Source organism: Melopsittacus undulatus, chromosome 3, assembly GCF_012275295.1.
Source record: "Melopsittacus undulatus isolate bMelUnd1 chromosome 3, bMelUnd1.mat.Z, whole genome shotgun sequence".
Taxonomy (NCBI): domain Eukaryota; kingdom Metazoa; phylum Chordata; class Aves; order Psittaciformes; family Psittaculidae; genus Melopsittacus; species Melopsittacus undulatus.
Genome location: NC_047529.1, coordinates 109,339,574 through 109,400,521, shown reverse-complemented (window position 1 = coordinate 109,400,521; position 60,948 = coordinate 109,339,574). Strand labels below are relative to the sequence as shown.

The 60,948-nt window shown below is 45.4% G+C and overlaps 1 protein-coding gene across 2 annotated transcripts; it reads right to left on the bottom strand.

The window, feature by feature from the left end:
- Nucleotides 1–1,082: 1,082 nt before the first annotated feature.
- FOXN2 (forkhead box N2) lies at nt 1,083–32,331 on the bottom strand. 2 transcript variants are annotated; one of them, XM_013129766.3, is made up of 6 exons: nt 32,244–32,331; nt 20,962–21,512; nt 15,206–15,330; nt 10,965–11,029; nt 6,489–6,557; nt 1,083–5,737 (listed from the first exon to the last, which is right to left on the bottom strand). In XM_013129766.3, exons 2-6 carry the CDS (start codon nt 21,496–21,498, stop codon nt 5,220–5,222), a joined length of 1,314 nt encoding a protein of 437 aa, XP_012985220.1. In that variant the 5' UTR covers nt 21,499–21,512; nt 32,244–32,331; the 3' UTR covers nt 1,083–5,219. The 2 variants fall into 2 exon arrangements, with proteins under 2 accessions (XP_012985220.1, XP_030907453.1); XM_031051593.2 differs by having other exon boundaries at nt 5,080–5,737; nt 10,965–11,026.
- Between the last annotated feature and the right edge of the window lie 28,617 nt (nt 32,332–60,948).

Below are 60,948 nucleotides of genomic sequence, written 5' to 3'. Positions count from 1 at the left end.
TTATCTATTAAGTATTTCCTCCACAAATGCCCTTAAAATACAGCTGGTATAAGTGGGTAATTACCTCAGTTAATGCTTTATTCTGAGAGTTGTGGCTCCATACAGAGGGTAATTTCCAGCAAAGTTGTAACAGAGGAAAACACTCTTGGGAAATTTAGCAATGAACTCCAGGCTCTCTTAGCATAATATAGTGAATAACAATTAGACATCATTAACATATGATACATAGCTGTGATTTTGTCCAAACTAATTAGAGCAGTTGTTCTTTTATCAGTATATTAAGACGAACACTAAATCAAAGATATTAATAGTGCATATATATTCTGTAATTTGTGATTTAAATTGGTTTTTATATGGTGATGAAGGGCAGTCTTTGTTAAAAATCTACCGGATCACTTCAAATATTGCTGAAGGAACAGATGCATTTCCATCAGATCCTATAGAGGAAACTTAACTCAGTGATACTACTAGGTTAAAAAATAAAAATAGGTGTACCTATGTCTGCTTTTAAAAGAGAGATGCATCATGTCCCATTTTGTGTCCCCCTCTGGTACTTCTGCCTCTCGGGCAGTGGAAGGTCTCCTATAAAAATGGATAGTTTATGTTTGTTTCCTTAATGAAAGTAAAAGGATTTAAGGGAAGATACCATGCATCTCTCCATAAGTTGCCCCACCGTGCAAGCGTTCAAGGCCAGGCTGGACAGGGCTTTAAGCTCTGCTGCCATTCTGTTAGCTCATCAAGTTCCAGGTTAAAGGGTAAAATCTTGGCCTTAATAAGACACTCTTCAAATATGACCCAGATGAGCCTGACTATAAGCAAATCCTGCCGTGGACTGAGAAGGTATTTAACAGGTGACTTCCACATGCATGCAACTGTCTTAACTAACCTACAATGAACTGCACAGTTAGCTTTTTACACTAGCCCAGTCTCATGGATGAGGTTTAAATGGGAAGATGGGGCCCTCGGAACAAGGGTCTGTAGATAAAGAGAGCACACAGCGCTTTCTGTTTGCAATGCTGTTTATTTTAGAAAAGCCCCTTTGACCATCAGAATGAAAAATGTGGGCAGAAAAAGTCACAAATGTTATAAAACAAAGTTTATTCTGCAATATTTTGTCATAATGAATTGCATCTCTTTGGTAAAAATAAAATTTATAAACATTTTAATTAACAGAGATTAGCATACAAAAAACTAAACATCTGTAAATCGTCTTTAAAACGGGTAAAGGACTAAACCGGAGGAAAAAGGGTTAGAATTGGTCACATACTGGCAAATTTATTCTAAACAAACCCAAGGACATTGCTTATGCTACATTAGAAACAAGCTAACAGGAACAGTTTAAAAACAACTCTGGTTCTTTTGATCAGAAAGCATTCTTACAATTCACTCTTAAATAAATAATAGTTACAATGACTTGGCAATTATAAAATGTTTTGTATCACTATATGGCAGTAACATAATACTTATAATTATGCACTTTTTAGTTTGAGGAAATGTACATTTATAAAACAAGACTTGATAATGGCACTGGCAGTTAGGTGTGAAGAATGTGCTTTAAGATATAATGGCAGGTGCAACATTTAAAATACTCTACCTTTTCTTTGCAATAAATATTTTGACTACACCATTATTAACGTGGATGAGTGTACTTTGCTTTCACCAGAGCTTGTACTTACTTTTCAGGCTGATGAAAAGTTGCAAACCGTACAACTTCCATTTTATAGTTGCATTTCAAAACGTTTGATGTGACTTTTGCAAAAGCAGTAATTTAGTATGGGAATCTGAAAGGCAGATACAGGTTTATATTGTATTCACATCAAATTCATCCTCAACAGAGCAGCCTCCCCTGTATATGAGTCTCATACACTTCTTCACTGCATTTAAAGAATTGAATGTGGTTCGTTAATACTTTGCTTGCCAAAATATATCAGAGTCAACCATTGGCATGAACACCTTACATATGTCACTAAAAAGAAAAACCCAAACCCAACAATCAAAATAACTTTAAATTATACTCCATTTATATTATATACACCAGGGTCTGTAACTGAGGTGGCAAACAAACCCAAACCCAATGCTAGGTATGGAAGCAAAAGGAAGGGTAGCTGTTCTCCCACTACCAAGAGGGATGCTCCACAACCAAGCAGATGGCCTTTGCCTGCCAAAACGTGCAGGCAGAGGTGTGGAACAAGGTCAGGGACACTTACCAGCTCCCTTCACCTTCAGGAGGAGAAAGGGAAGATGGCAAAGCACGAAGAGCGCAGCCCTGCCGCACCACTGTGCCCCAGGGAAAGGCTGCGATTGCTTCCCCCCTTCCACAATTCCAGTTCTCCCAGGCTGAAAGCTGTCAGGACAGAGGCAGCTTTCATTGCTAACTTCAGATTAGTACGGTTTTATTGCTCGTTGCATATGGTAATTAAATGCATTGTTAGCACCCAACCCCATCCCTTCAGAAACACTGAAGTTAGTATCACCAGCATCAGGGTTAACACCAGCACAGCCACGCTCCTAGTATTAGCCTTCTCAAGTTTCATCTGAGGCAAAAAAGAAGTTCAGAACCAAACCACAGAGCCGACCCTGACCACTTCCAGAGTACCTGGGACCTTGATCCAGCTTTCACTGGAAGCTACAGGAAAGCTGTGACCACCTTCAGTGGGAGCCAGGCAGCACGCCCCTTCCACAGCATACTACTGAAATCATGGCACCGAGCAAAATCCCAGTCTGCTAACAGTATTTCTGTGTAGCTGGATCCTTATTTTCACATAGACACAAACTCTGCCCTTTGCAGTTTTCCATCCAGGCAATCCATGAGCAAAAAGCAATTCCACCAAGCATTCATACCTTCACATCTCAAAATCCTAAGAACAACTGCACTGGGACTTAGTTTACCTTTAAATAGCGAGTTTTCCTCCTACTATCCATCAGTAACACATCCAGTATCAGATCTAATTGGCTAATGCACCACTTGTGATACCCAGAAGACATACACATCTGCACACATGTTGCCCTGTCACAGCTGTAGGCTAACGGGTGTTCACACAAAGAGGAATGCAGCAGAGTATTTTTCTTCCCTTTCAAGAGATCATTCTTAAGACTGAAGTATTGGGGGAAAAAAAAAACCCAAAACAACACCTTTTTTTCCCCTAGTGTTTGTGCTTTCAAAAGAAAAAATAACATTGGCTTTAAATTCCAAAACACAAAGAACCTCAAATATTTCAGGCTTGATCCAACAGCCACTGAGTCAGTAGGAGCACCACTGTTGTCTTCAAGAGGCCCTGGAAGGCCCTCAGAGCAACAGATCTTCAGCAGCATGGCTGTGTTCATGTTTGAAGTACGCGGTTTATGGCAGTATTCATGAAGAGACTAACAAATAAGGCGAAAAAACCCAAAACCCAAGACACAAAAGAACCACACTGGTCTAAGAAAGGCCTCCAAATAGCCAGAAAAATACCCTGTTAGGGAAAGGGTAGCTGTTGGCTGAATCCAGCACCGTTTTCAACAACCAGAACAGTGGAACACTGGTTTCCTAGGTGGCTCTGCTCCTGATTTTCAATCAGTTTACCCAACACCTACTCAAGTGATAGCTTCACTTGTTAACAAGAACACTGATGGCACATCGTGCCATCTTTCAGGAACAGGAAAGATGACCTTGATAGCTGTATACAATTCTGCAACGTACTTAAGGCATCCTTATACGCACAGTACTGTTAAAACCCACTCCAACAGAACTGCTTACCCATTTTGAACAGAAAATTGAAAGACGAAAGTCCTCATCTACAGGAAGCTGTACACAATCACCACTGATCTTCAAAGAAAACTCAACATTGGAAAAAGAGGATAAAAGTCCACCAGACAACTAAGACATTTTTGGCTGAAGGATGCCTGGGAACTCTTAGAGAGATTCTTTTATTGCAAAAATGAATTGTGAAGGAATTTCTTCCCAAAACAGAGAGGTCCTCCTGAGTGACAATGCACATCCAAAGGATGAAACCTTGCCTATTAGATGCCCGTATGTGGCAGGAGGCTGATGGGGTTCACACAGCACAAGGCACAGTGATCAGGAAACAAAAGGTATGGACAGCCCATGTGACAGAAACAACAACAATAGAGGAGGGAGGAAAGGGCAAAACCCCCAAAAGTTATTTATGGGTTACCAATCCAAAAGGAAGCTGTTCTATTTTGTCTTGGATAAGGGGTAAAATGTTCCCTTTTAAGCAGCTGTTCACTGCTTAGCCACCTAAAGCCTGCACCTTGTCCATGTTGTCACCATCAGCTGTGGAGTCCTTCTTCTGTCCACCCCATGAATCCATATAAGGGAGCAGAAGGGTAGGTGTTGCTGGACTATACCGCTACTACATAGTTACCAACAGTGGTGGTAACACAAGGACAACATCAAACTTGGCTTTCACTGTTGGCTACATCCAAGGTGCACATATGCGTGCATGCATCTGCATGAAAAGGACACATGCAACCCCCTCAAAAAGGCGATTTGTCTTAAGATGGAAAAAACAAACAAACCCCAAACTGTTTTCTTTAGGGAATCTGACCTGCACACAGCAGATCTGGGGGAAGGAGGACAAAGAAAACTGTGAGTGGTACCCTCCTCACTACCCCTTACTCACTCTTCCAGGGGGTACTTTGCCTCCAGCTCCTGGAATGTTCCAGGTTTTCAGCCAGTGTCAGATGGGCTGAAAATTGCAGCCATTTGGATTTGCTTCACCAGCCTTCCAAGCAGGACCTGTCTCAGAAGGGTGATGAGAGGATGGGTGGGAGGAGGCAACCAAAGCCAGGACCCCTTTTTTTTAAACCCCTTTCTTTTTTCTCCTCCTTTTTAATCCTTTATGTGGAAGTCAGAGCCCTTAGACAGGGTAAAACTCCCCTCTGTGGATGAGGCCAACAGAGCTGTAAATATGATCCACAATGTGCATCTGAACAAACATATCTCTGGGGAAAAGAAAGTAAAACCAACTAAAAGCGATCATTAAGAAGTATGCTTGCAGGTTTTCACAAGTCATGCACCTCTTCTACTTGGAGAAGATTAAATAACTTTCCTTTTTAGGCAGTGATTTAAAAATAAATGGCTAAATTATAGTTAGCGCCAAAAATAAAAAAGCAATGAGTCCTCTTATGGCTTTGATCTCCCTTGTGAAGGGTAAAAGTAGAAGAGTATTGCCACAATTAAAAAAAATATATGTATATATTCAACACTGACAAACATACTATTTCTTCCTTTGCTTGTGACAGTGGGTCTTTGCAGTACTTATTAAGGAACTCAAGCACGTTTGGATGCCAGCAAGGTGGAGCAGAGACCCTGCTGCTTCTTTCAACTCTTCATCAATTTCTTGACATAACTCCTTGAGTGCTTTGTTGCTAGGCTGACTTTCCTCAGAGGTATCTACACAAGGTTGGGATGCATAGCCACTGTCTCCAAGAGGATCATCTTCATAGTCAACGTCTGTATCCACTTCACTGTGAAATCCTTCGCTGCCATCACTTCCATCATGGCTGGTCTCGGAGATAAATTCATACACCTCGTCAAGGGAGGACAAGGAAGACACGCTGGACCTAGATGCGCAGCGCTGGGAGCCCATGCTGCTGGCACTGTAGTTGTGATCCTCTTTTGGATCAATATTGGTGGCTGCAGAATCATTTCCCTGCAAATTTATGGAACTGGGAGGATTGAAGGCGCTGCCGTAACTCCTCTTCTTAGGTGTCTTCAGAGGCTGAGGTTTCTCACCTGTCAAAACCAAGATTTGTCAGTAAGCAAATACTCCACTGAGATCACCTGCAAAATCATAGAATAGTTTGGGTTCCAAGGGACCTTAGAGCTCATCCAGTTCCAACCCCCTGCCATGGGCAGAGACACCTTCCACTAGACCAGGTTGCTCCAGGCCCCATCCAACCTGGCTTTGAACACTGCCAGGGATGGGGCAGCCACAGCTTCTCTGGGCACCCTGTGCCAGGGCCTCAGCACCCTCACAGGGAGGAATTTCTGCCTTATATCTAACCTAAATCTCCCCTGTTTAAGTTTGATCCCATTCCCCTTGTCCTGTCACTACAGTCCCTGATGAAGAGCCCCTCTCCAGCACCCTTGAAGGCCCCCTTCAGATATTGGTAGGCTGCTATGAGCACACTCTGGCTGGCTGCAAAGTAAACTGAATGTGAGCATTTAAGAGTCATAATATCTTGTGCTCAGTTACTGTTATCCATGAAGGACAATGGTCTTCAGCTAATTACAACTAAGAGCTGGAGAAACAGAGAAGTTAAGTAAGAAACTGTGCTTCCCATCCAGCACAAAGAGGGCAGGGGAAGAACTTTGCTGAAAAACAAACCCCAAGATTAAATGTGGGGGTAAGAGAAGGTGGTTCTGTAAAGCTCTAATAAGAATAATCAACCCAGAATTGCTTCTCAAATAGACCATACTTGTTTCCTGCAACATTTAGCTTCTGGGTATAAAATAAAAGCAAAGTAAAATAGCTTATGCTTACAGTCCAACATCCCTTGTTGGATGGAAGTATTTAACAGCATCATTGCAGTAGCAGCGTCAATATCAGATTCTGTAAAAGAGAAGCAACAAAACATTAGATCTTTGGTAAGCCTGACAAAATGAGGGCCCTAGAACATATAAGGAATATATAGCTATATATACTGGCCTATAATAAAGGTCAGGGCTGGGAGAATGTATGAATTCACACAGAGCATGACACTCATACAGTGCAATACCATTATAGAACAGCCTCACATCTTATCTATGATACTCAAATGCTGAATTCTCACACTGCACTTCCCAAAGCTGAAGCCAAGAATCATTAATTAGGCATTCCTATGATGATGCTGTTGCTATACTTACCAACAAGTGGCTTTTTGTTGGTACCAATTGAGAGAGAAAGATTACGCATATGGCACAGAAAAGCATCTCAGCAGCTTCTTACCCTGGTTATGTGAATACGCAAGGCTGAGAACGAATGTGCCCGTTAATGCAGCACTAATTCAGCACACCTCTCTCCCCCGGCAGTAATTTGCACACTAACAAGTCAGATGGAAGAAATCAAGAAGACAAGGAGGAAAGGGGGCACTGAACTACATCTAGAAAGCACGGGGATCTAAATAATACATAGGCACTTCAAAAGGTTTAGGTGAACTGCAGCACTTTTAGCTATGGTAACAAGCGTTGCTGAGGAACGCCATCCTTTGCCACCCAGATTGCTTACATCTCAAAAAGGGTGCCTTAAGGATATTATGACAGAGTGACATTTCTAACTAGAATCAGATGAAGAGGAAAAGAAACAAGCACACCTTTCTCTCTCATTTCAGGACACAATCATACACTTTAAAAAAAGAGGAAATCCAAGGTATTCCTTCCCTGATATCCAGCTATGGATCACAGAATCCCAGACTGGTTCAGGTTGGAAAGGACCTTAAAGCTCATCCAGTTCCAATCCCTGCCATGGGCAGGGACACCTTCCATACAACCAGGCTGCTCCAAACCCTGTCCAACCTGTCCTTGAACACTGCCAGGGATGGGGCAGCCACAGCTTCTCTGGGCACCCTGTGCCAGGGCCTCAGCACCCCCACAGGGAAGAATTTCTTCCTAATGTCTCATCTCAATCTCCCCTCTGTCAGGTTAAAGTCATTCCCCCTTGTCCTGTCCCTACAGGCCCTTGTCAAAAGCCCCTCTCCAGGTTTCTTTTCGGTCCCTTTAGGCACTGGAAGCAGAGCAGATGTGCTCCAGCCCTAGAACATCTCTGTGGGCTCCTCTGGACTTGCTTGAGCAGGTCTGTGTCCCTCCAGGAGAAATACATATGGTACACTAACCAGGAAAAAGGGGAGCAATGAGACAGTGAGCTCTCACAAGAGCCTTGGTGTCTCAGAGCAAAACATCATGTGCAAGGTGTACATAAGTACGTATTTCTCCCTTGTTTCACTATCTCTCATTTTAAAACCAGCATACTTTAAGGTCTGTCCCATTGCACTCACAAGGCTGGGTTTTTTCCTGTTGTGTCAATACTGTTTCTGGCAATAGAGCCCCTGAATTTCCAAGTCATATGTATCCAGCTGACAAAAAGAGATTAAAAAACAAGCATGAAGAGTTACTTTCCTCCACCACTACCATAACCAGGAAGTGAAATATTCCTATTCCTTACTTGCTATCACAGACATTTGGTTTTCACATCTGATGTTGGTATATAAGTACCACCTTGTTAAAATGACAAGCAATCAGAGGCATTAATGTAACACAGAATTACTACCTGCAGAGAACATTGCTGCATCTTAGTATCCCCTTAGAACAAGGAAAGACACTTCTACAGTGACTCCTCAGCAGTACTCTGCATCACTATTAATGTGCTTTAGCTGCATTTCTGAGTGTTCTCCTCAACAGAGCAGTATTTCCCAAACTTATGTCTCCCCAGCAGAAGGGCTGAGGAACCACTTTATTCCAAGGAATTCTTTCATTTGCACAGCAGCAGCCCTGTGTGACCCCAGGAACATTAATGGCTTGCCTCTGAAGCCAGGGAGATGCTGAACAGGTTCACCCAGCTGAAGAAGCTAAATGAGAGCAGATATATGTCATTATTTTGGCACCTGCAGGGTAGCAAATTGGAATAGTTAGCATCAGACTGGCGATCTCCAAACCTGTCAGAGGACACACCAGCAAAATTGTTAAGAGGAGGGGAATTTCTTCTATTCCCTAACAAGTCATTATCCCATTCTGCTCAGTGCTTGTAAGGCCACACCTGGAATGCTGGTGAGCTTTGGTCCCTGCTATACCACATAAAAAGATGTAGACAGACTAGAAAGTGTCCAGAGAAAGGCCACAAGGATGACGAGAGGACTGGAAAGCCATGCGAGGACAGGCTGAGAGGCCAGCCTGTACAAGAGAAGGCTCAGGGCAGCTCTCACCACCATGTGCCAGTATTTAAAGGGTGGCTACAAAGAAGATGGAGATTCCCTTTTTACAAGGAGTCACGTAGAAAAGACCAGGGGGAATGGGCACAAGTTACTCCTGGGGAGATTCCAATTGAATGCAAGAGGAAAGTTTTTCACAGCCATTGCAATGGTCTCCCCAGGGAAGTGGTGAATTTCCCAACCTTGGACACTTCTCAGATTTGGCTGGACAGGGTGCTGGAACATCTGGTCTATGTCATGCTTTGCCTAGAAAGGTTGGACCAGATGTTCCTTGAAGTCCCTTCCAACCTGGAATTGTATGATTCTGTGATTCTAATCAACGGGAATCCCAGACCTAGCAGCTCTACAGAAGCCAGCCAGCCAGGGTTGCTTCCTTGCCACCTGGGTACCACCATAAAACTTCTGTCTGGATGCATGGGAATTATCATCTGTGGACCAGGCAGCTGCTTGGGCTCTAAAAATACTTGGTTTTGTTGCCTAACCAATGGTTTTGGACTGAGGCCAAAAACTAAAAACAACCTTGCTAGCTTACTGTGCTAGCAAAAGCAGAGCGCTGGATGTCTGCTGCGCTGCTCAAGTCCTTCTTCATCAGGGGCCTTTCATTAACCCTTTGAAAGGGCTTTAACAATACTCCTCTATGATAAATTAACTTATGCTCACTTGTTCTTGGAATCAGCCCTTTAAAAACTGAGCACAATTCACAGCACTTTAAAAAAACCTTAGTATTATTTTTGACAAGGACAAGCTTTCAATGTATTAAGCTTTAGTAGTGAGGTACAAGACCTGGGCTGAACAGGCTTCTTCAAAAGAAATGCTGTGATTCCCAGCATGCTGACTAGCATAGTACCTCCTGGTACCAAAGCCCACTAAAATGTCTTAAAATAAATCTTTCTTAAAGGTACATATGGGAAAACGAAGTAACCATCTCCGTTCAAGAGCTGTTGCTGCTTCCATTTACATTTGACTGCCAATGAAAACCAGATTTCTCTTAAATTCACTTATTGGTTTTTAAATCTGAATCTGGCTGGCTGTTTTTCCCCATGAAAAGCAAAAGTAGAAACCCCTAGGCCAGAACTATGGCCAAGTTCTTCTTGATGCTAATGCTCATTAAAACCTGCCAGAGTTCCTGCCATGGCTAGAAGAGATTACTCATCCATAGTAAATACTGAGCATGACTCGGTCAGATCCAATCTTTCTCCACCAACTTTTGGTGACGACGGTTAAACTAACATTTATATTATATACAAGCTTTTGGATGTGAACATGACTTGGTTTCTTCTGCACCTACTTCATTACTAATACAGGAAACACAAAGGGTTACAAACTTGGTTGAGGGGCATTACTGCATGCAGCCTACAGTATCAAGACATGTATTTGGAGTATATACATGTTAAACCCATCCTGTTCTTCTCTCCCAAGAGTTAAAATGAACATTTTACAAATTTTAAGGTGACATCTTCAACTAAACAGACAACATGAGGCTATTCTATTGTCTGGGTTAATACCCAGAACTCAGGTCTTCCTGCCTAATTACACTGGCAACGACACCAGCTTGTGCCCATCTCTTCGCAAGGGAATGAAAAGGACCACACAGCTGTGAAATACCCATCTGAAGTATACTCATTATTCCCATGCTCTCCCACTCACTTGTATCAAACAAACAATTTTAAGGGACTATTCTGTGGCCACATCCCACCAGTTTCATACATTAAAAGTTGCTGCTTTTTGTTCCTGGAAACCAATAGAACTAGTGCAGAGATGTGTAGCTTTCGGATTTGTTTTCTACTGAAATATTCATTCTTTAAGCAGGTTGTATTTGGGAGCGATGGGCCTGCTAAATACCTTGCTGGCAGAATAAGGCAGCTCCTACTACATGTTGAAATTCATCTGAGGGATTTAAACCTAACATACAAGTGGCTAATACAAGAAGTATGCATTCTACTGCATCATAAACTGCAGACCCTTCAGAGCAGGTCTATACACAATATGAGCTGGGCTTCAGCACACACTTGTGACTAAAGGCAGGGGAGCAAAGCAAATGAAAATGAAATGTTTACCTTTGAGAGATCGGCCGTGATTCTGCTGAAGGACTGAAGTTAGGTAGTGAGGGGACACTGACCTACTGAAGAGAAACGCAACAGGTCAAAGCCGAGTCCTGATTAGCCAAATGATTTCTACAAAGTACAGTAGTCACAATAATATGATCATAGAGAGGTAAACACAAAACCAACCCAATCACCACAGTTTGGTGGGCAAGCAATTTCTGTTCCCCTTAGTGGATGGACTGACACATTGGTTGATGGTTTATGGAGCACTGTAAGCCATAGGCAGCATTTGGAAAACACCTCCAACCACACACGCTAAACAAAAGTCTGGTGGGCAAGAGATACTAACTTCGACAGAGTTAAATACCTGCCTCAAGACTGGATTTTAAGCAGTGATTTTTACTCAGTAAAACCTCCATGTGAACAAGACATTAGCTTATGCAGTGATGCTTAGAGCCCAGGAGCAACAGAATAGTTAAGGACCAGTTGTGTCCATCTCTCTTTGAAATGGTAGTGGGAGATTAACAAAAAACAAAAGGTAGTGTCATGCCAAAAGCTGAGGAAAGCAAAAAAAAACCCCTTCAAAACAAGATATCTGCTCATCTTTAAGTTATCTGAAGCTGGGCTGCTTTGGTGATGCTGTCTGTTTTGTTGTGTTATGAGATCAGCTTTGCAGCTGGCAAAGTACCACTTAATACATTACAGCATAAAGGTCAAGTTAAAACTTTCACATGGTTTTCTGCTGCACACCCAGTCCTAATTATTCAGTTCATTATAAATACAGTAACAAACATTTAGAAACAAATACAACAGAAATAGTACACAACTCGTAACACCTCTTGAAACACAGCAGTGTGCATCTTTTACAGCATTGCTGGGAGAATTCAAAGGGTAATGGGCAGAATTTTCAAGCCCAACCTGTAACAGCAACCTCATGGGAATTAATGGGGTGATGTCTACCATTAAGGTGTGTTCACCTTTCATATTTATCATTTTTAGGCAGCTCTATTTTCCAAAATAAGGCACAGCCACAAATCTCACCCAAAAAATCACAAAGCTGCAAAATGCTTCACACTTCTTTAACTTCTCTAGATCGTTAATTAAAACCCAAGTGGTGATTTAATTTTTCTAAAATACATTTATTTAACTAAAATCTTCATTCTTTAAGCTGAATTTTGAATAAAATATTTTTCACTGGTTGCTGGCTGCTGCTGTGGCTGCACACATCTCAACAGCCCTGAGATCAGCTACTCCACACAGCTGTTAAGGAGGGATGCCCAACCTGACATCATGTTATCCAAACTCAGTAACAGCTCCAAAGGCTGGCATAGTGCAGCAGGAAAAGAAATGAAGCAAAGTGGCTTGGAATACATCATCTGAACTATGGAAGGAGCTCTGGCAGCACAGCAGCCTGCCTGGCACTGGTAATCAAAGCTACTGAACAGGAGAGTCGCATTTAAGCATCTCCCAGTGTGGCAACCAAAGGGTAAAAGAACCAGGGCAGCTGAACGTGAGTATGCAAAACTTGCATTTTCTTGAAGGAGTGCAAAGGGAACAGATCCCCAAATGGGGGAAATAATAATAATAATAATAATAATAATAATAATAATAATAATAATAATAATAGAAGCCACAAGGAAAGCAATGGGCACACCCCACCGTGGCTGGCTTTGCAGCCTGCAGGTAGATTGTACAAAGAGATGCTAAACATCTTCATCCCTTTTTCTGATCTCAGATCCTCCAAGAATCATATTCACACAGCACTTTCTTAGAGCAAATTAATGCTTAGTATTAAGGCAAGCTATGCACATGCATAAGGTATTAGGAAGATGAGGACCCTGCCTGTCCCCAGAGCCAAAGGATATAATACATGTAGTACTAGAAACAGAACATGGGGGCCTTGCATTGACTTGTTGAACAAGGTGTGTGGAAATAAAACGCATCAGTGAAGCCAGTCACCTGTGATCGTACACATTTCAGTGTAACCAGACAGATTCCAGTTTTGGAAGGCTTCTGCTCAAAGTAACACCCTTCATTTTACTCTATAATCCTGCTGAATGATAGGCATAGCCTCCAAACACACTGTAAAGCAATTATGAACACTACATGTAGCCCTCCCACAACAAGACACAGTCAAATTCTAGCATCAGCCTGTAGATGAATTTGGACAGTCCTTCCAGCCTCTCTCCAGCTGCAACTCTGGCCTTCCTTTCTCTTTTCACACACAAGGCAGCCCCTTGAGGCCCCCCCCAATATTAGTCCAGAATTTAAATCTAATCCAAGGATTTTTGAATGTGGAAGGGAAAAAGATAAACCTGCTTTCCTGAAAGTCATATAAATGGTTTGATTATTATTATTAAAGGCAAGTAAACCAGCTTTCATTAGGGAGAAGTTTAGTATCTTAAAATGCTGGGTTTACTTTGTTGTCCTTGTAAATAAAAGCACTGCAGTGGGAATTTTGCCATCTGGCTTCATTAGGACCAGGATTTCCTTGCAATTGTAATAGTTGGCAAGTGGGACTAGTCCTTCAGTGAAGGGGAAAAAAAGGTACCGGAAACTACAGCTTCATATTGAAGTCCTGATATTGTAAGTACTTCAGCATTTGGGTAACATCCCTCCTTCCCTACCCCTAATCTCAGCATGCTGCATTTCTACAAGCAAGGTAAATCATAACTTCAGTGCTTGTATCATTGGACTAATCTTGGAGAGGCTGAGGCTCTGAATGACCTACCCTGTCATAGGCTGTCTGTCCTGATCCTCTGCTCCTCTGTCTGAACAGACAGCATTCCAGAGGTCCCTTCCCACCTGTATTATTCTTTAAATCTCAAAGTTTTTACCATGTTAACATGGACACAGTGTTAACAAAGCTTTCAAGGACCAAAACCTTCACTCAGGTTGTACCAAAAACCAGAAGTTCATACCCTACCAGAGAAACATTAAAGCCTGTAAAAGCATTATCATCTGGAGTCCAATCACAGTAGTTTCAATAATCTTTGTTCCCATAGAAAGCCTTACACAACCACCAGCCATCTCTTACCTTCCAATTTCACTATTTCTTAATGCTTAAGCATTTCAGGGTTATTTTAGTAATGTTCTCATTCCCACTGAAAACAGGATACTTCTGCTTGGCTCTTTCAAGCCCAACATGAGCCTTTTACAGCTCAAGATGGCTGGAAGGTCAGAGACCACTGTTTCATCTTGGAGGTTACAAGCCCAACTGGAAAAGCCCATGCCACACAAATCCTCAGCTACTGCCAGACAGATAAGGGTTACACTGGGGTGCCAGCTCCCGGGGTCAGTGACCTGTTGGACCCTTATAAATCTCTGCTCAATGTTATCAGTTTTACATCCTGCTTCAGTAATCCTGGGTCCTCCTGTTTGTTAAGGAAACTCCTTGCAGTAAGGTTAAGGCATAGGGCAATGTTCAGAGACTGTAATTATCTCTTATCTCACCCAAATTCTTTGCTAAACTAGATAAACTGGCCACATGCCTACCTAAGAACTGAGCTCACCATCAGCAGTGCATTCCTCTCTGCTTTCTGTCCTTCTCCTCTTCCTTCCCATCCCACCCCATAGGCTGACCCAGCTGCAGTTCCTCTTCCTCTACTGAGAATGTTCACTTCAAATTCTCCAGAACCTATTGCCTAATCATAAAATGTGTCGGGTGAGGAAGTCTTGCAGGCTCCACTTCCAAGCATGTTTATGGTAAATGTTGTTCTTCCCATCCCTGCTCCAGAATGCTTTTAACAGCCTCCAAGAAAAACACACCTTTCTCAGATCAACCTCTCTAAGCACTTCAGATTGTGGAAAAGTTGTTTTTTACAACAGCATATAATATATACATTTTATATCCAGATGAGTGACTTAAAGGAGAAAGACCCACACTGCCTTCTAAGCTAGCAGCACCAGGCACCCTAGATCAGTCCTGGTGAACTATGTTTGAAGGAGGATTTTGCTCCCGTTCCTGCAACAGCCTACCCTCCAGAGATACGGGATCACCAGCAGAGCACCCACCACAGCCCTGACCTCCTTCTCTTAAACTCTCCCACAGTTACGAAGGTGACTTGGACACAAATCCCAGATCTGGGAAGCCTGAGCTCATTACATCTCCTCAGCTCTTCTAGCCAGTCTCACCTAAGCCCCACTCAAATTCTTCTCTTGGGTGGCAGCTGGTAACACCACACCACCATCTCCATGGGCATTTCCTGTGTATCATAACCACACACCTTACTCAGAGGAGAAAATTCACCTACCTCGGTGGTGATGCCGGTGGCGTGTAAAATGCAAGCGCTGAGGGAAAAGGCTGCTTTTTCAGTGCTTGGACGAGATTAGGTTTATATTCTGGGTCAACACACCATAATGACCCTTTTCCGTTCACCTGCAAGAAAGAAAGACTGCAAATTAGAAGATCCAGGGGCCAGGGTGTTACAGTCATTTCTAATGTAACATTGCCAAGAGGCAATGATGTCGGCATCCAGCACTGTACAGGTGATGTGCATCATCCTCAGGCAGCTCTATTGCTTGCATGGGAAGGGGACGCTCCCACTTGCTAAATACAGCTGTGAGTTTAAGGATCTGTCCAGGCATCAGTGCATTGATCACCAGTCTTTCAATTAAGAGGCTTCTAAGGAACCAAAGCACCCTTCCCTTTACTTACATAAGTACACATACTCATTTAACCTTTACACAATCCTGTAAAAGCATCTTGCCAAATGCCTGGCTAAAACCCCAGTTAATGTATTTTGATGCACCTAACAATGCAAGCACCACTGTGCTAGTTATTCTTCCTATTAAATTTGATATGCCATTAGTTAAGCACCATTTTATGGATGGTCAATGAAATAAGGCTAAAACAGACACACAAAGCACATAAATCCATAGTCCTATTAAGTCACAGGGCTTTTCCTGAAAAGAGGAAATATTTTGCTATAGATAGTAAATAATCAAACCAGGGAGAGCTCCAGCTGAGAGACAATTTCAGTTGAAGCTACTGCCTTTCATAAAGATCTCTGAGCTGCAGCATCTCTCATTTATTTATTTTTTAACCTGAATCTTTCTTAATACCCATCTTTTTTCATGCTAAAACTGAACACAGCCTGCAAGACACCTATCAAGAAGCTTACCTTTAATTAAACAGCCATGATGGCTGGCAGGATGATTTAGCCAGCTAGGTACTAACAGGGGGAACCCTAATCTCAATGCCAGACTAACATCCTTTATCCCTTTCACCAGCAACCCAACCCCTAATGTTGGGGGTTGCTTTTTTTCTCCCTTTGGTAGCTTTGAGGCTACCACAGGTTTTATCTGCCAGTCCAGGCAAGCACTTCCACTTGACACCTAATGCTGTTCAGCTGGGCCTGCAGCCAGAATGGAGTTAGTTTCCTTCTTTCATCTTCCCAGCCAGGTACTCCCACCAGTTTGCTGCCCTGACAACACAACACAAGGATTTTGGGTGGGTATTGCAACAGCAAGCTGAAGCCAGACAGACATTCAGTCCAGTGCAAGAGGCAATAAACAGGGTGACGTCTTCTTTGAGTAGTCAGACTGGGTTAAGTGTACTTCTTTGGGTAGTTAGATTGGGTTAAGCATAATGTGAAATCACACTTTCACCCACCATTATTTCCACTAAAAGCAGACATTAAACGAAAGAGGTGGTGATGCCCATGGGGCTGCTTGTATGCATCGTCTCACTCACATTTGCTGCCTTAGCAAAGATGCACAGTGGCAATCCATGACAGGTCTTGCTAGTGTCACACTTCAGGGGAAAGCCATGCACAGCTGGAGCTGGAAATCCCATAGGACACAGATACACCCAGCTTGAAAAGAAACCAGAGGTCTAACCACAGCAACAAAACAGACTGCCATTTCTCCTACCAAAGACCAAGTCTACTATGACCTAAAATGCTAAACTGCCTGTGGAGGTTACCATTTCACATCAAGAGTGGGGCAACTGTTGATGTGCCAGCTGAAATGCAGGTATAACTTATTTAACATCTAGGGAACTGCCCCTGCTGAGTCAGCACAGAACAGCCACCAGAGCATTTTGACTCTCCATCACAAAATGAGTAGGGCAGTTATATTGTTCTGAGATGATATTTTGTCTATCATCTTTTCTGCATCCTTCTGGTTCTGATTTGACTTACACGATTTTATCTAAGCAAACGAAGGAAAGCAATGCCTATATTTTTTAGCAATTAGGCTATTTTGTAGAGGCAATCTCCAGCCTCCAGCATTTTGGGGCTTGATTATAGCAACATGGGCTGGAAATAATACGCACCCCCATGGTGCAGCCTTGTTCTTTACCCCCACCCCATTGCAGTCCTCCCCTGTAGCAGGGAAGTACAAGCAGCAAGAATGGCCAGCCCAGCAAATAAAGGCCAAGGAACAACCAAACTGGAGCAACCCAGCTGGCACCAGTGCTTTGGGCTCACTGCAGACGCAGACACCCATCCTCCATGAGCTTCAGGCCTGTACAGCAGCTGTGGTTCCATCAGGTATGGGCTGTTCTCACCAACTACTTCCACTTCAGCTGGGTACTGGAAAATACTGTGTGTATGCATGGAGGTTTGTCGTATACCCACCAAGAGGTTTATCAGATCATAGACATCGTTCTCCTATCTCTACAGGCTTACAGATGGGCTCTGCTCATTGCCTGAACACCTGAACAGCCACACAGGTTGTCTAGCACCATGTCTTGTCAAAAAAAGACATACCTCCCAAGAAAAAGAAAGGGGGATCTTTTGAGGATACTCAAGCCCTGTCTCCCCCAACCTCCTGGAGGAAGCAGTAGCAGGGCCACCTCTGTAAGAGCAGCAGCATGCCAAACTGATGCTCGATGCGGATGCTGCTCCTGCCTCCCAGTACCTTTTTTCCCCAGTGGTGTTGATTAATAAAAAAATCCCCAAACCCACAATTGTAAAATCAGATCTAGCAAAGAGTAGGGAGGCTCCTCAGGGCTTCCTACTCCAAACCACTTTTCACTTCAAGTCTGCATATCAGACACCAATGTCCCCCGTAGACCTCTCTCTCCCCAGTCCCAAGGTTATGTAACAGTAATTCAAATGCATTAGCTTTGTCTTCTGAGGATTGCTCAGAATCACATTCACATCAAATTGGTCTGTAATCACAGTTCCACATCTTCAGGGGCACCAAGGCCACACAGCAGGTATACTGGAAGGCAAGCAGGTGTCCCAGGCAGTGGCTCCAGCTCCCAGCCACCATTACCAAAGAATCACTGGAAATCTTCTGTTGGGATGACTGCAGGCATGAGCTCAACTGTAACTCTAGTAATAAAGGGTATTTCAGCTCTATTAACTGGGGTAAACTTTGACAAACCACTCAGGTACAGCAGCATCACCACATGTGCTTACAGAAAGGGCAATGTATATTTTAGCAGAGACGTGACATACACACATCCTGTTTCCAAAACATGAGAATTTCCTCCCCTTGACTGCAGTGCTGTCTCATAAGGGAGAATCCACTGGACTAGGCTGCCCAGAACCACATCCAGCCTGGCCTTGAATGTCTCCAGGGATGGCACATCCAGCACCTCTCTGGGCAAAAGGATTTCATAGCCAATGGCTAGGAACAATACCCATGGAGGCCTCATAAGGCATCCTCATCCTGCCCTGGGATGTGAGGGACAGATCCTCCCCTCCTGTCAGATTCCTGTCTTGGAATACGAGAGCTCAGATTCATTTGAAAGGCTTTAAAGCCCTTCTCACCCAAAATAAACCATGCTCCTCTGACACAACGTGCCATGGGCCTCCCTGCTTACCCAGGTGCTTGGGATAGAAGCTGACTTGCACTCCCTTTGAGACACAATTAAGATGCCATTAACAAAGAAAAAAACAGAAGAAAATACAAAATTATCCTGCCCTCTGAGCAAAGCACCCGGAGGCATGGGCTGTAACCATGGTTAGCACACGTTACAGGCAACACCATCTGCAAAACGAGCTTGGAAGCTACTGCTGCTTGCTCCAAAGTGACACCTGAGGTGGGTCTGAGCACTCCCATCATCTCCCATGGAGTCTACATGTATTGCTGTGCCCCAAAGACTTGTTTTGTAGGAAGAATTTGGAGCAGTACTCTCTAAAGCAGGGCAGAGGATCAAGACTTAACCACTGTTCTGGAAATGGGGAAGGAGAGGCTTTTTGGGTGGGTGTTTTTGGTAAATGCAGTTTCTGTTCTTAAGAATTAGAGAGCTGCAGAGTGTCTGGAGCCATGGGAAAATGCTGACAGAGCACATCAGCATCACCTTACTGGTAGTGATGGTAGCTATTCTGCTTGTGCTTTTCCTACTAGAGATGTCACATCCAGCAGCAAGCCATCCTCTGAGCCCAGCAATACTGGTGAGGTTGGGAGGGTGAGCAGAGGACCTGGCAGTCTCAAGCTCCTCCAACCACACGCCAAGACATGAGGTTTTGATGGTAACTCCTAAACCTCAAGCGTTTCTAGGCTGGAAAGAGCTGAGCTTTAAATGGCAGGTTCACAGAGAGCAGGAACTTATCCACCAATATAGATCTTCCTTGCTTTCCTTAATTCTTCTGTAACTCTTGTCTCCCTTCCTGGATGCAGCCACACAGACCTTTAATGGCACTTTTGCCGCCTGTCTTGGCTGCTCAGATCCACATCCTTCACACGTGCACAGCCTGCAGCTACTCCATGACAGCACTTTAAGAGCCCATCCCAACACCTAGCAGGACTTGGCTATGGGAGAGTTAGTGAACTTGCCATACAGCAGCAAAAAGTCCTTTTTCCCAAGCAAAGCTGCTGCTTGGGAAAACAACACCCTAACAATGTAATGTAGGAGCAGGGATACTGAGAATCATAGAATCATAGATGGTTTGGAAGGGACCTTAAAGCTCATCCAGTTCCAACCCCCTGCCATGGGCAGGGACACCTTCCACCAGACCAGGTTGCTCCAAGCTCCATCCAACCTGGCCTTGAAGACTGCCTACCAGTACAAGGCAATCATTCCTGATGCCCACTCAGCTCCTGGACCTCTATTTACAGTGAGAGGCTGTCAAGCATGCCAGGCATTGCACACACTTCTGATAACAAGCCTGTTACCACTCAGGCTGACCTCTGAGCAGACGCATCCAGGATTTGTTTGTTGACTTCTGGTATGTGGTTTGTTGGTTTATTCAAGTCAGAGCCAGCTCTTTGAGAAACGGGATGGGAAATGAGAGAGGGAAAAGGAAGTCACCAGTAAAATTGTAATGGTCAGAAGAAAGAACTTGTACAGGGAAGAATATCCTTGAATTCAAGGAGTGAAGCTTGTGTCTGCACCACGCAGAGACGCACACTGCTGTGTTATGACAGAGGTTAAAGCAATACAATACATTAAATGCAAGAATTAAGATTGTTATTGTGGTAAGTGTAAAGGAAGACCACAAATTAAAGAGTTTAATATTCAAGGCAGCCGTTACGTTGAGGAACACTCAGCCGTGTTCATACAGTGTGGCTGCAAGCAAGGGTGCCTTGCAGACGGCCACATCTGCACCCAAATGGGCATCACCAATGCTTCCCTGCTTGGCATCCCACAGTCTCTTCTGCTTGCCAGTGCAATTGTAGCCATGGCCATGCTGGAAAAGCATGGAAGGAGGAACACACACTGATATTTAAGCCTTGGAAAATAGAGAGAGCACCAGGTGAAGAAGCTTCAGGAAAAAGACATCCCAAGATGCCTGAAATTTAAGGCAGGGTATTTCAGGCTAACAAAATTGTAAGTAAGTGAAAACAGGGTCCTTTGCAATAGCATGTTAGCCAGTTTTAGAAAGCATGACCACTGCCAGCTCTACCCAGGCCAGCACTAAATACAAAACCCAAGTGACTTTTGTCATCCTGTGATTTGTCAGAAGTGCCAATTCCAAACCATCTCCAGCTGCAAATAAAGCGTTACAGGACATGGAGCGGAAAAAACCAAACCAAAAGCCCTCAAGAACAGAGTCTTCTCCATTCCACCTGAATTTCAGACCTGACCCACCTCCCTCCCACCAGGTCTCACCTTGCCATGGCCTCTCTCCACCTTTCGGAAACACTTGTTCAAGGAGAGGTTGTGTCGGACTGAGTTCTTCCAACCGGTGGGTGCTGTGGCAAAGTAAGGGAAGCGCTCCAGGATCCAGCTGTAGATCTCTTTGACTGGCAAGCTCTTGTTGGGAGAATGCTCAATCGCCATGTAAATGAGAAGGCTGAAAGAGTAGGGGGGTTTGGAAGTGGAGGATTTCTTTTCAGGGTTCTGGTAGCAGGACGGTGAGAAGGATGGCACGCTGTCACCCTCAATGTCATATAGAGGACTAACGATCGGAAGACCCTCGCTGCCGAGGCTGAAGTTTGTTAGCAGGTTAGTACTTTCATGCAGCCAGTTCAAGTTTGTGAGCTCATCGTCTGCTGAATCTCTGTCCACCACGGTGGCCTTTGGCCGGCCGGCATCGCCTGCATCAGGCAAGCTTCCCATGCCATGACACTGCCGTAATCCTGCAGCTCTTTCTGCTCCGGGTGTTTCAGCTTTCTTATCCGGAGTCATTCCAGTAACTGGACCCATTTAGCTTTATTGGTCTGCAACAAAAGAGATGGTCAGAAATCAATGCAAACCTTCAAAACCACATTCAGTGGAAGCCCAACAAACCCAAATGCAGGGCTGTACCATAGAATCACAGAGAGTTTGGGTTGGAAGGGACCTCAAAGCTCATCCAGTTCCAGCCCCTGCCCTGGGCAGGGACACCTTCCACTAGACCAGCTTGCTCCAAGCCCCATCCAACCTGGCCTTGAACACTGCCAGGGATGGGGCAGCCACAGCTTCTCTGGGCACCCTGTGCCAGGGCCTCAGCACCCTCACAGGGAAGAATTTCTTCCTAATGTCTCATCTCAATCTCCCCTCTGTCAGGTTAAAGCCATTCCCCCTTGTCCTGTCCCTACAGGCCCTTGTCAAAAGTCCCTCTCCAGCAAAAAGTCCCTCTACATACCCACTGTGCAAAAATACTGTAGTCACTGATGAGAGCCAGGGTCCAACAGAAGCATGGCAATAATCTCTTGAGCATGTGTTAACTCCCCTTGGTTTATAACCAGAACTTAAGGTAAGCATTGGGAAACTGCTGTATTTATCTTGAAACACCAATCTGGACACAGAAATAACAGCTATTTTGATGTAAGCATCTGAAATCTGAAAAAGACCTTAACCGGTAGGATATGATCCTTTCAGCTCTCACACAAACTCTTTCGTTACACTCATTATATTTAAAATTGACCTATGAAGAAGTGTTTGCCTTTGGTGCCCAACAAGTGAAAAACAAGTTGCAAAACTTATATCAGCAAAAAGTGAATTTGTTCACTCAGTGTGAATGAAGTCTTCACAGCCCCGTATAAGTCACAGTCACTCCCAAGTTTTGCCTCCCCTTTCCACCAGGAAAAGATCCCAGCCTATCATTTGGTCAGTTGGGCCTTATGGAGCTACCCAGGTCCAAAAGACCAGCTTTTGCTCTTGCTGCAAGGGTTTGCTGCTCTGTCCCAGGCTCTCCTGCAAAGCAGAGAGTGGTGAGACCATCACTCAAGAGGAAGCTGCCATCCACTGGGGTGCAGCTCAGGCCTGCTGCAGAAATAATGGCTGAGCACTTGCTTTGGATTTTTCCCTAGATGGGAAAACCCAAACAAACCAAAACCCAAAAAACCCACCCAACTCTAAGATCATCATCTATAAAAAAGCCACCCAGAACATGCAGTCTAATAGGCCACCCATGCTTTAAAGGCATTACACTAACAATGAACATCTTCTTGCTTGTAGAGTTTTAAAAGCAGTCATCTAGCAAACCAGGTGATGGCAACAGCTGTTTTTTCCTGCTGATGTGACCATGTCACAGCTTCACTGCACCTACAGCTTGGGCCAACACAGCTGTACCAGAAGTACAGACCAACAAAACCACTCAACTGTACATATATACACACAGACACATATTACAGAGGCTACACCAGCCTGCTGTAAACACAAGACACTCCAACTATGGATGTGGTTTACCGGTAAAGCTGAGATTCATATTAACTGTAGAAAAGCCTCCAAAACCCCCAAGCAAACAAAGAATTACATGCAGTTATACTGCCCAGCCTGCCTGGAGGTGTATTTGCCTAGCCTTCTTGTTTAGGAAGAGGGGAATGACGTGTGTGATGGAGGTGTGACATGGTGACACTGGAACGCAGCAGCTATTTTTATGCTCCCCAAGAAGAACCAGAGCCCTGCCAGCCCCTCCTGGTGCCCAGCAAGTGCTGGGGACAGAATTTGTGCCTCCCCAGCAAATGCACTGGGTTTGCCATCAGCAATTTCTTCTCCTCTCCGCTCATACGCTTTTGCACCAGCTATTGCAAAGCCGTTTTGACAGGAAAACCCGCACCTATGCTTACCAGTACTAGTGCTGGAAATGGTCCCCAGATTGTCTATTTAAGGCAGGGATGGGTATGATTAACAACCAATCCAGTCATTAAAAATAAACAAAAATAAACAGTTTAAATGAAAGCAAAGCCAACTGCTCAAACAGCCCATCAAAAATAGCTTTGCTCTCCCGACAATTTATTTCTCCCCCAAGCCGTCAGAGCAGATTTATACTGGCACTCAGTGATGGCTGGCTTCAAACACAGCAGTATATCCATAGGCTTATGTCACTTCTTCAAGCCTTTCTTAAATTAAGAAAAAAAAAAAACACAAAAAAATCCCCCCAAAAAAACCCAAACAAACCAAAGAGATAAAATTCCTAAAAAGAGACAAACCCCAATTCTGCTGCAATGTGAGTTTTACCTTATAATGATTAACCTAACCTCCTTGTTCAGCACCTCTTTAGCCAGCTACATACTAGCTCACACATCTCAGCCATAGAATCCCAAACTGGTTTGGGTTGGAAGGGACCTCAAAGCTCATCCAGTTCCAACCCCTGCCATGGGCAGGGGACACCTTCCACTAGATCAAGTTGCTCCAAGCCCCATCCAGCCTGGCCTTGAACACTGCCAGGGATGGGGCAGCCACAGCTTCTCTGGGCCTCAGCACCCTCACGGGGAAGAATTTCTTCCTAATGTCTCATCTCAATCTCCCCTCTGTCAGGTTAAAGCCATTCCCCCTTGTCCTGTCCCTACAGGCCCTTGTCAACAGTCCCTCTCCAGATTTCTCATAGGCCTTTAGGCACTGGAAGACTGCTATATGGTCTCCCTATATTTTAGCACGTGGTTCCTGTTGTATGAACTACCCCTTTGCAAATCTTCAGCCAACCCCATCCCTGGAAGAGAACTATGCTTGACCCTTCCTCACTGTCCAATGGCATCAGATGAAAGGTGCTGTTTGGCATCTGCACAACATCAGTGCCCCAGGTTAGGGCAACCTTCTCCACAACTAAACATACCTATTTATTTCTGTAGGACCTGCCAAGCAAAAAAGTCGCCTCTGCAAGCACTGCTAACGGTGCAGTGATTTTCCTCCAGATCTAAAATGAAAAAGAAAATAAGGAATATATTCCCATGCATTGTCCCAGCTTGAGCAGTAGAACATGGTTTTAAGTCAGGATACAAGATTTTTAGCCATATCACAATTCTGCTGTGAGAGCAGCTCTGCAACCAACCTCTCTGCACCAAGCTCGGGGTGTGCAGCCTTAGTTACAGGGCTGGGGCATTTGTGAACTCCACACACAGCTTTGGTACTAACATAAACAGGCACTGTGAGAGTATTTAAAATGATGGGTACGTGCTTTTTGCACACAAGCAACTATACCAGTAGCAAACTCTTCTATAGATTTTCATATTCCCCCGCGCCTATGGAAGCGTATCAACACCAGGGCTTGTCCTGACTTCAATACATCACTGAATGTATTGTGCTGTTAAAACAGCGCAAGAACTGCCCAAATAAATGACTGACACTGCTCACCTACAAGTTTGGGATAAACTTCCAAGCCAGCAAGCACACAGCATGGGAGCAGCCACAAGTTTTTGCATGTTAAAAGGGAAGAGCAGCAAAAAAAGCACACCTCTGCATGATTACTGAAACCCCATTGATAAAAAGCACCACATCTGCTTCACCAAGAGCATTAAAGCATGACACCAGGCCATTTTTCCCACCATTAATTTAACCTTCCCTCCCTCACTCATCTCCTTTGTCTCGAGCTGCCTTGCTCCATCCCCTGCCCACCCCACAGCAGCGGCTGGAGGTCAGCTGAACCCCCCCTTTCCCAGCCCTGTGAAAGGCCTATATTTGATTACAACACTATATGATGTCACGTATCCAAGACAACTAAAGGCATTACAGTCTCCCGAGGACAAAACCACCTCTCGGCCATAGACTTTGGTGAGCCAGGAGCTGTTGTGTGCAGAGGAGAAAGCGGGCAACTGCACCCCATCAGTGACAAAGGGCACCCAGAGATGCTCCCATTAGGGTAGCATCCACTGCAGGCAGTGCCCTTCCTGCACCTCATGGCTTGCAAAGGAAGGGGAGGAATTGGAAAGGTTTAAAACCCATTTCAAAAGCAGGTTTTGGCTTCTCAAAGCCAGCCTGAAACAAAACAACCCAACTGAAGGATGAGACAAGCCATAAGCTCACAGGTTACTTTTCAACCTTAGCATGGTGTGGTCGAAGAAGAAAGGTTTTCCAGGTGTTTGTCAAAATACTTCCAAGCCTCTCTCATTTTAATCCCCCTTTAATGTCAGTATTCTCCCTCACCCTGTGATATAATTAAAGGCAGGGAAAAGAAAAGAAAAAAGATAAAACAAATATGGGAGCTAAAAGCAATAAAAAGGTCCAATATGAGGAAAAGAAATACTGCAAAACTGAAAAAGGGAAGGGATTTAACCCTTACCATAGCCCAGGGAAGAGTGGTTTCATCTGCGATCTAACACATATGAAAACAAGTTTTCATTTTTATAGCAAGTACACATATACACACACACAAGTGGGTTTGTGATCCAAATAAATACCTCAAACAAAAATGATACGTAAACTTAGACATGCCCAGACCCCATTGCAGACCCTGTGCATGGCCCAGAACCTCTGAAACGTGGCCACTGAGAAGCCTTTCCAAAGGCTGCAATCACAGCTGGGCCAGGTTTCCTGTGCCTCAGATTTAAACCATGCACATGAAAACAGTCTAACAGAGAAATTGGGGAGTGAAGAAAACGAACAAAACAAAACAAAACAGCAATGAAATCTATTAAGAAATCCCCCTAAAAACCCCTTTGGTGTCACAGAAGGGGGAAGAAGTGCTTTAAAAAGAAATGCTTTACTGCCAATAGCAGCTTTTCAAAAGATGCCTCCAGGTCATGTTCCTGAAACACTGCTTGCTAAATGGACTAACATGCAAAAAATGTAAGCCATTGATAACGTTCACAAGTGAGCCATTTGAGCACATGCTTTACAAAATAATTCTGATGCTAATTCCCCTCCCAGGGTAACCCTTCCCTGTGCTTCTTTACCATCCTCTTGAAACAGAAATCAGCTACATTCCAGCTGGTGTCAGTACCAATTTACCAACACTGGAAAACATAATGCTATCTGCTCCATCCAGCTTTTCTGCCTTCTCCAGCCTTAAAGAACCAGAACTCCCAGTTTTCAGCTGAAAACCAACAATTTGAAGCTTCGCCCCAAGTGACCCTTCTGCAAGATTTAGTTGTAGCACAAACCCACCCACATTACCAGTACAGCTTTGTGATTGTGAAGCTGTCACTGGTTGCTATTTCCTAGCTCCTGCTCCCAAAGCATTGGTTTCCCTCCACATCCCTACACAGCAAAGCGATGCTCCTCACCATGCTGACCTTTCAGCCAACTCGCTCATAATTTCACTCCACAACTGTTGAACTTGGTTTCCCTGATCTTTAAGGCCCCTTCTAACTCAAACCATTCTATGATTCTATAGCGGGTCTGGTGATGGTCCTCATGGACCAGAGGATGATGGATGGAGGCTTATCAGCAAGCCTCTCAGCTCCCACTCACCCAGTTCTACTTTGTGGGAGTTTTCCAGTCACTGAGCTCTCTCCACACCCAGTAATTAGCTTCTAGGTGACCATGGCCCCAAATCTAAGCACAATGCAATCCCATAAGAGTGTTAAAAAGGAAGAAAGCAGGGGACCCCACATGAACCAGGAAACTAGAATTAGCTACATGCTGCAAGACGGGAATGCACTGAAAATAACACAAGAGAAGAAACGAGACCTGAGTGTGATTTCAAGATAAACTGCTCCAGGAGATGGGCTTTGGGAAAACAGCCAGACACACACAGAATCTTAGAATCAACTGCGTTGGAAAAGACCTTGAAGATCATCCAGTCCAATCATATCCCCAGCACTGCCAAGGCCACCACTAACCCATGGCAGTGAGGGCCTCTTCTACACGGTTTGTGAACACTTCCAGGTTTGGGGACTCCAGCACTGCCCTGGGCAGCCTGTTCCAAGGCCTGACTGCCCTTTGGGGAAGGAATTGTTCCCAATATCCAAACCATTCTTGGTGCAGCTTGAGGCCATTTCCTCTTGTCCTGTCACCTGTCCTTTGGGAGAAGAGATCACCCATCTCCTGCCTCCATCCTCTCTTTGAAGGATGCACACTGGTGACTCAGCTTCATCAGCAAGAGAACCTGAAGATCGAGCAGCAGTAAAAGAAACCCAAACTATAGAAATGAATGACATATAAACTGATCCTTACAGAGGGTGCAGATGAGCTGGGGGCAACTTCTGCAGCAGAAGTAGCAAATGTAACACAGTCCCCAACATACTGTAAGCTTTGAGGAAGAAGTAGGGAGCTCTAAGTCTTATTTGAACCTAAAAGAAATAAGCTTGAACACACTAGGAAAAAGAAAAAATCTACACCATTGACTTCTCTATTAATCTTCTTATCTGCCCCAGTTCCAGGCCTATCTTGAAATGGTCCTGGTATGCTCGGTCGCAGGGGTATTCTATTCCTACCCCAGACACAACAGCTAGGCTTCCTGGTTGCCAGCCACGCAGACCTGCAGGCACTCAGCACAGAGGAGCACCCAGCAGCGCTCCCCAAAACCAAGTGTGACCCAAGCCACATGCTTCCATAGCCATTGTGATTCACAGGGAAGAGGCAGAGTACCCGGGGTCATACGGACGGTGGCTGGCATCAGACAGCATTTCTTCCGTAGGATGGAATTTATTCCTGAAGCATGCATGAGTGAGCTGCCTGCCACTTGCTGACTTCAATTCTATTTTGCAAGTACCCCAGAGCATCACTGTGTGCATTTACCCATGATGAGGGTGGGATGGAGAGTTCATCATTGCACAGCATGCACTAAGTCAGACAGCTCATGTAGTATGACAGGGAATGAATCCTATCCTGTATCAGCAACAGTGTGGCAGCAGGGCCAGGATCATCCCCCTGCACTGGGCACTGGTGAGGCTGCATCTTGAATCCTGTGCTCAGCTCTGGGCCCCTCACTGCAAGAGAGACCTTGAGGTGCTGGAGTGGGGCCAGAGAAGGGCAATGGAGCTGGTGCAGGGCCTGAAGCACAGTGTGATGGGGAATGGCTGAGGGACCTGGAGGGGGTTTAGTGTGGAGAAGGCTCAGGGGGGACCTTATCACTTTCTACAGCTGCCTGACAGGAGGATGGAGCCAGGAGGGGCTGGTCTCTGCTCCCAAGGAACAAGGGACAGGACAAGAGGAAACGGCCTCAAGCTGCAGCAGGGGAGGTTTAGATGGAGATGAGGAACAATTCCTTCCCCAAAGGTCAGTCAGGCATTGGAACAGGCTGCCCAGGGCAGTGCTGGAGACACCGTCCCTGCAAGTGTTCACACAGGGTGTAGATGAGACCCTCAGTACCATGGGTTAGTGGTGGCCTTGGCAGTGCTAGGGAACAGTTGGACTGGATGATCTTGAAGGGCTTTTCCAAGCACACTGATCCTGTGGTTCTATGAATAAACACGTATCACACAGAGAAGTCCAGCCAGAAAAAAACATGAAGCAGCATCTCAGGGTCTTCTTGTTTTATGTGGAGGCATCTTCTCTGAGAGCCAAGGAAGCGGCTGGACCTGCAAGGAGACACAACACAGGCACCCAAACCAGCCCTCTTGGCTGCTGTATGGGGACGCGGATGGGGTTTGCAGCCTGCAAGTGTGCACCTGCCCAGAGACAGAGCTGCGTGTGCTGACATGAGTCATGCTGATGGCCGCGTCTCCGTGCAGGAAGTTGCCCAACACCCTTTCAGATGTGGAGCAGTGAGGCACACGCACTAGGGATGAGGCACTCGCTGCCTCCACCTACTTCCCTCAGAAGGGCTACAATCAGTGTGCTGGCATCCTGCAGTTGAGCTTCTACACAGCCCATCTCAGGAACGGGATGGGGAGGAATAGCAACGGCCATAAAGAGAAAACTCACGGAGACAGATGGACGAAAAAGGGCAGAATTTACACCTGTGCTAAAAGACAGTGAGCATCCATCTGTATCACTGACAACCTTTACTTATGGGCACTAAAGGTTGCTTTTCATAGAACTATGGAATGGTTTGGGTTGGAAGGGATCTTTAAGCTCATCCAGTTCCAACCCCCCTGCCACAGGCAGAGACACCTTTCACCAGAGCAGGTTGCTCCAAGCCCCATCAATTGATTCACAGCCAGGAAAGGAAAGCTGTAGTTCACACAGCTCGTTTTGCACCATGGCAGTGCAGTGGGACTACCCCACTGAAGGGAACAGCACAAGAGATACACAGCAGTGGTTCATTATCCTGGTGTTCGGCTGATGCTGGTTAGATTCAAAGTCTTCTGCATGCATGGGGTACTTCTTCTCATCTGTACCAGCTCCTTGGAACCCAAATAACTGTCACCAAGGAGCAATAATAGGGAAGGAGGGTGGAATTACAGCCCCAGCTGAAACCAGCGTAAAAACCTCCCCTGTTCTTACAGGAACCAACATTTCCACACAAGAACTGCATCACTTTCTCAGCAGTTTAAACTGAATCCATACACAGCATCTTCTTAGAATCACAGAAGCACAGAATAGCTTGGGTTGGAAGGGACCTTCAAAGCTCATCTAGTGCAAACCCCTGCAATAAGCAGGGACATCTTCAACTAGATCAGGTTGCCCAGAACCACATCAGGCTTGGCCTTGGATGTCTCCAGGGTTGGCGCATCCAGCACCCCTCTGATGGTAGGTGTGCCATCTTCAGGTACTGAACTATCTCGTTCACTGAAAGAGTTGGCCTTTGCTCTAGGTGTCAGGTTTTCAAGTCTCCTGCACTGAGTGGGCAGTCTGTGGTTAATAAAGATGGTTAAAAGCAGCCTGATGTGCACCTTAGCCTCTGTCTGCTTTCCCAGGCACTACATTCACTCGCCAGGCATTTTCTCCTTCAGCAGGACAATCCCACATCCCTGTATCTGCTCCATTACTTACTGGACTGGCACATCCTGACACTGAGATAGCTGCTGGCAACGCTGCTGCCTTCCATCCCAAGCAGCCCAGAGGACATGGGAAGGCTGCTCAGGGAGAAAATCTGTGGTGCTTGGAACTGTTGAGGCAGCACACTCCTTGGTTAGTGTTCCTTTGGATAAAGGGGATATAAGCTTACTTCTGGGCTGAGCAACCCTGTGGAACTTCTCCAGCACAGCCTCAGCAGCAGCACCTAGAGAAGGTCACTCAATCCTTTGGCCCAGATGTTGCCAACAAACACATCAACCAAGTTTCACATGCCCAGGCTCAGAAATAACATACCCTGGCACTCAGTTCATTAGCTCAACTGCAGTTCAGAGCTGATGTGCACAACTACCTTCAGCAGAGCTTGGGGAATGTGAGCTGGCACCTGCCGAGACAAAAAGGACACCAAAAACCAAACTGACTTTGAACTAGTTCAAGTTTTCTGACATTACACCAGCTTGATTCTTCCTGCATAGACACAGCATCACACCAGGCTTCTAGAAGGAAAAGAAAACCCCAATCCTAGAAACACAGCAGAAGTTAAATGATTCACATGTCAATATATCGCAACCCAACCATTACCAAAGTCCATCTAAATGCAAGACCACCAATAACATGATTTGGAGGGGGTGTATGTATATTTTTTTACAAGGGCCTGTAGGGACAGGACAAGGGGAAATGGCTTTAACCTGACAGAGGGGAGAATGAGATGAGACATTAGGAAGAAATTCTTCCCTGTGAGGGTGCTGATGCTCTGGCACAGGGTGCCCAGAGAAGCTGTGGCTGCCCCATCCCTGGCAGTGTTCAAGGCCACGTTGGATGGGGCTTGGAGCAACCTGGTCTAGTGGAAGGTGTCCCTGGCCATGGCAGGGGTTGGAACTGGGTGAGCTTGAAGGTCCCTTCCAACTCAAACCAGTCTGGGATTCTGTAATATATACATATGTAGAACATTATAGATAAAATTACCTTGATTTCATAGGTGAGCCACAAACCCAACCAAGTTACTTTCACAGCACTCAAGTCCAACATCATTCATCATTTTTAACTTTACATTTCACACGATGCCCATCCCTCGGCAGGCACCGAGGCGAGTTCATCAGGCCCCACTCAAGATTACTCCTTATCTTCTTTCCCTCTTTGTCCTCTTCACTCTTTGTCTGGGCCACGTCAGAACCCGAACCTTTCCGCACAAAACCCGGTCTCCACTCCCCCACAGCCCGGGGGGGGATCGGTGTGCCTGACCTGAGCCGATGCTCCATTGCCCAGCTCCACTGACCCCCCCCCCCCCCCCAGAAACAGGAACATTCCCAAGGGCCACGTGCAGACCCCATCCGCTCACGAGTGGCTCCCAATGTTCCACCCCAAAACGTGGGATCCTCACCAGGCGCCTGCCGCCCGCCCCCCCCAACCGCAGCCCCTCTGCCCGCCCCTCCCCACCGCTCAGGGCACAACGTGGCGCCCCGGAACAGAGACACCCGTCGGGGCTCGGTGCGTTAAAGCAGCCGCTTGAGGGTTTCCCCGCGGTCACCCCGTGGCGCGGAACAACCCGCGGGCGGAAGCTCCGCGGAGCCGCGCCGGGGGGAGGAGCCGAGGGGAAAGGGGGTGGAATGGGAGGGGGGTGTCCCCATGCACCGCGCACCCCCCCCCCCAACCCGTATCATCAATGAGACCGGTTAGAGGGGTCGCAGCATCCCCCCGCCCCTACCCCAAGCACCGCCGCGCCGCTCCCCGCGCTTTGCCGTTCCCCCTCGAAACCCGTCCGGAGCGCTGAAGACAAAAAACACCCAACCCCCAAACCGCTGAAAACCATAAAAACTAAATACAGAAAAGGGGGGGGAGCAACAAAAACAGGGGTGGGGATGGGGGGAGAGGGGGACAGGGGGGACAGGGGGCGCGCCGGCGGCACTCACCGCGGTCATGAAGCCGTGCGGCGCGGACACAATATGGCAGCGGGGGGATGTGTCAGGAGCAGCTGCTCCCTGCGCAGCGGCGGCGGCTCCGCCCGCCCCGCTCCCCATGGCAACCGGGAACACCGCCCCGCCTCCCCATGGCAACCGGGAACACCGCCCCGCCTCCCCATGGCAACCGGGAATACCGCCCCGCCTCCCCATGGCAACCAGGAACACCGCCCCGCCTCCCCATGGCAACCGGGAACACCGCCCCGCCTCCCCATGGCAACCGGGAATACCGCCCCGCCTCCCCATGGCAACCGGGAACACCGGTTGCCATGCTGGGGTCCCGCATCCCGCCCCGAGCATCCTCGCCGGGTGGGAAAAGTTCTCCTTTCCCCCCGGAACACTCCCCCCAAACCCTAAATTTAAACGTAAACCCTGCTTTTAGTTTCACTTCCCTTTCCGCTCCGCTCAGACATCCACAATCACCCATGCGCTGGTGTGTTTTGCCTGTTTTTCACCTCTTTCCATTCTTCTTTTTCAATTCTCCCATGACATTAAACCTTTTTTCTTTTCCCCCTTCCCTTTATTTTTCTCTCTTTTCCCCCTTGTCGTCCCCCCCCCCCCCCCCCCCCCCACCCTTTTTTAACCACTTTTTGGTGGTTTTTTTCCTTGTATTTTAATTTTGGTCACAGAATCCCAGACTGGTTTGGGTAGGAAGGGACCTTAAAGCTCATCCAGTTCCAACCCCCTGCCACAGGCAGGGACACCTTCCACCAGACCAGGTTGCTCCAAGCCCTGTGTCCAACCTGGCCTTGAACACTGCCAGGGATGGGGCAGCCACAGCTCCTCTGGGCACCCTGTGCCAGGGCCTCAGCACCCTCGCAGGGAACAATTTCTTCCTAATGTCTCATCTCAATCAGTCTGAAGCCATTCCCCCTTGTCCTCTTAACAAAGATAAAGCCACCATCATGTTTTCTCTGCCTTGTAGCACATTGTCCTCTGCTCATGCTCTCAGCTTTAAGCTTCTCAGGGCAAGAACTTTGCTGTTTGCTTAGCAGGGTTTCACACTCCTGCTCACTTGCAGTTTTAGAGTGCAATAAAGAGGACCTCGGGAAGCTGCCTGCAGGGAGAATCCTTGTTTGGTGTTTATTCACCCTCCCAAGGTTTCCTTGCCTTCAGAAGGATGCTTGGCTTTCTCCTGCCTTGTGATGCATTGCAGTGACTTTATTTGTAAGGGAGGATGGGAATGGGTTTCAAGGCAATTCCCCCACTCCACACTAGCAGAAACTAGTTGTTGGGTTTTTAATTGGAAACAATCTCAGAGAACAACCTCTAGGGTTTTTTAGGTGTGAGGAGGAACCAGGCCCAGGGTTACAACAGGCAGAATATTCTCTCACAGGCAGAGGATCAAATCCAGCAGTGGAAAGGCTCAGCCCTGCACATGCAGGTTCCTTCTGTTGTGCTGTGAAGCTTCGGAAACAGAGTCCAGCTGCATGGTTTTGACCAGAATAAATTGTTCTCAGCAACTGTTACTTTGTTCCTACCTAATTCCTGCTCACTGAATGCATTAGGATCCATTCAACCTTTTCTTCTTACAGCTGCAGGAGCCAGCCAGGGCTCTCCTACCCTCTTGTCGAGCAACAGAAGTGCACTTGTATAAATTATGTATTACTATAACCATCAAAATGCTGAAAGCACCCTCCATTCCTAAACCATTGAGAACAGACCTTGCACTGCTGGTACCAGCAATCCTTCACCCATGAGAGGCTCTTTTGCCTGAGTTTCCATCCTTTTGCTGCCCAGAAAGCGTGCGATGCGGCTTGCATGGCTGCCTACCACACCTCAGCTGCTCCAGAGGGAGGGAGGAGCAGCTTGCTGTTTGCCTGTTGGAATCTGAGGGTGTTACTTTGCCTTTGCCTGGCTTGGAAATGACCTGAAAGAGAGACCAGGATTGAATCTGGACCCTTCGGCTTCAGTTGTCACACCAAAGTCCCAGCGTGTGCCACTGTGGTATCTATTCTCACCCTTTGATGCCACCTCCATCCCAGCCTTTATAGTGGAGCCACTCACAGGTTTGTTCTCATTTATCCCTTAACAAGGCAATCTGGGTTCAGTGGGAATGCACGCTCTCACGTCTTGTCCATTTTGGTGGATTAAAAACCCAAATCCCCAAAACAAGAAGGACAAAAACTAAACTAAAAGCACAAAAGCTGAAAGTGCCCTGAAGTTGCTGTCCTCTCATGGAAACAAACAATTCCCCAACTTCACCTCTGAACGGGTATTTTATTTAAACCAGGGGAAGTGGAGCTCTTCAAATGACATCAAATGTTTCCACACCTCTTGAAAAATGTCATCACCTTCACCTCTGTCTGCTCTACTCCTCAACATGCCTATGGTAGGTTTTTGGCTTTGAACCAGGCTACTGTTAAAAATCCAGCAACTTTGTATTAATAAAGGCAGTACCCAAGATCTGAGGTGTTCTGGAGGACCTTCTGCATCACCTCCAACAACAATCAGCGTCAGCATCACCCTTTGCAGTCTGTGAAGTCACCGATGGCTGCAGTGGTGCAGCTGGGGACACTATGGGTCATCATGGGGGAACTCACAGCTCTCCTCATTCTTGCCTGCTCTGTCTGTCCCTGCCTGCACTGACTCCTGACTAGTGACCTCAGTCAGCATCAGGATGCCTTCACTTAGTGCTCAGGCAGCTGTTGGGTGATTGAGGAGCCTGTCTGGTGTCCATGATGAGTTTAATCCTTGTTTCCTTACCATGATCCCATTTGCCTGCTAAATCCTGCATGCAGTTTGTGAAAGCAAGAGGGAGTAGGTGGTGGAGGTCTGGGAGCAGCAGCATCAGGCAGAGCCAAGGCCACTGGGATCTTCCTGCTCATATTCCTGAGAAGCTGGAGGGCCATGGCCTGGAAGATGCCCTGCCAGGCTGCTTTGTGCAAAACCCCTGAAAGCTGCTTGCTCACAGGTCTGAAGGCACTATCCATTCTTTCCCGCAATTCACCCTGTCCCATAAGGGATGCCACACACCACCTTGGTCTCCCTCTTGCTCCACCTCAGCTTTCTACTGCTTACAGGACAAGCACCAGAGCTACTGAAGAAAACCAGCAGCAAAGCAGAACTCATGCAATAAATGTGACAAGGACATGGTGCTATTTCCCAACACAGACCTTTAAAATAGGCAGGCCAGATGTTAGTCATGGTGCTACACTATAGGTGTCTGCACGGCTTCCCAGGATGCCCATGCAGCACCTCCTGCAGTTCCCCAGGGCAGGAGGTGAGGGGAAGCAGAGGTGCTGAGGAGATGTCAGGAGGTACCACCTCCTGCTCAGAGCCAAGGCAGACTCAGCAGAGGCACTGCCCACCCAAGGACATGTCATATCTACTTTGCCCGCATCACTGAATCCCTCCTTCCTGCTTCCTCCATGCTCTCTGCCAAAGGCTGGCTATCCTCTCCCCTCCAGGGCACAGGCACAGCTCTAGGTGACTTGTATTCACCACAATGAGCACAATGCAAGCTCTAGGCAGAAAACACCTCTCCCATGTCATGCTCAGTATCTTCAGACCTTTGCTCCTATTTCAGTCTGACGGGTTGATGGTAGATGGCATTTATATGTGCGTACTGAGATAAAGTTTACCCTGGGCACAGGGGATGGTCATCCAAAGCTGTTATGTGGAGGATAACCCTACTGGGAAGGTGCAACCTGCCTCCAGGAAGCTGCAAGCTGCCTATTGTGAGAGAGCACAGGGGGGCTCTCCAAAGGCTGTATCAGCTGGACCTGACCCATGCCACCCAGCACCATGAAAGCCCCTCCTCACTCAAGCTATAACCTGAAGCAAAATACAAGATCAGTGCTCTTAGATGTGACCTAGGAGTGTGGAGAGTGGGGAAGGGTAGGAAGGGAACTGCTAATACAAGTGCCAGATAGGCATGAACATGTTATATATGAGAGCCAGTGAGCCCCAGTTATGTTGCTGGGATTTCTGCCATGTGTGAATGGTCAGCCAGGCTTCATTGTGCCTCAGCACTTTGCATCATGAAACCACAGGCCCTTTGATCCTGGTGGCCTATAATCCAAGCATCATCCTGAGGAAAGACAGAATAAGAAGAGTTTGTCAGGTCAATCCCAACCAGGATGTTGTCTCCTCCAGAGGAGCAAAAGAGGGTGCTGGGCACAAACTCTGGCTAAGCTTTGTTTCTGCCCAGGGCTGCTACTGGTTGGACACCTGCTTCTTTTAGGCCTTCTTGTTGCAAGCAGCATCTCTGATTTGCATTGGCAGCTTGTTTGAAGTAATAACTTCAAAGGAACTTCTTATTTCTCCAGGTCAATATGTCTGCCTATTCAGCTCCCACACTGTAACTGGGTGTTTCTGCCTGGGAATGCCTCCTGCTTTGCTGTCTCCTACCATTACTCTAGTCTAGCATTTGATCTTTTCCCTCACTCTAGGCAAAGCCGAGAGAGGTACAAGATGTACATGATGTATTGCATGATGTACAGCATTTTTTCTCCCACCACCCTGCCACCTGCCGCATTTATTCTCTCATCTCTTGCTGCCACCTAAATGGGACTCAGTGATGAAGTTCTTGCCATAGCTATATACAGCCAGGTCCAAAGTCTGGCATTTTAGGGACTGAAAATGCTCCCTCTTTTTTAGTTTCCCCCTTAAGAGCTCCTCCTAAGTTTAAGGAGCTGTTAATGTTTCCTGAAGACCTAATCTTCTCCAGTGTATATCTCTTAAGTACAGATCTAGAGTACGGACAAGAAGGTAGCTATAAAGGAAGTCTGAGGAGTAATATTATCTATCAAAATTAATAATTGCTTTTTCAACTATACAACCATTGATTAGAAAAATGTTCAGTGCAGGTTGCAGTATTCCTCCTGCACACGTTGCATGTGCAAGGACTGAAATACGTGTGGAATCATCACTGAAACATTAAGGCTCTACAGTATTCTCTACTGTAGTGATAGGACAAGGGGTAATGGGTTGAAACTTAAACAGCAGAGGTTTAGATTGGATCTAAGGAAGAAATTCTTTACTGTTAGGGTGGTGAGGAATGGGTTGTCCAGGGAGGTTGTGAATGCTCCATCCCTGGCAGTGTTCAAGGCCAGGTTGGATGAAACCTTGGGTGATATGGTTTAGTGTGAGGTGTCCCTGCCCATTGCAGGGGGGTTGGAACTAGATGATCTTAAGGTGCTTTCCAACCCTAACTATTCTATGATTCTGTGATTCTATATTGGATATCCAAAACTGTCAATACTGGATATCCAAAAACGTTTGCAGAGCCAAGAAGTTACTTTTATTAGAAAGAATTTGAGATCATTGTTACTCTAGGAATGGCTTTGGGGGGCAATATCAATCATACTTCCATCTAGTCATTTGGTATAGCTTATGCTAGCTCAATAAATGATGTAAACCTAAATCTGTGGGAGATGGTTCTGCCAAATCAGCACCGTGAACACCTTGCCAGGTTAGATATGTGACTTGAGGGTGACTTTTTTTTCCAGACTTCAGGAAAATAATCACAAAGAGACCAGACTGATGCAGGCTGGTTTGACAGTACATACTCAGGAATGGAAAAATCAGCCATGGAGTAAAGCAAATGTGGTCTTAGCAATGCATCTGGGTTATATATTTAGCACGGTTGTCTGTTTACTCTTAAACAGGAAGAAGTTTCTCTGTAGACTTGTTATCCTCAACAACGGATGAGGAATAAACTCCGCATATTTACTGTTGGGAAGAACCTTCCATCCTTAAGAGATAACTTACTTCCCTTCATGGGTAAGGCAAATACCTTACAGAAAATAGCAGCAATTTCCTAAATAAGACCAAGTCAATTGTTTCTGTTGTGCACAAACAAAAAGATTCACTCCTTTTAGTAGATAGCCCACAATGTAATCTGCCAGGCTGAATTACCCAGAGATACTTAGTTTTGAAAGGAGTGCAGAAATCCTGCAGGTTTAATTGCCAATAAATCAGCATGACCTCCACTCCCTGACACCTTTCTTTTTACAATGGTCTTTTCAAGCAGAAAATGAACAGACTGATTTTTTACAGTGTGTGCCTACTGTCTTTGGAGAGATAAGAGCAATGACACACAGGCAGGCTCCTCCATTAAAAGCTATCCTACATAATGAAGGACTTAATCAATGGTGTGTTCTATTTGCTTTCTGGTTATTTTCACCTTGTGTTGTGGTGCTCTCTTTTTGTTAGGAGATTTGATTAGGAGAGTACTTGCTTGTTTAACAATTGGCTTTCAACTTGTTGAGTCCTTGCATTCTGCAGTACTCCAAATGAATTTACTTGTGGTTTAGTTTTATCCTGATGCTCACAGTTTGAAGGCAAATGGCAACAGTTCAAGTCCTGTTCTAAGGTTAAATATCCAGCTACAGACTTGGCAGTTTAAAGGGAACTTGGGTGTTTTTAAAATAAATTGTTTTGATTCCAATGCAAAATGCTCATTATAGTACCTCTTAGTAGCAAAGGTTTTATGGTTTTATATTGTTATTCAAAAGAAAAGGTATGACTTGAAGCCCAGTGAAGCTAGCCCATCATCTTACTGCACATTATAAGCTTTACTTCTGATATCAGTTTTACTTAGCCTATCTTTAATCCAAATATATTCAAGCAGTTGCGAGTGCTTAGCTTCAAAACACTGACTGAGGCAGCTGGTTATTATAATCTCCTCTAATAGATAGGTGGGTTGATACTGGGAGGGACAAGGAGGGGAACACAATCTCATCATTGCACAGTGGTGGGCTGGGGTTCAGCATCTCTGAAATAATCCCCAAAGAGATTTGCTTTCATCTTGCCCATCACGTTTTTGGCTGAATTGGGAGCAGCACAGAGAAGCTGTGGCTCTGCTGTCCAGTGGTTTTGGACTCACCTACACAGACCACTGAGCCAGAGGTGATGCCATCCTAATGTGCAGCCCATCAGCAAGAGGAATGCACAAGCTTGTTGATGGGAGGACAGCTTTAGATGCTCTGTATGTCCCCTTTTACACAGAACATTTACAAAACAAAGAGTGCCCAGCACAAAGCAAAGGATGACAATGATCAGCCTGACAACTCCTTTAGTATACCTGAGTCCTGCAAAGGCAACTAAACAGAGGAGGCCCAGATCTAAGGGAAGAAAAGACAATATGCAGCAGGTCTCCATATGCAGCTTTTGGTGTTGGATGAGTTGGTTTTCAGACAAGACACAGGCAATAGGAATAGCAGTGATGGGGGCTCTGTCACAGCAGTAAGAGCATAACTCAGGCATGTGTGCATAGCTCCCTGGCTCTCTTGCCTCTCCTCCTTCATTGCTTGTACCCCATAATTTAAGAGATTCCAGACAGGACAGAAAGATTGCACATGGAACTGGCACTTCATTCTTATGAAGTTCAAAGTGTTTGTAGAAATATATAAAGAAATATAACAAGAAGTGAGATTATGGATGGGGCAAGCAGGAGTGCATATTTCTTAACAGAAGTTTCTTATATGTATTATACATTAAGTTCTTTGTGCAATGCTTTCACGTCAAGAGATTGTCACAGAGTTGTGCTATCAGTATCAAAGCATTGACCCAGGCAGTCCAAGTTATCAGTTCCAGTGACTTCATGGTATGATACAAGCCCCTAAGGAGAGCAGTGTTGAGTTCCTGCTCTATCTAGGGACCACATGGTTTATGGCTCCAGGTGCACTGTTAATCATGGTTTTGCAGCCTGGCTCTGCAGGTAAGTTACCCTTTGCCTCAATGTCCCTCCATTTCTGAGTGAAGTTGCTCAGACAAGAGAAACTCAAGATAGACGGTTCTTGATGAAGCAAAGAGTAATGGCTGCTTGGTTCCTGCAAACCAATTCTCAATGAACTTTCCAAGCAAGCTAAGAGAAGTCACATTCAAATGGATGGTATTCCAGCTCCAAGCAGAAAAACTCACAGTCTGGTCCAGTCAAGGATTTTAAACAGACTCCCTGGCTAGATATATTGGAAAGAAGATATTCAAAGACCTTTGTGTCTGGTTGCTGCAATGTCTCTGACAGCCAAACCCACGCTTTCACTAAACTTTCTTTGTCAGCTAATGAACACTGAAATCCATATCACCATGTGTCTGGAGGCTGGCATGGCTCCTGCTGGCTGTTTCTGAGCGGCTGATGTGCAGGAATGAAATGAAGGTATACTGAGCAGATAAAAGTACCAACCTGTGACCTTGCCATCATTTAGAGTATAAAGGGCATGGGAGAAAAGGGTGACTGAAATGGTCTTTATTCTGTAGACAAAACACACCTTTCCATTGCCTGGGCAGAATGTGCTGGGATGAAGGAGTAACTGTGTTGAAACTCATGGCTATGGAATAAAACTTGTTCTCTTCAGTGCACTGACACTGGGTATGATCTCATGAGTCAGAACAGACAGATGAGGCCTTGGAAAATATGCTGGACTCAGATGTCCTGTTGATTATAGTCTTATTCGGAGAGAAGAAAGCCAATTCAACACCAGCTGATGCATCTCTCTGGCATTCAGGAAGGTGCCTTCCAGTTGATTAAGGGCAGTGATCATGCAGCATTTTGTTTGGTTGATATATTCATGTACTCTTTGCAGCCAGCAAACTGTATACCACCAGTGGTCCTGGGTGAGTACATGAAGCCTTTTCTCTCAGAGCCAGTCCTTTTAGGCATATTCATAATACCCACTACTCATGGATTAACACGGTTTTAATCCACTTCACTACTGAAGCTCCAACAGCTGGCTTGCCAGCATTAAACCTGTTGATCATGAATCTGCTGGGTGTCTGCGGTGATGAATGGGCTGAAAGGAAAGGACAGAAAGCAATCCCATACAGGGTCACCTGTGCCTGTGCATATACATCTAGAAAATGCCCTGTTCCTCTTCTAAGGCTGGTTTTAGTCAGGAGCCAAAGAGTAGGAGCAAAATAATGTTACCGAATTTCATTCTGCACATATATTTCAACTTGAAACCCTGATAACAAAAGAGGGACTTGTATGAACCACAACAAAGCAACATTTTCAAAGAGAAGTTATCTGGACCCTTGGATGTCAAAGCCATGCCTGGCTTTGGTTCCAGCTGTGCCACGCATGCTGTCTTTGTGCATCTCACTCCTCATCCTCTCTCCTTTTGGTCCATCCTTCTCCATCTGCTGCTGCTGCTCCTGCAGCTCCAGCATCTTGCCCTCCATCTATCTTCCTTCCTGCAGCTGCTTTTCCAGCCTTGTTCCCCATTCAACCTCATGGGGATAATTTCAGACAATTTCATATAGTCCTCCTCTCTCTCCTTCCCCAGGTTGTTATTGTTGGCTCTCTTCTGGGGCAGAAAAAATGTGGGCAAGCAGTCAGAAATAGTTCTTAAGCCCCTTGCTTTGCTCACTGATCACAGTCTGTGTTGAACATGTAATGGAGAGCAGCCCAGAGAAGCTGTGGCTGCCCCATCCCTGGCAGTGTTCAAGGCCAGGTTGGATGGGGCTTGGAGCAACCTGGTCTAGTGAAAGGTGTCCCTACCTGTGGCAGAGGTTGGAACTGGGTGAACTTTGAGGTCCCTTCCAGCCCAAACCAGTCTGGGATTCTATGAGAGAATCAGCAGAAAAAAACTATGTGAGATTCAGTTGTGAGCCTGGCATTGCCCTAAGATGGCTGATTTGACTGGAGCTGCTTAGTGTAGAGATGAGACCATAGACCTTACTAAAACATCAGGAATCAGCAATTTACACGGCCAGGGATGGGGCAGCCACAGCTTCTCTGGGCACCCTGTGCCAGCATCTCAGCATCCTCACAGGGAAGAGCTTCTTCCTAATGTCTCATCTCAGTCTCCCCTCTGTCAGGTTAAAGCCATTCCCCCTTGTCCTGTCCCTACATGCCTTAGTAAAAAGCCCCTCTCCAACTTTCCTGTAGGCCCTCTTCAGGTATCAGAAGGCTGCTCTAAGGTCTCTGTAAGTAAAGTACTCTGAATGATCTGGACTAAGCTTGTGCTCTTTAACCATTGGCCAAGAGATGGAGGTCAGTGGCCATGCCAGGAAGCAGCCTGGAGATGGGAGAGGTGGCTCCACATCATGGGTCTATTCATGAGTAGACAGGGACACTTGACCAGTAAGTGAGGAGTAGTCCAGGATGAAAGTGGGTGCATGGGGATGCCAGAAGCAGGGCAATGGGTGATCCCAGGGCCCTGGCAGCCAACAGCAAAGGCCAGATATGCTGCTTAAGGGGTTTTGGCTCATTTTCCAGTTCCGGGAGGAAGGAGGCTGTGACAGGAAAGCAGGAATTAACCTTCTGGCTCACTCTCAAAGTCCAGTCTGTTCAGCAATTCTGATGTAGGCTAGTATTGGATGCTTCCCAGGCTGTAGCAAAATCTGCATTTCTCATTCCAACACCAGGAGTTAAACACTGGCTTCCAGGAGGCCATTCAAGAGCTTTTCTAACTTTATTCTCCTTTGGTTTAGCAACAACAATAGTAACACTGGATATTCCTGATCGTGCCCGCTCTCTTTTGAAAATGAGTGGCAACAGGAAAGTGGAACTGGAAATGATTCATGTGGCTAAAATCTGCAGAACAGAGGTGAACTGTCGGCTGAGCCAACATGGGCTTGTACAGATAACTGAGAGTTCTGTGGGCAGGAAAAACTGCATCTGAGAAACAGAAAGACCCCCCCAAAAGGCAGTGCCCAACCTGCTTTAACTTCCCGATCACATAGCTGTGTTTACAGCACCCGCATTAGTTATTGGCCATGTGCTTGACAAGCAGTTAACAGGAGGAATACTAATTCAAGGTGGCAGCAAATTTCAGCAGAAGCTATACGTTTTTCACTTCATATTATCTGCAGCCTTACCTAGACACAGCGATCTGCTTAGAGGGAGATCTGCCCAGTAAATAGTTTTCTTGTCTATACATTTGTTTCACATATATAAAAGAAACACTTCAGCTTAATTTTCTGCTAAATCTGAATGGTGTTTTCATAAGCTGATCAATAGCATCACACCTTTAGATATTTGCTTGCTTTCTGATTTCTGTGTCAGCTTTAGATGAGGTGAGAAGGGAATGCTTCAAACCTGCGGCCACACAAAGAAATGTATGGATAATGCTGCGTGAAAATAAAGCCAATTAGCTCTTCACTCAGTCCCTACTGCTCTGCCAGGAACATATTTATTACCATACCAAATACTCCTGACTCTCAAGTTGGCTGTAGCTGTAATCGTTGTGCTTTAAAGCTTCCCACAAGCAAATGCTATGGCAGTCAGGGCTGGAAGCTGCTGGGAGCCAGCAACTGCTTAAGGATGGCTCTAGTTTGGGGAAGCAGGAGATAAATTTGCCAAACAGCCAGTGTTATGGAGATTTTGGAAGCTTGGATCAGAGAGCTGTGCATCCTGCATCGCTACCTCAAACTGAGATCATCATGGAATAGATTGATGAGGGCACAGAAAAATCAATGTACAATATGCCATAAAAAACCTGTTGGCATGTGTGATGACACGTGTGATGTGGTATTTCACAGGCAGTGGTGCAGGACAGCAGATTTGGCTCTTGAGCTGCAATCCATTGGGCAGCCAAAACCCAGCTCTCCTCTTATTCAAGCACTTCCACCATTCTGTTCTGAAAACACAGAAATGGTGTTTCTGGGAGCAAACCACAGCATTCAGGCTGGGTATGGGCAAGTCAGACTGTAGGTCTCAGGTTATGACCTGGGAAGGAAGGGAAGGAAGGGAAGGAAGGGAAAGAAGGGAAAATCTTCCTGCTGATATAACTAGATCAGCTCCACTGAGCTCATTAGAAGGATTTGTTTGCATCAGCTGCACATCTGTCTCCCGCTTCCTCTGCTTACTCCTTCCATGAGTGATAAAACAAAATAAACAGCCCAGAAACAGCACTCCCAGAGACTGCTTTGATGCAAGGGCAGGCAGGGCAGAGTTACTTGCATGTGAAAAATCAAGTGTAACATCAGCACTATCCATGTGCATCAGGTCTGCTTTCAGCCAAGAAGGAGGAGAGCATCACTGTGCTAGCACAGCCTTACTGGTTCCAGCACCACTGCAAAGGCAACATGAAGCAACAGACTGGTTCACAAGCAAAAATAAGGCTGACTTTGCAGTGTGTGAGCTGGGTCCTGTGTCCTTAGGGGACCACGAACACATGTATCCTCTGAACATCCTTTCTTATAATTCCTCTGAGTTTTCCTGCTCTCTTTTCCCATGTATTATAAAAAATTGTACTGGCTGTCAGTGTTTTATGAGTTACAACAAAAAGGGTAATCTTTTCCCATGTTAATTAAACCAGACCAAGGCAGAAGGTTGTTTAGGAGCTCTAGGAAGTACAAGGAAAGCCAGCAGGACTCCTGTAGCAGTGTTTCATTAAGGTTTATAACTAAGACAAGGCTTAATCGCACTTAAAGTAACGGTGCAGACTTCAGGCAGCCAAATTTTCTTTCCAGTTATATGACCTGATGTGAGAGACTGAACTGAAATCAGACTCCATCATCCATTGTCTCAACGACTGATATGTATGAGAGGCTGAGATGGGATTCCACTGACCATGGTCTCCGAGATGGGTGGGAAGAGTTGAGATAAGACTCTACCACCCATTTGCTGCCCATTATCCCAAGAATTCCTGCAGAGGTGCAGTGGAAGAGCTGGTTGCAAGGCCAGCAAAACCAGTCCACATGTAATTACCACGTGTAATACATGACATTAAGAACAGTGATACTCTCCCTAACCCATTATAAAAGGAGGAAAAGAGACACCAAAAGAGATATCGCCATGAAGACAACTCCATAAGCACACATAAGACAACTCCAGGAGGACACCTCCACGTGGACACCCTCCAAGAGGACACCCACCTCCCATGACTACAGACTCTTGGGACACTCTGCTCTGATACTGATTATGGATCCTGAAGAACTCCCATCACCTCCAACAATGCAACAGACAGATCCACGGTGGTGGCTCTCTCTCTCTCTCCAAACCCCGAATTGCTGCTTCATTTCCATCCTTTTTCCAATGTCCTATCATTATCCTCCTTTTTATAATAATTTAAATTTATATAATAATTGTCTTTTTGTAACAAACCAACTAATCGATTACAGTACCCAATGTCTTTTGCATCTTAATTTCACTCTCGGGATCACGAAGGAAACGGGTCCCACACTGGGGTTTTCTCCAGTCAGACTCTGACAACTCCAGAAACACCTCTAGCAGTGTTTCATTGAGTTTTATAACTAAAACAAGGTTTAATCGCATTTAAAGTAATGGCAGACTTCAGGTAACTAAATTTTCTTCCCAGTTACATGACTTGGCAGCTCCAGGCTGCTCAGGTGAAGACCTCCACCCATGGTCAAAGCCACACTTTGAAACCAGTCTTTGGTGGAGCATGCGCACTGGACAAGCGTGCTTAGCAAGGCTTCCCCCTGGTGTGATGTTTGTTAGGATGGATTTCACACAGCAAAGAGCTCCAAGGGAATCTCAGCCTAACTAAAGTCTGAGAGCAAATCATGGTCTTTGATCTAAATGGTTCCCATGCAGACTTGAACATGCAACTGCTGTGAAACACAGGAGACAGAAAAGCACAGAGGCAGAGGGCAGTGGTGCCTTTCCTGGTGGCAAATGATGCTGGGTTAAAGTACTGGTAAAATGCAGACCAAGAGTTTGTCTTTCTTGTTGCTAGGCAGAGCTTCAGGCTGGAAGAATAAAACCTGCCCAGTGATCACACCAAGGGCAAACAGATACCCCATGGTGCCACATGCCACTTGGTGCTCTCACCAGGAGCACTTTGCTATTTGCCCATTCAAATCCACCCTGGCCTTAGAACAATAGAGCAGATGCAGCACCAGGCTCCTGCAATGAACCACAAGGACAAGCAAAATCCTCTCTTAATGGTGGGACAATGCTGGCAAAACAGCCACGACACATGCACAAATCACAGCAGCAGTGGAGTCTTTTTACTTTGTTAATTACATCAACTGGGGGACGTCAGCTCTCCAGAAGGAAGATTAGTTTCATCACTGTAGGCTCCCTCTCTATCTGGGTCTTTGCTACAAAATCCTACCAATACAAACATCTATACAGTAGCCTTTAGTCACTCCTGGGTCACTGTCTTCGGATGTGGACGCAAATGTATTGTTTGTATTAACTGAAGAAACCTGATTCTCTTGCAACCAGCAGTATTAAACAGCTCCTCACACATTCTCTTATTCACATTAATTCCCCCCCCCTTTAAATATGTTTTCCCAGCTGCTAAGCCAAACATTCCTCACATTTATGACAATACAGGTTTAAAATGTGCATCAATCAACAGGAGCAAATTCAGATACTCATCTGGAAAGCACAATTTCAGCCATGACCACAGAAGCAAGTGAACTTGTTTATCATTGCCATGGTTATTAGCAACACTACAGTTGCTTAAAAAATACAAGATTCTTTTAAGGACATTCTTTTGGCACTCACCAAGATGTGTGTTAATGTAGATAACACATTTTCAGCAACTACAACCATGTATTCTCCGTAATGACTGTAACAGTGAAACTGTTTTTCATGGTTTTACTGACGTGATAATTGGTTTGAACATCACAGATTATGGGACATGAGCAATTGCTGCTGCTAGGTTCTAAAAAAGCTCTTTTTTTCTGTTTCCATAACACAAGGGAGAGCCATAATTAGCCATTTGTAAAGATGTTATTACATTGGTTGTGCCACACAAATCAAACAAGGCAAACAACTGGTTGAAAGCGTTCTTGATATCCATCACACATTTCATGCAATGAAAGCGATACTTCTGTAGCTGCCAGTTAAAAACCCCTAATCACCTTCTGTAGTAGCACTGAGTGACAAAGCCAGAGGAAGGAGTTGGGTTTGACTCCCTGTGAGAAAGGTGAGCAAGGAGAATGGTGACAAAATTGTGTTTTTAAGAACAAACAGCCGCTTGGAGGCTGACATTGGGATTTAGAACAATCCGGATGGTGAGGTGAAGACTTGACACAAAGGAGCCAACTTCACCCATGCTCTACCTCCAGAGGTGCAACAAAGCTACAGAGTACTGCCTGGAAGGCATGAAGTCTGCTGCCTTTCTTTTCCAAGAGTCACATCTTGCAGTCTTCGAGCTAGGAGGATCTTTCCTTGCACTTTGAGCAGACAAGACCTTCACCTGGCACAAACAAAGCAGTGCTGCCAATTCCACCCGTTCAAAGTGGGTGTCTTGTGTCCATCTCACCCAGGCTCAGCACGTGCTCCCAGGTACCACCCTCATTCCTGTTTTGGTTCTGAGGTTGGTTTGATCCTCGATTTTTCCTTCCAATAGGAATTTGTTCCACTTCATACTGAATCCAGAGCTCATAACCTTCTCTGGCAGTCGGTGGCTGCAGATGGTAGTGCAGATCCCAGCTGGCGAAGGGTGGCAATCCTTCGGCACAGATGGCACTGCCAGGCTGGCTTGCTGCTGGTTTCTTTATCTTTCCCAAACCCCTCAAATGACAAGGTTAGGACTGATCAAAAGCCACTTCCCTTGTAGTGGTGGGGTGGAAGACTGAATCTCTTCAACTTGAGGGCAGTGGAGATGAAATGCACAGCAGCCAAGGGGAAGAAAGTGGTTTAAGGTTTAGCAGTCAGTAAGGCACCAAATCCGCCGAAAAGAGAGAAACAAAATGCCTCAGTTGTGGATGTAAATGGTGGTAGGGGCTGCTTAAGGGGTCTTTTATACACCACTAGAGAGGTAAGGTACAGACAGGGGACTGGGATGCAGATGGACAATTCCTGCACTTTACCCATCTGCACCACAGTAAAACTATTGCTGTTTTTTCCACTAAATAAGATAGTTTGTAAGACGAGATTACATCTTTCATTAAAGCAACTGCCCATGCAGGAAGAAAATCATCCATCACTTTGGGTGCACAAGCCCTTCTCCTAGTCATGAGGAAGGCTTTAGAATAAGACGCTTCATTGCATTTGGCAGTAGGGCAGTTGTATTCAGCCTGAGCTTTCTGCACAAGCAACTTGCCTGTCTGCCCTTTACTGTCACCCCAGCTCACAAAAGCAGCACGCCAGTGCCTGCTTTTTAATAACGCATTGCTCTCAAAGGCAATTTGACTACATGTTTTCATTTACTGCTAACAAAGGAAAGAGAACTCCAAGGTTTTAGAGATTCAGGAAACGACAGCTTTGCTGTGGCTTCTCAATTAACTGCCCTAAAAGAAGAAACAGGATGTGCTAATAATATACCCAAACTCAAATGCCAGACCTGGGAATTTTCAGTGCAGATACCCTGATGCGGGTCCTTGGGACATAGCAACTTGCCAAATTCATGAGCACAAAAGGACCCCAGAGGCATCATCGATGCTCTGTTTTACTTACACAGATAAGTATTAACAGGTCTCTAAAATGTCTAGAAATGCACTGCACCTTGTTACTGAGATGTTAAACCCAACCTTTAAATAGTTATGATGTTCTTCTTGTTCAAGTATTTCAGGAATTGGGCACCTCCTGCTCTTGATATGGCACATGAACTATTCACAGCAATCTGACTAAAACCACATCACTGACAGAAACCTTTTATCTGTTTCTTTGAACTTATAAAGCTGCAGGAGTGTTTTATCAGTGCAAAAGGAGCGTGGCTGGAAAGCCAGAGGATGCAACCTGGGCAATCTTTCCTTAGCCACTATTTACCTGTGTGATGGTGGATGCTGATATATTGGTCAAGGATAACCTCAGCTGAGTGATTGTCATGGAAAATACATGAACTCCTGAATAATGTACCTGCCTCTGTGGCATCTATATTCAAACAGGGCAATTTGTGCATTGAGTCAATCCTGCACTTTAAGTCTAGCAGGACCCAGCACTAACAGGGTTTCATAGCAGAAGGTTTAGTGGCATGTACTCACAGCCCTGAAACAGGCAAAGAGAGAATGTCCTGTCCAAAAGAAGTTTTCTTCTAAACTCTGACTAATGGCAGTTGCCTCACGTTTAGTTTACAGCTCATCTGATGTCATTGGGGATATTCTCATTGTTCCCACAAGCGATCTAACATCTGGCTCAGCTCCTGCGTGCACAGTGAGTGCTGCAGCCCTTGGTGCAGAAACATCTCCTTCACTGCCTTCATGGGATGCCCAGTGATAGAAGTGGGAAAATAAACAGAGCGCTTTCAGTTCAGATAGTGTCCTGTGCAGGGCACACATATGTAAAACAGGTATTGTGTGCCACAGCCTACTGAAAAGCCTACATGGCTCTTGACATCTCCCATTGGCAAAAGCAAGCACCATGGGGTTGCACTGAGGGACTCAGTTTCTCTTGCTTGCACACGAAAGCAAACTGTACCAGTCTATGCTGCCTGCAAGAACAGGGCTGCCAAGACATCTAGGAAAGCATTATCTACCCCAAGCAATAAACAGCATTTTTTTTTTCCACTTTATTTTTAGCTTAGTTCCTCCTCTTCCTCCCCACATATGAGCCCTTCAGCTCAAGGCAAAGGTCCAAGAACAATAGCATTTTGAGCCAAGGACTAAGCTCACAACCAGAAAACCAGAGCTTAGATATGACAGGCTGCTCTATTTACTAACACAGAGCACATCACACCAAACCAAAATAACATACTTAGGTATTTTTGCTTCATACAGCAAGGAAAGCAAGTCTCCCTTGCACTGATGTGCTGCCACCAGGAATGCCCTGAGAAGCTGGATGAAATTCATATAAAACACTGAAATCCTTGTGTGTGTGTTCTTGCTATAAATCTGAACCTCAAATGGGAATGTGATTAGAATTTAAACACGTAAAGCTGTAGCCTTAACAGTAGGCACTTTTGTATATTCATGCTGCTGCTACTGTCCTCAGTCTCCCATGGTCTTGAATGATGTGTTGTTTGTAGACAATTAGCTTCTTGTCTGCAGAAGAGCAGTTTGGCTCTATCCCTTCCATTGTCTTTTATGTCCAGCACGGAAAAGGAGGGAGAGAGGAAAAAGGAGACAGATTTCAATCAAAAGCACTACACTGGTAAGGGATTAATAGCAGCCTGCTTTGTGACCAGATGAAACCTAACAGTATGCCTGAAGGCCCTATATTTGATTAGCAAAAATAATCTGGAATGACTTTAAACTGGCAGAGAGGAGATCGAGATAAGACATGAGGAAGAAGTTCTTCCCTGTGAGGGTGCTGAGGCCCTGGCACAGGGTGCCCAGAGAAGCTGTGGCTGCCCCAACCCTGGCAGTGTTCAAGGCCAGGTTGGAATGGCGCTTGGAGCAACCTGGTCTAGTGGAAGGTGTCCCTGCCTGTGGGAGGGGGTTGGAACTGGATGAGCTTTGAGGTCCCTTCCAGCCTAAACTATTCTGTGATCTTCCATAACACAGTGTGCACTTTGGTGCTTGTGTGGCTGAATTATCCAGCAACAAAAATGAGATGTTTAAAGCACAGTGTTCACAGGGGCTCCTTTGGGTGCACTCACCAAGATGTTATGCGTGTGGACTGGTATGCAGCTCTCCATAGAAATTTTGCTGTGGATAGCTGATTACATAACAGAGGTGCTTCAGCCCTTGGAGCATCCCCATGGCCTCCTCTGGACCTGCTCCAACAGCTCCATGTCCCCGTTGTGTTGCTGCTTTCAGATCTAGATGCAGGGCTGCAGCAGTCAGTCTCAGCAGAGCACAGTACCAGGGAGCATCACCTCCTTTGACCTACTGGAAATGCACCTGTAGTATTTGTTCAGCTCAGGACATCCCAAAGCAATGTTGACAATTTCTTAACTGAAGGTAGGGTCACATTCTCTACCCCATATCAGGTGTGCAATGCCCTTAGTGGCAGCTCTCCTTTTGAGCAAGGAGCAATGGCAATAACCTGGTGCCATTCTCTAGCCCATGAAGAGCCTGGTGGGATTTTGTTGATATGCCATCACAGATGTTTTACCAGGCTCCAGTTCACCATCTGCTCCAAGTGACACCACCAGTTTTCCTTTGGAAAGGTCAAACCCAGCATCAGTGGGAAGACTAATGCCACTTTCACATGCTTAGCTACAGCTGCGTTGTGCTTGGTTACACCGGGATATGTGCACAGCAGCCACAAGAGCCTGGCTTCTCTTTATGGTAATCAACCATCTGCCAGAAGGCAGCTCGGCAGCGAGAGCAAGAGAGCTGAGCCACGGCAGCCTTGTGAAACAGTGGGAAATAAAGGTACAAGCTCTTGTCCAGCGGGATGGGGGCACAGCCTCATGCCATGCTCCCAGTGTTAGCCTTGTCTCGGAAGAATATGTTATCTGCTGGGCTCATACAAAGGTATCTGCCATGATGAACATTCCAAATGGGAAACAGAGATGCAGTTTTCTAAGTATACATTAATCACACTCTATGGTATGGGAGACAGTGGACATCTTGTGTTATATATAATCAAGCATTGCAAAACAAGACACATTTACACCTTCAGACTGTATCACAGTACTTATTCTGACACTAACTTGCCTTTTCACATGAGATGTTCTGCCTGTATCTATGTAAATATCGCCATTTCATTACATAACAGAATATACTGGCAGCATAACCTATTATTAAGGCTATATCCCACCCTAACCTCTAAGCATTCACTTAGAATCATAGAGTAGTTAGGGTTGGAAAGGACATTAAGGTCATCTAGTTCCAACCCCCCTGCCACGGACACGGACACCTCACACTAAACCATGTCACTCAAGGCTCTGTCCAACCTAGCCTTGAACACTGCCAGGGATGGAGCATTCACAACCTCCCTGGGCAACCCCATTCCAGTGCCTCACCACCCTTACAGTAATGAGCTTCCTTCTTATATCCAGTCTAAACCTCTGCTGTTTAAGTTTTAACCCATTACCCCTTGTCCTATCACTACAGTCCCTAATGAATAGTCCCTTACCAGCAATCCTATAGCCCCCCTTCAGATACTGGAAAGCTGCTATGAGCTGATTCCTAAACACTGACAAAACAGTTCCACTCAGCAATTTTTTACATTTAACTTCTTTTTTAGAAGCAGGAGGGTGGGTTTTTTTTCAAGTTCATAGCAAAAGTTTTTAAACTTTAAAAGTTTTATAAAAAAAATGCTGCAGAAACATTGCTATATATATATGGAATGAGTGTGCTCTAAGCAATAGGTTCTACTCACTGCAGGATATGCAATATGGTTAAGTTGTGATACCATGATTTGTTATACATTTATATAGTTCCTATATTTAAACCAAAAGGAACAGAAGTATAAAAGCAGCCTGGAGTGAGCACTTAGACGTGAACTCCAGACTCAGTACAAGGGAATTTTGGCTAACAGAGAACTTGGGAGTGAGGCATGGAGGGAGTATCAGGTGAGTAGTGCCCAGGGTAACAGTCACTGGATGCTCCTGCAAGAGCCACCATCATCCAGCCCTTGCTGTCCCAATAGCTACCGTGCCCTTCTGCTGCCTGACAGCCTCAGCAGTGCTGGTGTTATAGCTGAGAAGATAATTGCTCTATAGATTTCACACTGCCTTTCACTTACAGCATCTAGGAGGATTTTCAAGGATCAGTTTAGCTGAGAAGTGAACAGGGAACGCCTAGAGGAAGCTCAGGCACCTCAGTGTATTTATTAATGTCACTATGAATACATCTCCTTTAGAGCACACAGCTCCTTTCCAAATGAAGCCATCCAGCAACCCCAAACACTACACATTTTATTGTGTCCTCCAAAAGCATTTTGCTCATCAATGAGTTCTGAATTAATTTGTATACCTCAAAGGAGGCAGATAGGTGTGCTTCTGAAGAAATGACAGTGGGGATGACTGGAAAAAGCCTAGGGAAAATCTAAAGCTGCCAGTGTGAAGTTCCCTGCAATGAGAAGAAAATTAAACCTTTCCAAACTGAGGAAGATATAACACTCAATGTCTTTAGTGGGGACCTCGGGTGGAAGACAGCATAGAATTACATCTCTATTTGCATGACATAGACTGTTGTACAGTGCTCAGTTGTGCTCAGGTTATTTCTTATGGGCTGAGGCTGCTATGGAGCTTTTTCATGCAATAGAAGGCTGCAAGATCTCAAGCTCAAGGACACCTACCCAGATGTTTCTGTGTCTGAGGGTACAAACATAGCCTGTCACTGCCATGTTTCCCAAGACCCTTCTTATTTTTAAGCTATTGTAATAGTGTAGCTTTATGATCTCATTTTATATTTCAGTACCTAAAGAGCAGGGAGATCAGACCCATGCTCACATGTTTTTTTTGGCATATAACTCTCTTCAAGGTAGAGCAGAGGATTAAGGCTGCTATAAGCTAAGAGTTACCAAGGCACACCTATCAAAACAGATCTCAAGAAACAAACCAAGCCCAATAGAACACAATGCCCAGTAACGTTCCTGAGTGTACATGTTCCCAGCTGTGGACCTGCTTGGGGATTTACTACCAGGCTTTGGGAGATGGACCACACAGCTCAAATGAGGCAGTAATGGAGCATTAACAGAATTAGCGCACTGAATGCGCTTTGTAGGCTGGAGTTAGACATTTTCATCTGGGATGATGGGATCACTTTCCTGCAGTCATTAGTGCAGCAGCTGACGTTAACTCCATAAGTGACCTGCTTGTTGCCACCACTGTGAATCCAAATTAGATTAGCAGCCCTCCTACAGGTGTCGCGTGCAGTTAAAAGCACAATAAAATGCTTTGCTGGTTCAAAATGAACCGAACTGCATCAAAAGGATTACATAGCATTTGGATCAGCTGCATGCAGTGAGGATTTGGGAGAGATCATATAGCCCCAGGGAAGTGTCGATACAACAAACAGCTCTCGCTAAGTATAGAAATATTTATTCCTAATTCCTCACGAAATGTGCAGTCAGCCTGGACCGCACATATGTGCTGTGTTCAACAGCAACAGAGGAAAATAAATAAGGAAAGGCTGGCTTGAATACATCAAATGGATTCCAGAAAGCTCCAGTGCAGGGGGGTGGTCACTGTGAAAACACTTTGGGGGAACAGCTGGACCGGCATTGCTCACTGTTTTATTCTGTGTCTTGTTTGAAGTGATGGCCTGAAAATTCCAATTCTTGTTCTAAAAGAGAAGTTTTCAGCCCTGAACAGTGAGAGAAACTTGAGGTTCTGACCCAAATGTACACAAAGAGTTCTTAAAACCCCGACAAAACTGAAAAAGCTGTGAAATGAAAAAATAAATAGAATTAAAAGATCTGTCTCATTTCTTGTGAATTCTGAGCTTCTCTCAAGATGCTGAGAAGGGGCCCAGCAAAATTTACAGCACTTCACTTCTTTCAATCCTGTTCTCAATCATAAAAGCCAAACAGACAAAAAATAATTAAATGGAATCCCAAGATGGTTTGTGCTGGAAGGGACCTTAAAGCTCATCCAGTTCCAACCTCCTGCCACAGGCAGGGACACCTTCCACCAGACCAGGTTGCTCCAAGTCCCGTCCAACCTGGACTTGAACACTGCCAGGGATGGGGCAGCTACAGCTTCTCTGGGCACCCTGTGCCAGGGCCTCAGCACCTCACAGGGAAGAATTTCTTCCTAATGTCTCATCTCAATCTCTCCTCTGTCAGGTTAAAGCCATTCCCCCTTGTCCTGTCCCTACAGGCCCTTGTCAAAAGCCTCTCTCCAGATTTCTTGTAGCTGCTTTAGGCACTGGAAGCTGCTCTAAGATCCCCCCTTCAGGAGCCTTCTCTTCTCCAGGCTGAACCAGCCCAGCTCTCTCAGCCTGGCTCCAGAGCAGAGCTGCTCCAGCCCTCAGCATCTCTGTGGCCTCCTATGGACTTACTCCAACAGCTCCATGTCCCTCTTGTGTTTGGGGCCCCCAGGGTGAAGAAGTCAAGTAATATCTTCTAAAGCTGCACCCTTTAACTTTGTTCATGACTTCATCACGATTGAGTCAACTGGAGGAAAAATGAACCCAGGAAAACAATGCACAGTTTTTAAGGCAGGTCAGTGCTCCAGGCTAGCTGAGGGCATAAACACAGGAACAGCTCATAGGAGGAAGACTTTGCACCACCCCTGAGCAGGGAACATCAGTGTTTGGCTATGAGCAATGGCAAGAGCAGCACCACCTTAAGCCTGATCATATAACTAGAATATGTACCGACCATAATAGATTTCCTATAAATTCCGTGCATCTCCACAGATACACAGGGCTTTGAGCACACGGACCTCAAACTGTGTTGCTGTGAATTCAGTTCTCAGATGACTTCTGGGTAACTTAGGAGATGTGAAAAATGCTTTGCCATAGAGAAGAATTTGCTGAGATTCAAAGCCAGGTTGGACAGAGCCTTGGGTGACATGGTTTAGTGTGAGGTGTCCCTGCCCATGGCAGGGGGGTTGGAACTAGATGATACTAAGGTCCTTTCCAACCCTAACTATTCTATGATTTTCAAGTGTCAGGAAACACAGAACAGTAAGTCAGTTATAGACTGAATTAAGCCATGTTAAACTGTGCCCAGCATTATCAAGCTGTTCAAAATATACCTGTGAATTAACATGGTTATCAGAGAGAAAGACCTTCAGACACACACACCTTGTACCTTGCTACAAGATGCAGCACACAGCAATTTGTAAACGTACATTTGACCTCATTTTATAACATCAGATTGCTGTCAGAAGACAAACTGTGACTCTTCCTCTTAGCCCAAAACTGACTTAGAACTGCTAAAATAGAACTATTGCACCTTCTGCGTCTTCTGCTTTTCACCCAGTGTGTGCATGAAGCATCTGCATGTACACAGAAGGGTGCTGGTATAAGCACTGCCACTGATGCTGACACAACCACACTGTGCCTGCATGGCCACTGCTCTGGATGGCCTGATGTGCCTGCTGAAACAGTGGAGCTTGCAATAGCTGCTAGCAGATACCCAAATGAAGCAAACCCACCCACCTCCGACACACCAAAAGATCATCAACATTACCCAGGCTTCAATGGTTGCTGGTTGAAATGCTTTGATCAGGGCATGGCCACAGCCTGCACATGGTGTTGTAACACCGGAGTCCAGGGATGATGGGCCCAACAATAGCCAGCAACAGCTCAAATACAGCATGGAAAACACCGACTGACCAGTGTTAACCACTTGGAGCACATCCCTGTGGCTTTCTAAAGCACAAGATGTGTTGGACTGGTGGAGTACATCTATGAGGGTATATTCTAGGAGAGAGGTTGTTTTGTCTTGAGTTTTGCAGTGTAGCGGTATTGCAGTGAAGAGTGCAATGAGTTAGCAAGGCTGCCCTTCCTTCCCCAGACCAAACCTATAAATTACATTGTTTAAAGGAAATGCCATCACTATTGCTACCAATCTACCTTTAAAATGAAAGAAGGGAAGCAAACACCATAGGTCTGTAAGAAAAAGTCCTGGTAAAGGCTTTGCTGCTGACCTGCAGCCAGAGCATCCTTTTAATCACTCAAAATTCTGTTCAGGCTTCATGTTTAATAAGTAGATGGGCAATCGTCAGCCAAACCTGCCTGCCAGACAACAGGTAATATCCTGACTTTCTTTATCAAAACAGCTGAAGCACAGCCAGGGTTGTGCATAGCAATAGGTACCAGATACAGAGATACAGTCTTATCCAGCAGCAGTAAGATATTGCTAAGTGCATATTGAAAGAATATGTTTTGTGTGCATTAAGAGTTAACACTGCTCTCAACAGAAAGGCAAATAGCATTCAGCTGTGTGGCTGTCAGCCACTGTGCAGAGTTTGTCACAGGAGCAGACAATGATTTATTCTGCCACTGATTCACATCAGGGAAGGAGACCTTTAGGTCTCATCTTTCAGTATGTGTTTTGTTGCAAGAGAGGACAAGCAGGATGCACTAGGGAGAGCTGATGTTAAAATATAAGCTATCAGTGCCCATTTTTGCAGGAGGGGAGATTCTGTGGCCCCTAGCAGGTTGATGGCCAGTTGACAGTACTATCGGTGGTCTGGAAATGCTAAGTAGGTTCCCTTCCAGTCCCCTTCTCTTTTTTTAAGAGATACATGCAAAACTTTCACCCTTAAGCCTTTAGTCAATGAGCAATGGAAGGAAGAAACTGAACTAGTTTCTAGGTAACAGTGCTACTGAAACCAACCCGGCGCTGGGCTTGATCCATTTATGAGACGAGTAATGCTGAACAGAGCTGAAAAGCTGCTGGCATACGGTGCAGTGCTCCTCTTCAAACCCCTCTTCTGTGCCCAGGTCCTGCTGCTGACTCACTGAAGGCAGGATCTGCCTTAGGAAGCTCAAGGGATGGAGCTGGTTATTCACCAGAGGCCAAGTGCTAGGCTTGGTGTTAGTTACAGTTATTCTAACTATGCCTTTCCCCTTGCCTTCAGTAAATAACATTGCAAAGTATGATGGATGTGAAATTGTTAAACTCTGTGGTGGCTTGTACTCCTTAAGGAGATGACCATCATCTAGTAAAGGTTCTTTCCATACTTACAATGTCAGAAATGGTACATTTCCCTAGCATACTTTCTCCAAAGTAAGCCATGGTTCTAATTGCCTCACATGTGAGATGTGACTGTAAATAAGCAAGAATCATAGAATCCCAGAGTGGTTTGGGCTGGAAGGAACCTTAAAGCTTATCCAGCTCCAAGCCCCTGACATGGGCAGGGACACCTTCCACTAGACCAGGTTGCTCCAAGCCCTGTCCAACCTGGCCTTGAACACTGCCAGGGATGAGGCAGCCACAGCTTCTCTAGGCACCCTGTGCCAGGGCCTCAGCACCCTCAGAGGGAAGAATTTCTTCCTAATGTCCAGTCTAAATCCCCCACTCTGTCAGGTTAAAGCCATTCTCCCTTGTCCTGTCACTACAGGCCATTGCCAAAATCCCTCTCCAGATTTCTTGTAGGACCCCTTTAGGATGAAGACTAAAAAACTCCAGAGGCTACCATAATAAGATTCTCCTCCACACATAAAGGACAAGACATCAAAATGTGAGAAAGCAGATTTGGGGTTGCTTCTAACCAGTGAAGAAAAGTTGTCCACTTTTTGTCTCAGGAAGCAAAAGCAGACACTTGATAGCTGTGCTATCAGTCACCCATCAGCAACATCTTCCTCTAACACAGGACATATAAGATTAGGGCAATGCTAAGACCATTTGTTCTAAGGGCTGAACTGATCAACTCCAACCATAGTGCTTATAGCTGAAAAATAGCTGCTGAACCACCCAATATTGTATCTCAGGAAACAAAAGTCAACGGAAGCACTAATGCTTTTAAAAGAAGTATGATTATAATTCATATCCTGACACTAGTGTAAAACGTCAGTGCATTCAGATAAAATCACTGCTTGCAAGGAGTTAAACCACCACAGTTTGGTAATTTTGAGCTCCACTGTTTCTGCATAGGAAAATTTGGCTGGAAACTGGTTTTCCTTTTGCATTATGTTGACAACACAAGCACCCAGAGATAATTTCAAGTTGTGTTACTAGCATAGAGTGTTACAGGTTACCTGTCCCTAAAGCACCTAATGAATACTTTGCTGCTGTGTTTAGACTTAGTTTTGGGGGGGTTTAGGTGTAATTTCCTTTAAGAAAACTACACAAGTAGTCAGACCCTAAGCTGGTATCACTGCACACAGCTGTACTGGAGGAAATGAGGAAAGGACAAAATACAGCAGCTGTAAATCTCATTCTGCAAACTTAAAGTATAAAAAAGTTTACTTCTAATGTAAAAGAGCAGTATATAAAATGGGAACTGAAAGTGAGAATCATTATCATGAAGACAAATTAGAATATCCCAGGAAAACAAGTAAAAAGCTTTTATCTGTAAAATGCTTTTCAGAATGAGCACCTCTGGTAAGTCAAAATCCTCATGTTAAGTGTCATTCAGCTGAATGCACTGATGTTTTGCTTTGCCTTTCATGATTTCCATCCACTATTTACTGAAGCAGAGATGATTGCAAGCTGATCTATAAAGACTCTCAGTCCAATGTTTCCCTCTTTCAGAGACACACATGGATAAGAGCTTGCAGGACAGTAGGAAAAGCTTCCCCAACATCCATTAAGATGCATTAAGTGGGACATATCTTCATTCAAGGCAACAACATTTTTGGTGAGGGCAGGAAGGTAATGGCAGATTTTAGAGGCTGTGACCCTTCACACACATAGGTTGGTGTGTTGGTTTATGGGTTTGATTTTTCCAGTACATCCAGAGGGAAATACCTGCTCTGAAACACAACTTGATGTTATAAAGCCCTCTCTTGCACCACAACAAAGCTCCATCAGAAGCTACAAAGACACTTGCTAGCATATCCTCTTTCTCAGCAGCTGCTCAGTACCTGCTTTAGAAGTAACCAAATGTCTCACATTTTTGAGTAGGGAAAATAATCCAAAGGAGATACAGAAATGGCTTACCACCTTCCTTCAGCTCCAGCCCTTGAAATCCACAGACCTCCATACACACCAAACCACACCAGAAGGTCAATCAAGCTGCTATAAATCTGCTCAGCTGCACAGACAGAGATATTAAGCCAATGTGCAGCAGCTGATGCTCTGTCAGAGCAGGGTGGATGATGGTGGTAGGGGAGAGGAAGTGACATTCATTTGTCTTCTGAGAGATCTGGGGTTTAGTTTCATGCATGGTGCCACCGTGGATTGTTAATACTTGTGTCATAAGTAAAACAGCAGAGGGAAGAGTAAAAGTAAGGTACAGATTAATTCATAGTTTCCCAAATGCCCACTGCAAGGCTATGATTGAAAGTCTGGAAATTAGCTTCCTATTGGGTCTTGCAATTTTCAGAAACTCGTTGGGATATCTCACTGCAATATTCCTGCAGCACTCACATGTGTTAATTTTCCCATTATTCAGAGTATAATTGGCAATAAATCCACCTTAGGTACAAATGTTCTGTGTAAAATTTTGTCTTGTGCCTTGAAATTACAAGAACTCCAGGAATTTCAGCTTTGTGGACTTCAAGCTACTGATACTCCTTGATCCATCAGCCAAGAACTCTCAACTGTCCCCAGACCTTGTCCAATAAAGACAGAAAGAAAAGGCATTTTAGAACAGTCCATCCTCTTCACCAGGATCCAGTCTGCTGGTGTGGAATAAAAGGAAAGAAATGTTAACACTCCTATGGAGCTGGTGGTCACAAGGGTATTACAGAAACCGAACAAGATAGACTTCAGGATTGCCAGAGTTCCCCCAATGTGTGCATGAATCTCCCTCACAGCTCAAAAGCCTTTGGATGAGGGGCACAGGCACACTTTTGAATTGCTAAATCCATATAATCACTTAGGCTATTTTCCTGCTGTGAAAGGATGGGTAGGAGTGTCTAGACGCTAAGAGGCCAAGCCTATTGATGCTGCCAGGATCTATCCCCATGGAGCCTCGGCTCTATAGAGCTCTGCAGCTGCATGCTCCAGCTCTCCAGCTGTGCTGTGCAGCAACAGACTGCCAGTGCTCCTACCCAAAACAAAGCAGAGCTATTATATGATGATGAAAACTAAATTCTTTTGGAGAATCACCTCTTCAGGTCCCTAACATAAACTGGTGGATCTTCTCTGAAAGCATATTCAGGAATTTGTGGAGGAAAACCACAAAGATTAAGTCCCACTTTGCATGTACTTGTAAGTACATACGAGGCAGGGGAGATTCTGCTTCTGAGCACTGTTGGGGGAAAAACCAACGTGCTCCCCCCCCAAGCATCATTTCTCTGAGGAGTGCTAAGGCTGGAGTACCTCTCATTCCGCTCTCCCAGTCTGAATTAATGTAGTGGGGTAGTGCCAGTAGTAGATACATTTGGCATCCTCTTGGCTGAGCCTTGATAAGAAAGAATGCAGAAGTGGCTGTCAAGGAGCAGG

Bases quoted from the DNA above. Each gene is read 5' to 3' on its own strand.
- FOXN2 (XM_013129766.3), bottom strand. From the start codon at position 21,498: ATGGGTCCAGTTACTGGAATGACTCCGGATAAGAAAGCTGAAACACCC. The intron at 15,331-20,961 runs GTGAGACCTGGT...TCTTTCTTGCAG, and splicing joins TGGAGAGAGGCCATGGCAAG to GTGAACGGAAAAGGGTCATT. The intron at 5,738-6,488 runs GTAAGCATAAGC...TGGTTTTGACAG, and splicing joins CCAACAAGGGATGTTGGACT to GTGAGAAACCTCAGCCTCTG.